A 72,089-nucleotide genomic window follows, 5' to 3' on the forward strand; every position below is an offset into this window, starting at 1 on the left:
TCCTAAAGGACTAACTAGAAGATGTCTCCAATTTTAGCATATGAAGTAAAAACATTTATCAAGTAATTTATCTCTCTAGATAACTATTAACCAAAGCCCCTTGGTCTCTAGAGCTAGTGAGCAGAGGTATAGCAATCAGATTCCGCTACTTTGTCCGAGTTTCTAGGCGCAGAATGCATTGCAGACATAGACCAAGTCTGTTCATGGCACCAGGATATTAACAAACAGATGAAATGAACCAGAGTTAGCAATGGGGAGCTTTAAAAGATCAAAGTTTAACACCTCCTACCGACAAGTCAGAAGGGCCACCAGCACTTTAGTTTTGGTGGGCTGCAGGATTAGATCTGATTTGAACAAAATGGATTCACTGCACCATAGACCTATCTTCTGTGTCCCTGGTAGGTATAAAGTCATTCTCTCTGGGGGAAGTTTCAGTAAGATTATGGGTGTCTTCCACAAGGGGTTGGGTTGAGGTGGATATGGGGGAGACTCCTTTTCTGATTCCTTCTACTGACCAAGCTCCTGGTATTCTAATTTATAAAATGGAATTTTCCCAACTTCACAATTGTTTTGACTTAGTTCAGCCCGGTTTTCAAATGTGTGAACAAGTAGATAGAGCCAACTTGTTCCCAAGGTCTGATCGCCTCAATAAAGAGAGATCTAGTTTACAGACCTGCAGAAATAGGAAATCAAATCCTAAGCAGGAAGGACTTACTTCTTTGGAATGAATATTTATAAAATGCCTTTTCTCGGGCAGTCTTGAAATAGGAGATAGACCTTGATTATCTGCTCCCACTGACTCAACAGGCTCAGCCCCCACCGCACCCAGGAGCTGAATGAAGTAAAAACTCTAGACGGAAGAAATAAGAGGACATGGGGAGATGGAGAGGAGAAGGGAGTTGAGGGAAATTGGAAGGGGAGGTGAACCATGAGAGACTATGGACTCTGAAAACCAACCTGAGGGTTTTGAAGGGGCGGGGGGTGGGAGGTTGGGGGAACCAGGTGGTGGGTATTAGGGAGGGCACGTATTGCATGGAGCACTGGGTGTGGTGCAAAAACAATGAATACTGTTACACTAAAAAAAAAAAAAAAAAAAAAAAAAAAAAAAAAAAAAACACAACTCTAGATGAAACAAAGCCCTTAATGTTGTAGTGATTCTAATTTGGTGATCTTTCTGCTCAAATAAGTCTTGCTCAGGTCTGGAACGGAGACAAAGGAAGAGGGTCCTTTCCTTTATGTCCCAGAGTGTGACCACTTCAGGGAAACATGGCATTGTGGAAGTTCTGGCCAAGCCCCAGTAAAGTAGAGAGCTTTTCCTGCGAACTATCCAAGCATCATTCTTAAACAAAAATTTCTTGAGCATTTTGTGTTATTGGACCCCCCCCCCCCCCGACCACCCTGCCAGTGCCGTGGATGGGTATTTTTGCGGAACCTTCCTTTAGGAATGGCCCAGAGAAGTAAAACGAATTGTCCAAATCACATAACTAGTTTGTAGGTGGGAGTGTGGGGGTGTGGGGGTGTGACATTTAAACCAACATGTGTTCCCTTTTAAAAATACTATTCTTACCCCAGCTGGGATATGCTGCCCCATTCAAACTCCCCTAGGCATTGTTCTAGTATGGTACCTTCATCTTTGATGTGGAAAGTGAGGCTCAGGGTAAGGGTGTTTCAATCTGATTTGAGACCATAAACATTTATGTGAGAGGCACTGAGCAAGGAGGATCCATGCTTCTAGAAAATCCCAGGCCCCCTAAGGTGATGCCCTCCCACCCACACTCTGTAGGCTCTCACAACACAGAGGTCTGTCCTTGGAAAGGGAAACACAAGCCTTCAGGAGACGCTGCTGATTCACTTAACCGTAGGTGCCTCGCCTGAGCCAGCGTCCATCCAACAAAGGAAGCCCCTGGTAATATTTACATGATTACTTTCCTCTTCTGGTGCTCTAGAGTTAACATCTCTTTCTGCCAGGACTACAGTTAATTTTAAGGCTCCCGATCTCTATTCACATTGGGTTATAGGCCAGGTAGAAGTATAAATCAAAAAGTGAGTGGATTTTGAACTTCAGTCCAGAGGCAGGGCAGGGTCCAGGATGGTGACTAAAACTGTCAAGGCAGCCCGTCCTCCAGCCCCAGAGTCAGCTCGGAGAATAATCTTTCAGGGGAAGGACTGGAGCAAAGGAGAGGCTCCTTTCCTTTGAGTTTCAATGGATAGAGAAGGAAGTAGGATGAGGAGAGGGTGGTAGTAGGTGGTGGTAAGAAGAGAATGTTAAGGACACAGTTTAATTTAAGAGTCTTGGGGGTTTTCCCTCTGAAAACAGCAAGTGTCTGGGAAGTCAGTAAAGGCAAGTGAGCATAGAATTGCCTATTCATTCATCCATGTGGCAATGGGAAAGTACATATTTCCAGTCATACCTTTTTTCATTGTAAAGTGTATGATAGGGGAAAAATCAGTTTGTAGATACCCCATCTTTTTCTGCACCTTTCCCACCTTTGATTCTAGAGATTTCAGTTCAGTTTCTGCCTTTTATCGATGACTGTGACTTTCCATAAGCCACCCATCCACTGAATGATGGGCTCTTCAGCAGTAGAACAGGACTGATAACCATTCCTGCCCCATCCCTCTACCAGTCCTTAGGAGAATCAGACAAGCAGTTGGGAGTGAACACATGGGCTCCATGAGGGACCCAAAGAGCAACTAGAATCAAAATGAGTAGAGACCGAGAGCTTTGACATCGACTCTGCTGTGATGGCAAGAATAGACATCATACCCAGAGCACTGGAGGAGAAAAGTGATTCTGTAAATATGACCAGGGACTTCCTTTATTTGATGGATGCTCAGGGATCACGGCAGACTGATTCATCGCTGTTTCCAAGATGCCACTCATGGTGATTTTCACGAAGTCCATTCATGAAGGATCAGTGAAGTGCTCAGAAGGTCTATTCGGTGTCCATGCCTTGGTGCCATCTAAAGCACTTATACATCTGAACTCACGCTATTAGCCCATGAACACATGCATGTTTTATGAATACTTTGGTTTGCTTTTGGAAGTAACTTTTATTTGGTCTATTGAGAAAGAGTAAGAGACAGGAAAAAAAATTATAAGGCAAAACAAGGTTCTCCTTCCTCTGGGACACTTGTAAGTTCAGTACACCTCTCGGCCTCCCCTCCCCCCACACCGGTATCTATGCTAATCCAGATTCCCCGACTCCAGGGTTGACAATACATAGGTTGAACAATTAAAATATTATCCCGAGGAACATCAGATTCCATTGTGCAGGGTTGATAATTTAACTGTTATTTAGCGTTTATGGATAACGCACATACTTGTGAACTGATTTACAATCATTTCATGGTTGCTCTGTGAGAGATAATGAAAGCAAAACAACTTCAATGAAGCTACTCAAAGGGACAGAGTTGTTGTGCCAATGATGTGCTATAGAAATGCAAATTATCAGGGTTTGTAGCATAGTGAAAACTGCTTATATCATTTTTCATGGGACCAGCCTGTAAAAGCTCAAATAGTTCCCTGATTTATAGATCCCTCTTCTCCCCAAAAGATAAGCATACCTAGCCATGTATTGTTTAACACATCTTCCCAACTCCCAGGGATGAGTAAATCTATTCATTTACTGAGCCTTTCAATCAGATTCTGACACAATGTCGAGCTCAGCATAGGTCCTCAATGCTTAACATCCAAATGAATGAATGAGATGGCATTTTAACAAGGCCCATGAACATCTGTAGCCTTCATGCAGAGAATGAGGGTAGGGAGATGGTCATGAAATGGAAAAGGTCAAGGTCACAGCATTGGATGAGGCGTTGAAGAAGTCCGAAGACTTGGCAAGGACTAAGGTTAGGGAGGGGGCGTTGAGGCTACCATGAGCGGGTGGTGAAAAATCTGTTTTTCTAACCCTCAGAAGGTAAAACTGGAAGAGAAGAAAGGATGCGAAAATTCACTTGTAATAGGGGAAGTTAATGTTCTGGAGAAGTAACCCCAACTGAGCAATAATCTGTAGGTTTTAAGTGCCTGAGAAGCTAATAAAAATGTAATCTTGGGAAAATCGTGTCTTCATTAGTGTGGATAGAGCAGCAGCGTTGTCAGTGGTATGAAGAGAGCAAGCCACTCTAGGTTCTATAGGAATCAGATTTAGAGAAAGAAAACTCATCTTGGAGTTCACCATGTACATTTGGTTGTGGAGCCCATTTTTAGAAGCACACTATTAACCACTCATGGAACCGATGTGCTGAGAAAGGTGTTTTAGAAAATACTTGTTTAGTGCATAAAAAATAGGACAGAAGAGTGCTTCCAAGGTGGCCATAGTTCTCATCAAAAACAAATCACCCCTCTCCCTGTGCTTGCTCTCTCTCTCTCTCTCTCTCTCTCTCTCAGATAAATAAATAAAATCTTAAAAGAAAGAAAGAGAAAGAAAGAAAGAAAGAAAGAAAGAAAGAAAGAAAGAAAGAAAGAAAGAAAGAAAGGAAGGAGAAAGAAAGAAATCACGCTTCTGTTTATCTTTGGCATTAATCAAAAGAGATGTCCTCAGACCTTGAATTCCGGGTCTTTACGGTAGACGTGTAATTTCTTCTTGGTCCAGGAGAGAACACTGGATTTTTTTTTTTTTTTTAAGATTTTATTTGAGACAGAGTGAGAGAGAGAGCAAGAGAGAGGAGAAGGTCAGAGGGAGAAGCAGGCTCCACATGAAGCTGGGAGCCTGATGCAGGACTCGATCCTGGGACTCTGGGATCATGACCTGAGCTGAAGGCAGACACTTAACCAACTGAGCCACCCAGGCACCTAAGAAGAATACTGGATATTTTTAATCATAATGGACGGGTCAGGATTCTAAGCAAAAGGAGATTTAAAAGACCCACTGAGCTTGAAATGAATGTCACCAAGCCAAGTTTGGAAACTATCTCAATAGTCCTCTGTCCTTGGGGTGCCTGTATGGCTCAGCTGGTTAAGTGCCTGCCTTCAACTCAGGTCATGATCCCAGTGTCCTAGAATCGAGCCCCACACTGGGCTCCCTGCTCTGTGGGAAGCCTGCTTCTCTCTCTTCCCACTCCCCCTACTTCTGTTCCCTCTCTAGCCCTCTCTCTGTCAAATAAATAAATAAAATCTTAAAAAAAAAAAAAAAGTAGTCCTCTGCCCCCTAATACTTTCGTCAATTTATGGCACAGATCTGACAAATGACTTCTTTCTTCTTCTTCTTTTTTTTTTTTTTTTAAGATTTTATTTATTTATTTGTCAGAGAAAGAGAGAGACTACAACCAGCAGGAGTCACAGGAGGAGGGAGAAGCAGGCTCCCCGCTGAGTAAGGATTTCCCCATGCCTGGCTCCATCCCAGAGTCTTGGGATCATGACCTGAGCCAAAGGCAGGTGCTTAACCGACTGAGCCACCCAGGCACCCCAACAAAATGATTTCAAGTTCAATGATTTCAAGTTCAAGGTCATAACAAAAGAAGGAGAAAATGCCTTGGCAATAGTGGGAGAAAAAAAATTTAAATGAATATGGAAAAATAAACCTGGGCCCCTGGGTGGCTCAGTCCTTAAGCATCTGCCTTAGGCTCAGGTCATGATCCCAAGGTTCTGGGATCGAGCCCCCATTGGGCTCCCTGCTGGGCAGCCTGCTTCTCCTTCTCCCACTCCCCTGCTTGTATTCCTCCCTCACTGTCTCTCTGTCAAATAAATAAATAAGTAAAATCTTTAGGGAAAAAAAAGATAAAGAAAAAGAAAGCAATATTTTAGACATATAAAGGAAAGAGATGAGGGGACTTAGTACTTTACAATGATGGTGGGAAAAGGGTGAGATGCACTTGTGGCCTCAGGATTGTGGGGCAGAATTGTTAGAAGTTGGAGGCGTCAGACAAGCTGGGTCAAAACCTCACTCTACTACTTCCTAGCTAAATGATTTTGAGCTGGAACTTCAGAAGCCTTGGTTTGTACCATAAAGTTGAAATAATACTGTTGCCTACCCCCTTACATTTGCTTTGATGCTTTCAAGGAAGAATCCATAGGACGGTGTCTAGCATATATTAAACTCTCAATAAATGATAGTTTTATTATGCCTCCCTCCTCAACAAACCTGAGAACAAGTCTGGAAAGGCGAGGTGACTGTGCCAAGAAGTAGATCAGATTCAGTCATGGAAACAGCCACTGGGAGTGGAAACTCAAAGTGCTTGCTGGTACAGGACAAATATGACTTCTGAATGACATGAGAGAATGTAGGTAATTTCTTTATGGGCTGCAAGTGACTCTTCTGAGAATTTTGTGCTGTTTGCATTTTAGGAGAACTGATGCCTGTAAGGACCTATTTAGCCAGAGCGACTCCATCTTGGGTAAACAGCCATTTTGTTGTTTGTGCAGTAAATTTAAACTGACTCTCCCCCCCAGAGAAACTTACTTAGAAACAAGTCCGGGAAACCAGTAAAATGTAGTCAGCTAGTTCCTGATAATAGAGCCCAGAATAGAAGGACGAGTCGGGCCAGATGGAGACATCTAATCAGTACAAAGTACTGTTTGTAACAGTGAGAAGGTCTTGCCCAAACCAAAATGACTCCATCTTGGGAAGGACGACCATCTTATTATTCACACTGAATATGTTAGCTGACTAAAGCCTTCCCAGAAAATACTGTTTGTAACAGTTCCTGGTATGGGGCAATCTTGAATAACAGGTGACCAGACAGGATGAAACTAGCCAATCAGCAAGAGACACACAAACCCAGTGGGTTGAGATACCAAGATACAGGTTGCAGTTTTACCCAATAAAAGGTAGCCTGTAAGATTGAGAGGGGTTGCTCTCTTCGGAGACGGCTCTGGCCGGTCAGTCAGTCGATTCTTGAGCCTATAAGCTGGGGGTGGCCGCTCTCTTCGGAGACAGCCCTGGCCGGTCAGTCTGACTCCTAAAGCTTGGCATAGGATAGAGCTTTGCATAACTTTAACTTTGTTTTAGTCTTGTTCCCTGGCCGATCAGTCTGATTGCTAATACTTGGCATAAAATAAAGCTTTAAATAACTTTCACTTTGTCTCGGTCTCGTTTTGTTCAATAACAGACCTAACAATGCCAAAGCCTGGATTTTGTTACCTGCTTTGAAGTCATTGGGGATACCCCAAGTTTGCAGTCTGGTTTATTTCCACCACTCGGGTTTGGTTCAGGACCCATCTGTGGAAGCCTGGAAGGGGAGAGTGTCAGCCTTTCCACTTGAGCCAATTTCCAACCATTTTTGTTTGGTTTGGTTTGGTTTTAGCAAAGGTGATATTTTTTTAAAAGATTTTATTTTTTTTTATTGGTCAAAGAAAGAGAAAGAGACCACAATCGGGGCAGGGAGGTGGGAGGGTAGGGTGGCAGCAGAGGGAGAAGCAGACCTCCCGCTGAGCAGGGAGCCTGATGCGGGACTCGATCCCAGAACCCTGGGATCATGACCTGAGCCAAAGGCAGAGTACTCAACTGACTGAGCCACCCAGGTGCCCCTTAGCAAATGTGTTAAACCTTTGCCATGTGTTGGAAAACTTCTCATGACACCATTTCACTCTACCATCATTACTAGTAAATGGCAATTGTGTGGAGGGGTTAAATGTTTCATCTCAATTTATTTTCATATCAACCGTGTAGAATATGGGTTTGTAAATCTGGAAGTGGAAGATCAGGATGAGAATGGAAGAGGAAGAGAGAACTGACATTACTTGAGTGCCAGTTACAGAACTCAAAAGGTGTTTCCCATTTTTGCTATTCTGAAATATAATGCAGAGAATAACACTGAAATAATAAACATTTTGTCATGTAAAAATATTGATCCAAATTGTTGATTAACATTGACACTGCCTAAAACAAGTCTGTATTCCTCTAATGACTTCTGAACGACCCCCGGGGAAAGTGTGTATCATTCTGATACTGAGCCTGACCTTGGCAATGGACCCATTTTCCTCCCACGCAGAGGAGACCCTGAGCATCTACTGAAAATGCATACCTGGAGATATAATATTCTGGGAGCTCCAGACCCTGGAGTCTGTGCCCAGTCCCTTCTCCCTTGTCTTTCCTCCATGCTAGTTATCTCACTCCTCAACCCTGATCTGACTTAGCCCAACCCTGGGGTCCTTGGAGCTCCTGCTGGTGAACCTCTGGCTTTGGAATAGGAAGGGGATTATCTACCTTCACTTCGGGATTTGGGCTTTCCCAGCCTAACTTTGGAAACCTACCCAGGTGGGTCTAGAGTTTTTAGAGAGGGTCAATATTCTTACCAATGGAACTTTATAGCATGTGAAAAAATCACCATTAAGGAGCTATGATTTATTTTGCCCACCAGGCCCCCTGATGTCATGATTCATAAATGAAAATCCAATAACTTTCTTTACAGTGAGTTGGTCTTTGTCTTATCTCTACCTTCCTGTATGGCTACAAGAGGAGATAGTGAATGTAGAAATTGGACAGAATGCTTCCCTGCTGACAAAACTCCAAATTTAATCCCTTATCGTTTCCCACCCATTGCAAGGGCAATTCAGCATTGGGGGTGTGGCTCTGACTCCCACAGATCCAGGCTCATTCTCCAAGAGCCCCCAGAGGTCGATAACTGAAGGGGAGGCACAGGAGGGCCAGGGTTTCTGCCCACACAGTAACACAACATCCTGAGCACAGACTGCCTGAGAACTCACGCTTTGCTACCTAGTAGCTGTGTGACCTTGGGCAAGTCACTTAACTTTTCTGAGTCTCAATTTCCTCATCTGTAAAATGAGGGTGATAATAGTCCCTCTCTCTTAGGATCATGAATATCGTATGAATTAATCCACATAAAGGGCTTAAGACAGTGTCTGAATGTAAGTGCCCAATGAATGTCTGCTATTGGGTTTACTTCTAATTGTCATTGAACTGTAGAAAGGAAGCATCCAAGTCCAAGCTGCTTTGAGAAAAAATACCTCACCCTTCATGGGCAGACTTGACTTGACAGCTAGATCTTCACTTTGAGTAAACAAAATGCATTTGCTATTGAGGGGGTCAGTTTGCATGAACTATGCACATGTTTTTCATGTGGTCACTCCACGTGGGGATAAAATCTATTCGTTTATTAATTCATTAAATACTCATCAGGCTCTGGGCTAGAGTGCCCATAGAGGTCCGCATACCATGTGTCTAAATACTTAACAATCATATATCAAGGGCACAAGTCATTACATAAATTGGGCATTCCCAGGGTGCCTGGGTGGATCAGTGGGTTAAGCCTCTGCCTTCGGCTCAGGTCATGATCTCAGATTCCTGAGATCGAGCCTCGCATCGGGATCTCTGCTCAGCAGGGAGACCGCTTCTCCCCCTCTCTCTCTGCCTGCCTCTCTGCCTACCTGTGATCTGTCTGTCAAATAAATAAATAAAATCTTTAAAAAAAAAAAAAATTGGGCTTTCCCACGTTGACAAATTCACTTTTAAGATGACCCAGAAAGCCAGGTTTGAGTTGAGAATTCTTGGAACTCTCAAAGTTCTGGGCCCAAATGTGTCAGTGTGAGGATGGCCAGCCCTGCCCGTCACCTGACACCTGCTCTTCCCAGCCCAGTTCAGTTCCTTCCCCTGCGTCCTCGCGCACAAGCACGTGGATGCTCTAGCTTGTGTGTCCCAGCTGCACGCACCCCAGGCTGCTCACCCTGATGGCCTCAACCCCCCTTGTGAGGAGAGACCCAGGAAAGGGGTGCAGGTAGGCAATGGAAGTGAATCCTGGACCACTGGAGTAGATAAATCCAGGTCCTGGGCATCTAGAAGGAGGGCGTTGTCTTGGGTAAACAATTCCTGCAGCCCTGTAGACTCCTTATCCTGTGGGAAGAGGCTTCACTGGAGGAGGGTGGGAGCACATGCCAGGGAGGAGCCTCTGGTTTGCATCTAAGGACGGTATCACTTAGTAAAGCCTCTCATTGCTGCCTGCACTGCCCTTGACCCTGGAGATACCACGGTGAGAAGACCTGGTATGGAGCAGATAATACAAATAAGCAACTACTTAATAATCAAACAACAATTTAACAATAGTAGTTGAATAACTACTTAAATAATTGCTCCTCTTGGGACAATGCCATGAAAGAGAAACCCAAGGTGTTGTGAGCATGTGGAGAGAGAGCTCTGACTTCCTCTGGGGTTTGTGGGAGGTTTTCCTGGGAAAGCTCCAAAAGCCGGGAGCTGGAGGACATGGGAGATTCTTCTAGGCAAAGGAAGCATCACGTGCAAAGACGCTGAAGTAGGAAGGAACTGAAGAAGCTTAGTACATCTAGGAGGCAGAGAAAGATGGAGAAGGAACGGCAAAAGATGGGAGACATAGGAAGGACGGAGACACTTCAGGGTATGAGAGGAATTTTGTTTTGTAAAGACCTATCTAGAAGTGCGGTGAGGGGGGGCATGTAAAGGTTTTAAGCAGGATGATTTGATGGGGGGGGTGGGCAGGGGTTGTGAGCGATTTGGGAGGCTGGTGCAAACACGTTGCTGGCTTCTAAAGGATGTAGAGAGAAGTGGAAGGCTTCAAGGCATGGAGCTAAGTAAATGCAGAGGTAAAGCAATAGAAACATCCAAGATGAATTTCAAGTGTCCAGCTTAGCAACTGGCAAGCCATGCTGAGTTGGAGGTGACTGAGAAAGATTCTCTCTCTCCCTCTCCCTCTGCACCTCCTCTCCCACTCATTCTTTCTCTCATGCTCATTCTCTCTCTCAAATAAATAAAACTTTAAAAAATTAGAAGGAGGTCACTTGCTAGGATGAGCACTGGGTGTTGTATGTAAGTGATGAATCACTAAATTCTACTCCTAAAACCAATATTACACTATATGTCAACTAACTAGAATTTAAATACAAATTTGAAAAGAAAAAAAAAAGGGGGGTGATCCAGTCTGAATGCAGAACTGGTGTGCTCACACACCCACCGCAGCAGCCTCCAGCCACCAGGGAAATTTACCCCATATTGTGGACTGCCCACCTTATAATAATTATGCTTAATTATCCCAGTGTCCTGCGACATCAGCATCACATCTCTTTCTTGAGTGAGCCTGTGGACGTCCTTGGAGGTTAAGTCACTCGCGCCAGTGCGCAGAGGCTCTGTGGACCAGCTGAGTGGATGCTGAAGTTTCTGGCTTCCAAAGCTTGTTCTCTCTTCCTTCCCACATCAAGGTGCCTTGTCAAAATAAAGTAGCACAAGGAAATGCTTGGCATTTTGCAAAACACTCTACCGATAATAACAACGGTGTTACCTTTGTCAGAAGTTCTAGCTGTCCCCAGAGCTCGCGGGATGCCATTGCCTTACCGGTAAGAAAACTGTCTCAGAGCAGTAAGTTCATTTGCCAACGTCACACAGGAAACAGGACAGCTGGGATTGGAAGCTGTTGAGTCCCGCCCTATGGTGGTGACCGCAGTCTCCCTGTCCTCTGGGGTGGGGGGTGGGGGAACCTGTAGGTTCAGGGGTACTGGCTAAGGTGCTCTACATAAAAATGGGGTATCCTTCCGCAGAGTTGATTTTATTCAGAGATTTGGATAAAATATGTTTATGTTAAACATAGTGGTGATAGCGCATTGGTGTGTAGTGTTCACGTAAGTGTTTAGAATAAAACATGAAACTTTCAACAGAACAATTTTGCCTTTGCTGCTGCAGCTAAGGACCATCCCCCCAGGCTCCCAGGGAGGACGGAGATTAGCCCTCTCAGCCGGTAGGGGTACTTGGGAAGTTTGAGAAGCTCCTTTTACATCATGCACCAGCATCTGAGGGACAAAATGCAAAGACAGCGAGGGGGCATTTGTGTCTTCTGGGCATTTTTGTACTGGTGGAGGTGCTGATTGCTTCGATGTGAATAAACCTCCCCGGGACATGAGGTGAGATGCAGGGGTGTCTTATCGCTGTATGTCCCCCTGTAGACACGGTTTTGCCTATAGTGTAAGCCCTGCCACTGGGGCTTTGGCGAGAGCTCTTTGTTCCGCCTCCCGGACCTCACCGCATGTATTTCCCTTCTCTACCACTGGGGGTCACAAGTACCCACAATAATGCTCCGTCTCCTTTCAAGAAAGCGGAGGTTACCTTTTCCCTGAAGCAAGGTCCTTTCGCTTCTTTGTTAATGCGAGAGGGTAAGGGTCCTTTGGGTGGGGATGGGAGTGGGGAGGGGAAATTACAAGGAGGCGGAGCTTCAAGCCACAGGGCTGGAGCTGAGGTCTCCTCCCTCGGAAGCTGCCACCTGCCTCCTGATGACCGCTTGGGGATATTGAAAAAGCACCTGTAGCGCAGTGGGAAGAACTCCACACACACAGAGCACGACGTTAACCACATCTCCTTCCCCTACAGGCTAAATGGCCTCCTTCTGGGCTGCTAATGGGCAACTAGGGCTAAGAACTGGCTTAGGATGAGGTCATATTTTAGAGGCAAATAGACTAAAAAATTCGGAGTAAGAAAAGCTTTAAGAAATCTGTGTAGCCAAAGGGTAAGTGACTGAACCATGGGAAACCTTTATTTTACTGGACCTTTCTCCTCCACTAGTCTGGGACCTCAGTGCTTGGTGTAGCTCCCAGACCCTGGTAGGTGCACAGTGAGTGCTAGAAAGAAGTGGGGAGGGAATGGAGGAAGTCAAGAGACAGAAAGGAAGGAAGGTATGTGTGGTAAGATGGTGTTTGTGGAATATGGCCCTCCAGGAGTTCCATCTGCTGTCCATGACTTTGTGTAACCCCCCCACCCCTTGAGTCCCGGCTAGTTGTAGTGGCTCACTTCTAATAAACAGATTATGGGGAAAAAAAAAAAAAAGGAGCGCCTGTGTGGCTCAGTCGCTTAAGTCTCCAATCTTGATTTCGGCTCAGGTCATGATCTCAGGGTCATGAGATCGAGTCCCACGTCAAGCTCCAGGCTCAACAGGGAGTCTGCTTGAGACTCTTTCTCTCCCTCTGCACCCCTGTCTCTCATACATAAAAAAAATCTTTTAAAAAGTGAACATGGAAAAAGTAGTGGGGATTCACTTTCAAGATTAGGTACCAAAAGGCTGTCCCTTGAGTCTTGAGCACCCTTTCTTGCTCTCTGACTCTTTGGCTTTGAAGGACGCAAGCTGCCAGGTTGTGGGCCGCTCTACAGGGGGGACCGGGAAGCAAGGACCTGTGGCCTCTGAGCACAGCTGAAGAACCGAGTTCCTTCAACAAGCATGCATGTGAGCTTGGCAGCAGGTCTTCCCCTGTGAGCCTTGACATGACCACAGCCCCAGTCAGCATCTCTCCCACAGCCTTGTGAGAAACCCCAAGTCGGAGACACCCAGCTTACTACACTGGATGCTTGCCCGGCGGACACAGTGGCGGAATCAGACGTTATTGTAAAACGTCGATGTTATGACAAAATCATTAGGCAGCCCCAGGTAGCTGACAGAGATGTGGGTACCTAAAAAATGGGGGATGACTTTCTACTTCCCAGAGAAGTAGAAAAGTAGGCAGTGGATGGAGCCTGGAAGGATTTGAGAGAAATCGTAGATTGCCTGGAGCAGAATTTTGCAGGTCATTGCTCTTAATGACTGTATGTCCGTGCCTCTCGGGAAATGCGGAGACACTGCACATATGCAGGAATCTTCATGCAAATATTTGCATTCGTCTTCAACAACTCTGGAGAAGTTAATTGCTTCTCGTGTTTTTAAACACGGGCATGCTGTCGTTGTAATTATCTCACAGATACTTAAGCTTCTTTTATATGCCATGTCCCGTGCCAGGCACTGGCAAGATGTAGGTGAATAAAATCGTTTTTGCTCTGGAGAACATGGTCTAGTCAAGCATTTTGGTTTTCTTTTTTTGTTTTAAAACGGGGCCCCGAGTTGAGAAGTCCTTGAATCTGAGGGTTGCACGTATTCCTTGTAGTGACAGCAGTGATCATTCCAGAGGCTCTGTGCCCTTTAAGATGTGATCATTTTGAGTCAAGAGCTTCACACAGAAGCTCTTTTCTCAGTAACCATTTTCTCCATTTAAGTATCGTAGCATTGGGTCAGCAAGATCAGCTCCCAGCGATGTGTCGAAGGTGTCTTGTTAGGACAGAGTCACTGAAAGTGCCTGATAGGCTTCTGTGGACCCCATTTTACTCAAGGATGGTTTACTAACCATGCAAACTCCACAAGAAAGAGATTCAGGTTGAGAGCCAGATAAGAGGGTTAAGTCTTGTCTTTGCCTTTGACTGAGTGATGTCAGGCTAATCGCTTGGATTTTTTGTACTTTAGAGAATCCATGATAATGGAGAAATGTGCCAACAGAATTCTTGGTGAATATGATGCCAATGTAGGTGAACTGGCTTGACAAATGTTTTGTTCCTTACATATGTGTTAATAATCTTGCAATATAATAGAGATCAAATTATACTCTCCCTTCTTTTTTTCCTGGCAACAATTTCCTGTGTTCTGACAACCTTCCTGTAAGTATTTCAGAGGAAAGCACTGTTAGCCTCCCAAATGTTCTAGATTTAGCATTAACCTTACAAAATTTATAAAAGCAAATGAAATGCCTCTTGCCCATTTTTCCTTGGAGGACCCAGCCAGGCCCATTTTCACTTTCTTCACATACCACCTTCCTTTCCTCTTTTCCCACCTTCCTTCTGTTGTCCTCCCTTTCTCTGAAAATGTTGTAAGAATTTTTTCTTTTGTACATTTCATTATGGAAAGTTTCAAACATGTATAGGTGTAGAAAGACTAGTATAATGAACTCCTGTGTATTATTCAACTTCAGTAATGATCAACTTACAGCCATTTCAACACCCACACAATTTCCCTCCCCAATTGCCCTGCCCTCATATATTTGTTTTTTAAAGATTTTATTTATTTATTTATTTGTCAGAGAGAGAGAGAGAGAGAGAGAGAGCACAAGCAGGGGGAGTGGCTGGCAGAGAGAGAAACAGGCTCCCTGCTGAGCAAGAAGCCTGACTCGGGTCTTGATCCCAGGACCCCGGGATCATGACCTGAGCCGAAAGCAGACACTTAACCAGGTAAGCCACCCAGGTGCCCAGGATAAGATATTTTTTATCATAAAGAGTGTCATGGAAAATCTAGGTCTGAGAATTGGCTTTTGTAGCAAGAAGAGCTCACTGAGAAGTGGGGAGGTGCTTCCTGGCCGAGCCCAGCAGGTGCATGGTGGGGGGTCAGCAGAAGCCTTATGCTGAGAATATGTCTTCTTTTCAGGTGAGAACGGTGACCTCCTGTAGGCAAGACCCTCAATATCACAACCGACAAGGTCGCTCTAAGGTTTGGATTCTAGAAACATTTTTATGTGTGCCATCGGCATCTGTAACGTTACTGGTTGTACTTTTTCGTGCCTGTAGAATGCAGGCCTGGGCATCCGAGGCAGCAGCCGACCTGTTTTGCTGAGCTGGTTATCTTGTGAACCTGGCACATAGCAGACTCACATGTTGGATTCTGAGGAGATGTTTTTGAACTCAGAGTAGGCCACCCATCTCGGTGCGCTCCCGAAGGTGAGAAAGGAGAGGTCCAGTGGAAGGGTCTGGAAATCTGGTTTTGCCCCTGGCTTCCCCACCAGCTGTCAAGGGCTGGGCAGGCCAACTCCTCTCCAGGAGTGTAAAATGAGAACGTTCCTGTCTCTGTATCTGAGGAAGCAGTGAGATATAGATGTGAATGCCCTTGAAGACAGAACAATAATACCCGAAATATACTTAGTGCTAACTTATGAACCAGGCACTATCTTGCTTCATTTCATCCTCACAACATCTTTGTGATTTCAGTATTATTATCCCTATTTTGCCCATGAAGGAACTAAGGAACAGGGAGGTTAAGCAGGGGGCCCAGGGTCACACAACTAGTAATCTGGCTTCAGTGTTAACTACTACATCGTGTATCTCAGAGATGTTACTACCAGGAAGACAGTCATGGTCAAGAGCCATCAGACAAACCCCCTTCTTAGCTCTCTGGCCTTGGGAAAGTCAGTTAATGTCTCTATGCCCGGTTCCTCAACTGTAAGATAAGGATCGTGACTTTATTGACCTTCGAGGATTGTCTTGAGGCAACGCAGAGGAAGTAGTAACATGTCACCGGATGTGCTCAACAAACAGTGGTCAGTAGTCCATGAAGCCTGCCCAGGGATCATGGGTGCAGAAGGAAAAAGAAGAGGTATGGGAGAGAGTGCCCATGGCTGGTCTGGGGACCCCACAAGAGATCCAACCTCGTTTTGCTTCCTCCTAATGGTGAAGGTAGGTCCTGGAGGCCAGGAGGATCCTGTGGGTGGGAATGGAGGCTGGGGTGGGTGGACCACAGGCATGTTGGATGAAATGCTTTTCTGGGCTGGGAAGTCCCGGGCCCTGGATGGAGAAGAGGCCGGTCTGCTCTGAGGATGGACTATTTTGCACATCTAACCATCCATACCTTCAATGTCGGCTTTGAGGGAGTCAGCCAGCCGATTAGTGGGTGGCAATGTCCCAGCTCCTTCCTGATGGCACAGGTGTTGATGGGCCCTACGGACCAGCCGGCTTTCCACATCAAATCCACACCTTCCTTGGGCCTCGCAAAGCTGCCGGGAAAGGTGGCTTTGGGGTCAAAGGTACAGGCGTTCCCACAGGGCATTATCAGGAACTAGTCCTCCAAGCAGAGCAACAGACTCAAACCTGTGATAAAGACTCTTCAGGGTGGATGTGGACATGAGTGTGGGGACCAGGCCAAGCCCGGTCCTGGCCAATTAGCTTGGTTAGAAAAAAAAAAAATAGCTTTAGTTAGGCCGCCACGAGAAGAATCCAGAATGAATCACTCGTGTTTAGAATTCTGCCCTGGGGCACCTGGGTGGTGGCTCTGTCCGTTAAGTGTCTGACTCTTGATTTCAGCTCAGGTCATGATCTCAAGGTTGTGAGATCAAGCCCTGTAATGGGCTCCATGCTGGCCGTGGAGCCTGCTTGAGATTCTCTCTTTCAGACACCTGCATTGGGCATCTGCCTTCAACTCAGGTCCATTCAAGCCTCGCATCCAGCTCCCTGCTCGCCCGGAGGGCTGCTTCTCCCTCTCCCACTCCCCCTGCTTGTGTTCCCTCTCTCACTGTGACTCTCTCTGTAAAATAAATAAATAAAGTCTTAGGGAAAAAAAAAAGATTCTTTCTCCTTTGCCCTCTGCCTCTCCCCCCTCCACCTCAATAAAAAAATAAAAATAAATAAATAAAAATATAATGAAATAAAGTCTTAAAAAAAGATTCTCTCTCTTCCTCACCCTCTGCCTCTCTCCACTCCATCTCTAATAAATAAATACATAAATAAACAAAAAACAAATAAATAAAATTCTGTCCTAGGCCGAGTTTATTACTTATCGGCCTTAACAACAAAAGTGCAACGTTATTGACCGAGGGGACAGAGGCCTCTTCCCCAGAGACTGCTTGGGCTGATACCAGCATGTCGTCGGGGCACTGGGTATTCTTGGTAATGAACGTGCTCCCGAGAGGCAGGAAGCTGGTTACATATCCCATCTAGCTGAGGCTCCAGGACCATGTGTAGTGCCCTCTACCCCAGGGACACAGTGCCCATTGGCCCCTGGACCAGATTGGTCTGGCCAGAACCTCCCTTTCCAAACAGCTTGTCTTTGGACTGATTTCCCCATGACTGGGTCCCCTCATCCCCAGGTTTTAAAAACAAGCACTAAGATTCCAAAATAAATTTCCTCTATAAAAGTTAAAACCATCACAACGTTGGTGCAGCTGTTACCCCTGAACCTTTCTTATGATTTGCAGCTTATAATTATGTAATTATATAATAGATAATATGATATATTATCTATTTTATATTTTATATAATAATATATGTTATATGTTATGTATTATATTACATATACTATATATAATTTATATTAATTTAAATTTATACAGTATAATTATAAATTATATATTATATGTGATATATAATATATATTTTATATAAAATATAATTACATTATGCAATTACTAGGAAAGTATACTGTTCTGGTAAACTGTAAACCAACAATAAAAAACTTCTAATAAAGCAAAAAACTATTTTAACTGTATATATAAATATATATATAATGTTGCATATATTATATATATATGTGTGTATATATATATATATATATATATATAAATTTTCCCCTTAAATAATCTATTCTGGACAGGTACAATAATAAAAAAGCCCTAAACTGCTGTTCAGCAGATTCTGAGGAAAGGGTCAGCCCCTTCTGCTTGAGCATTGAACTATTAGATCAGGTTCACATCTGAAATAACCAGGGCACTAACTCTCACTCTGAGGTTTCCTCTGAAGGGAATGAGAAAGTCAGAAAAGGTAAAGATTGTGGAACCAGAAGTAGAGAGAATTTGAGGCTCTGACCCTTCCTGGCCCTGTGAGGTCACTGGGTCCCCTACTGGTTCTGCATGCTGGGTAACAGGACAAAGATTGCCCAGAGGATGGTTTTTGTTGTTGTTGTTTCTTTTATACTTTTTTGTTGCACAATATCTCCTTTCCAGACTATTCTTCGTCAGGAAAAGACAGGGCAGCTTCCCGATGCTAGACGGTGGTTTATCTTCTAAGTGATCTATACAAAACCCATCTTTTTCAAAACCGACAGATCTATTCTCTCCCAAGGTTCAACTGCCCAATGACATCAAGCTTCCCCATCCTTCTCTTGAGGGGGAGAACAGTCCAGAGGTTTTAATATTCCCTGAAGGCATAGCAAGACTGCACCTGGTGTTCGAATCAGCCTCGATCCTAATTTTAACTCTTAGATCCACTAGCTGGGCAACGTGAGGCCAGTTGCTTAACCTCTCTGAGTCTCCGCTCCTTCACAGTGCATACATAGCAATAAGTATCCATCTCATAGAGGTGTGAGAGTTAAATGAGGAATCCATATGACTCGTGTTTCCGGCAAACACTCCCTATTAGCTGGGGCTGCTATCATAGTGTGTATAGTATTATTAAAAGGGCAAGTGGTTGCTTTACTCCCATGGCAAACTGATGACCTACAGAAAAATTTGATTACAGTCTTTGTCTATTTCATACTGAGGGAGGAAAAACCGTTATAATTCAGTAAAAGAAACGGATTCTGTTAGACAGCTGGTTTAGAGACTCATCTTGGCCACTCATGGGCCACCAGCCTTGGCAAGCGACTTATCACTCTGAGAGCCTGTTCCTCTCTTTTCCAGCTGGACCCATAATACCTGCCTCCCAGTCTCACTGAGCTGTTGAAAGGGGACACGAGATGGCCTCAATCTGGTTATCCAGATTGAAAGGTATTATTGGTGGGCTGCGGGAGGCTGGGCTGCTTTGAGCATATTTTGATTTGCATTTGGACTTGGAGGCAGGTGTAAGGGACACAAGTCCTGCTCACTTTTGTAACACTAGAACTCTCCATAGGTGTTCAGCATGTTGATGTATTTGGTTGAGAAACCAGCTAGGAATCTTGAACCTCTCTCCTTTGTTTCTCTCCCCTTCCTCCTCCAGGGTTTGATTTTCCCTCCCATATAGTTTCATTTCACTGTTGGCAGCCACTGTGGATTTCACCTATTGTGAAAAGAATCTGCTCACATTTAGAGGCCATCAGCATGGAAAGCTGAAGCAATCACAGCTCGTCTACCCTCCAGGGAGTCGGCGTGGGAACTGTTTTGCGGCAGACATCCACTCTGCCTTGGAAGGGCAGCCCGCAAAGGAGGGCAGAGCGCAGAGAAATGTCTCACTCCTCAACAGACTCCTCTGCAAGGGGAAAATCCAGAGTCTTGAATTCCTGGCTTTGATGCTTACCTGGTCCTGTTCCTGCCAAATTCTCCAGCCCCGTCTAGCCTCTCTGCCCTGAGTTCACTCCTTCTGGATGTCTTCTCAGTTTCTGCAATGTGATACCCTCTCTCTTAAATCAGGGCACCCCCCTCCATCACCGTGGGTGTCCTAGCTGCAACCTCTGTACTGTTGGGATTTTGCTCTCTGGGTTCGCTTTAGTTGGTCTTGTTGCTCTTAAGTGGCGTGGATTCTATTTCGGCTGAAGTTGTATGATCCCTGGGGGCATTTTCACCGTCCCTGGCAACAACGTTCCTTCTTTCCCTTTCCTCCCCTTTTAAATGGACTATTTTTTAGAGCAGTTTTAGGTTCGCAGCAAAATTGAGAGGAAAGTACAAAGAGTTCCCATATGTTGCCTGTATATGCATGACTTCCCCCATTGTCAATATCCGCTTCCTCTCCAGAGTGGTAAGTTTGTTGCAATTGATGAACTTACACTGATTGACACATTATCATCCCCCAAAGCCCGTGGTTTACATTAGGGTTCACTCTTGGTGTTGTATGATTTGAACAAATGTATAATGACACCAGTTCACCATACAGTATCATACAGAGTTGTTTCACTGCCCTAACTATCCTTTGTGTTCTGCCTGTTCATCTATCTCCCCTAATCTCCAGCAACCACTGATCTTTTTACTGTCTCCGTAGTTTTGCCTTTTCCAAAATGTTGCGTGGTTGGAATCATATTGTATGTAGCCTTTTTTGGTTGACTTCTTTCCCTTAGGAATATGTAGTTAAGGTTCTTCTATATCTTTTTGTGGCTTTTTTGGAGCATTTCTTTTTAGGGAGGAATAATATTGCATTGTCTGAACAAGGAAGGTTGCCCCTTCTTTGAAAACAGCCTCTGACATTTTCCCACCATCCTGCTGTCTTTTCTCCTCCTCTTGCCTGCATCTCTCTCACCAACTGGCTGGTCATTCCTCTCCACTCACTGGAACTCGCCCCCTGACTCAGTTTCTCTTTTCTCTCACCGCCACAATACCCATGCCTGGGTTTCTCAGTTCCTTGACCTTCTCATTTCCAGCTAACATTCCCTCGCCTTCCTCTGGTGACCCACTCCCGTCATCCCACTCAGAGCCCTCCCTTCAACAGAAAGAAGCTGCACTCCTCAGAAACCTCAAGACGAGTTTCAAAGTAGTCACTCTCTCAATAGCACAGCCTACTTGTTCAAATTCACCCACCACAAGTCTTTGAATTCAGCCCCTCTGAGCCCTTGATCCCATCTCTGTCTCACGGCCCATCAACCCGCTCTCATTTTCCCAGCATCCCTCATATACTGTAGCTCCTGGGATCCATCTTCCCATCACGAATCGCACTTCCTTCTGTTATTTACTGCTTCCCAGCAAACCCAGAACCTAGCTGAAGATCCTCCCCCTACCTCCTCAGTGCCTGTCCTGAGCAGATCCAAGGAGCTGATTAACAAGCACACCATGAGGCTGACTGTCTTCCCTTAAAGCTACGATCTGAAGCCGCTCAGGGGTACTCCTTCTCCTCACAAACCTGTCTCCGATCCTCGTCAGTGTACCTATTTTCTGAAACGACCTATCGTACCTTCTCCTGTCTTCAGACCTCCCACATTCTTTCCCCCAGTCCAGGCCAATGAGGTAGGCTCAAACTCCTTGAGATTAAAGCAGACGCAAGGCAGCTGCCTCATTTGTTCGTCCCAGTCTAGAAACTCGTTGAATCTATCCCCAGCTTCTGCTTCCCTTCTACCGTAGGGACGAAGCCTCTCCCGGCTCTTCCTTCCCTGGGCTGGAGATGGGCTCACTTCTCAGGAAGGCTGTTCTCCAACTCTCACATCCTTCTCCGGAATCATCACTCCTTTCTACTGCGCTCTTCCTTTGTTTTTGTTTCTTGGGAGCTGGGATAGGACACAAGTGGGAGAGTATGATTTATATGAAATACACATACCATATTTATATAAAACAACATGCAAATAACACCCCAGAAATTTATTTTGCTCTCTGTCCTGGTCCATCCTCACCCCCATGGTCAACCATTGTTCTAATTTTCTATCACCATAGATTAATTTTTTCCCCACTTTTTGACTTCATATAAATGAATTGTATGGTATATACTCTTTTGGGTCTGGCTTCGTTTGTTCAACGAAGTATTTTTTGTTGTGTGGCTCAGCAGTTTTTACTGCCAGGTGGTATTCCCTGTAGGAGTATATCACAATTTGTTTACCTATTCCTGGATATTTGGGCTGTTTCCCAGATTGGGCTACTATCCATAAGGCTGCCCTGGGCATTCCGCACAAGTCTTTTCTGTGGACATATGTTTCATTTGTCTCATTTCTGGTTGTAGGATGGTGTATGTTTAACTCTTTAAGAAACTACCAACCAGCTCTTTCAAGTGGCTGGACCATTTTGCATACTCACGGAAGCAATGTATCCAGATGCTTCGTGGCCTCCTCAAATTTAAAATTGTCCATCATTTTGATTTTAGTGGTTCCAGTGATGTGAAAGGCACTGGCGGCACTTGGCGTAAAATTCACCCTTGGAAGAGGTTAGCTGTTGCTGTTATCAGAGAAAGTGCTCAAACATTTTAAATAAAGGGCATCTAAGTTCCTCCTTTCCAGGAGTCATATTTCACTCTTTGTTCAAAAGCCGTCCAAAACCAAATTATAATAACCCCCAGCATCAACCATGCATCTATTTAAGTATTGTCATATTTAAATAGATGTTCCTATATTAATAGATGTCTTGGCTTTATAAAAAGGACAGGGCAGAGTCATCATCAACGTCTCCCAGGGTAAACAACAAGTGCTCAATAAATAGCAGGGGTTTGCTTTTCTTCTGCTGCTTCTGGGAATGTAACCCTCTACCCCACTTTGCCCTGGGATCTGTCCCCTTACCCTGGGGACTGCTTTTTCTTTGGAGCTAAGCACCCCCCCCACACACACACACCGTGGGGGCCTCAAACCTGGCCCTTGGGACAACAGGTCCGCAGGTCCCCACCACCAGCACCTTCTCCAATCCGCAAATTTGGCTGTCCTTTCCTGGGTACAGCTTCTTTTGGGGGTGGAGGGTAGAAGGGAATCTGGGATCTGAGTGTGGAGTTGCGCTCAGGAATTGAGGCCTGAACAGGGCCAAGCAGTTCTGGGCTCTGGGACTCAGGTGCCCCTGAGCGGGGCCCCCAAGGGAAGGAGAGGGATGGATGCACTCCTTTTGGCAATGCCTACACACCAAGTCCTCCTCCCATTTCTACATTTTCTCCGCCCCGTGCCCACGCTTAATTACTCCCTCTAGGCCCCTCCCTACTGGTCAGAGCACACTTGGGGGTGGCAAGAACTCCCGGTGCCGCCGCGACATCGCGCTCCCTCCAGTGGGTGACAGCGCGTGGCGCGGTGGCTGGCGCCCGGCGCCAGACGGTCCAGGATGCTGGAGAACGGCTCTTTCTCCAACTGCGGCGAGGCGGGCGAGCTGGCCGGGCGCCCGGGATGGAGGGGGAGGCGCGGCCCTCCGGGACTGCTTGTCCTCCCTGGGTGGCGCCCACTTTGTCTGCGGTGCTCATCGTCAGCACCGCGGGGGACGTCGTGGGCAACCTCCGGGTCATCCTCTCGGGGCTCAGGAACCGCAAGCTGCGGAACGCGGGTGAGCGCCACGCCCGCGGCTGGGGCGGACCCTTCCCTGAAGTCGGGTCTCCATCCTCACCCCTTCATCGGTCCCCGGAGCCCCGTTCCCTTTTCTCTAACCTCGTCCCCAAGTTGAGCCCTGTGTTCAAAAGCTGGGGGAGCTGCTGCCTTTCCCCGACGTGCAGTTCTGGCGCCCACCTCTCGCCGCTGCCTGGAGCGCACTGGGCACATCTGTGCCGCGTGAACTGAGCAAAGGTTTTCTTGCGCACTTTTCGGCGGGCCCGCGCTCTGTGGGGACCCACGCGGCTGGAAGCTTCTGTCATGCAGGGCTCTCCAGTTTGTGCGGATCCGGAGGCTGCCTGTATGCGACCCCAAGAATCTCGGGATTTTTAACACCTCTCTCCCTCCCCTGCAGTGGGTGGTGAGACAAGGAAGCCCGGGGGTGGGGTGGGGGGTGCGGAAGTTTTGTGTCAGAAACTTCTCTCCAGGTCATCTGAAGACCTATTTCCAAGCCAGAGAGTGCAGTTGCAGAAATCTGCAGGCTCTGCTTGGGTGAACTACATTACTGTGGGATAACGTGTTCTTTTCTACAGATAGGGAATTCGTGGGATTAAATGAAGGTTAAAACAGCGATTCGGCAAAGTAGTGTTGCAATAGGGAAAGGTATGTGTTCCCTTCTGTTCACTCTCGTTTCAGTTTTTCCTGGAGGGAAAATTTGGAGGGAGCGCGATGTCGCAGCAGTGCGGGGAGTTCTTGCCATCCCCAAGTGTGCCCTGACCAGTAGGGAGGGACCTAGAGGGAGTAATTAAGGGTGGGCAGGGGGGGAGAAAATGTAGGGATGGGAGGATGACTTGGGGTGCAGGCATTCCTTAGGTCTGCAAGAGAACAAAACCAGGGGGAACTCTGAACTCTGACCCCGAGAGGTCATTGGAGCCTGCTGACCATTTCCGCAGGGAAAGCTCACGGCCTGGTTGTCAATTTGTAATTTCCTAATCTGGGCGTTACTCAAATTTGAGTGAATTACAATGAAAAGACAACAGCAGAAAGCCAGGCGTGTCCTTTAACCATGCTTTTCTAAGGAGCCAGACCATCCAGAAAGGCCAGTTGCAGTAAATGGGTATATATATTTTGTGTGGCTCTCTGGCTCCAGTATTTTTATCTACAGAACACACAAAAAATAAAAGTAGGAGCTTCTGTTTATAATATGGGAAACAACACGTTAAGTAGAAATAAGCTTTCTCACTCAGTCATTTCAGTAGTGATGGTTAGAATCGTCTGGAATACCTTTTTCAAGATACTGTCATGTCCTTTGACGAAAAGCTTATATGTTAGGAAAGAGCGAGTCATGCTGGGGGAAGAGTTGTATTTGATATTTTGATTGCACCGTCCCTTTGCAGCGGCCACAAACATGCATCTCCTGCACGGAGGCAGGAAGGGCAGGACTGGGCCCTCCAGGTTCTGAGTCCTAGCCAGCTCTCTCCCTGACTAACCCGGTGGGGCGGGCTATTGGTCCCAGGTCAGTACTTCGAGCTGCCTGAGGTTGGAGGGGTGGCTGAGTAGGGGGATTGCCGCTTCCTTTTACATGAAGCAGACGGGCATCTTCTCCCTGTCCTCGTCCCAAGGAGGGCCGGCCTCTTCCGCTCTCCTAGCGGGGCTCACAGAAACCTTACTGATTTGGGGAGCATGGCTGGGGATGGGTACTGGGTGTTCAGTTGGCGGCCCATTCCCTGTTCTCTCCTTCCTTTGCTCTGTTGAGTAGGCTACAGCCCAGCACCAGAAGCAAATGTAACACCATAGCTAAATGACATGAATTCCTAATATGCTGGTGTCTGCTCCAGCCGCGCAATTTAACCAGCTTTTATTTGAGCACTGGCTTTATTGGTAACAGTCTTGAAAAATCTGCTATTGACTTCCGTTAACCCTTGGCACAGTGAGATTTCAGAAGGTGCTTAAAAACTGACGGCACTTGGAATTTGCCCTCATTCCTCTAGGAATTGAGTCTCTCTACTGAGAGTTTAGGGTGACTTTAAGAAACCCTCATCTCAGACTCTGGACTCCAGGAACCAAACTGAGGGTTACAGAAGGGAGGGAGGATGGGGGGTTGGGGTCACCGGATGATGGGTATTAAGGAGGGCACGTGTGGTGATGAGCGCTGGGTGTTGTACGCAACTAATGAATCGTTCAACACTACATCAGCCACTAATGATGTACTATGCGCTGGCTAATTGAACATAATAATAATAAAAAGAAAAAGAAACCCTCATCTCAGACCTTTCTATAATTAAGTCTGGTTCCTTAATTCACTGCTATTAAGAAGATAGGACCGTGGCGATGAGAACACTTATAGGTCCCGTAACCAAGGCACACAGCCCATATTAAGATCATAGACCTTTCTTAGCAGATATCCATATCCTTCACGTGACTACTACAAGGACAGCTCTTTTTATCATCCATGACAGTGGTGATCCTGAGAGCAGGTTGAGTAGTTAGCTGAATTGTCCTTTTTTCCCAGGACCACACTGCTGGAGCCCCCCTGGCTGCATGTGTTGGGTTGACTTTTTCAGAGATGGCACTAGAGAAAGAGAGGGAAGGATGGAGGGAAGGTGGGAGACAGATTCAGAACACTGACCCAACTTAGAAGGTAAGACTATGTATGCATTTCACACTTGAGTGCATGCTTCCTGGGGACCTGTCCTAGTTAGGGCTCTTCTGATGCCATCTGAGGACATTTCCTGTGCCTGACATGGCCATGCTTGCCTTGGTCTAGACTTTGCCAATAATAATCTCTGTGTTTTCAGTTTTCATCTCTTCCTTTCTCTGCTTTTCTGGAACCTTCCCCCATCAAGTTCTTTCTCCCTCTTCTGTGTTTTCAGTGTTTGTCTCTTTCCCTTTAGCCCATACATGCACCCACACATGCAGGCATGTACAGACAAGGGTCTTCGGTGTTAGGAAAAAAAAAAATCTTCCCTTGATTTTATGTTCTTTTTTTTTTTAAAGATTTTATTTATTTATTTGACAAGAGATCACAAGCAGACAGAGAGGCAGGCAGAGAGAGAGGGGGAAGCAGGTTCCCTGCTGAGCAGAGGGTCTGATGCGGGGCTTGATCTCAGGACCCTGAGATCATGATCTGAACTGAAGGCAGAGTCTTAACCCACTGAGCCACCTAGGTGCCTCTATGTCTTTTTTTTTTTTTTTTAGATTTTATTTATTTATTTATTTATTTGAGAGAGAGAGCACTAGCTAGGGAGCACAGGGCAGCAGGGTGGAGAAGGAGTTGGTGGTGGAGGAGAGCGAGGGGGAGAGGGAAAAGCAGGCTCCCCGCTGAGCAGGGAGCCTGATGTGGGACTCTATCCCAGGACCCTGAGATCACAACTGGAGCGAGCAGAAAGGTAGCCGCTTAACTGACTGAGCCATTCAGGTGCCCTGATTTTATGCCTGTTTCTGAATTCATCATTCCTCTCTCCTTCCCTTCACAGCCAGACATCAATTTCCACGCACTGGCTACCTCCTAGCTTCCCATTTCCTCTTCAGGGTCTGGAGACTGGCCTCTGAGATGCCCCCCTGTGCAGTGTGTGACTCTCAAGCCTACTCCCTCCTTGAAAACTTCCATTCCTTCAGCTTAACTCATGCTAGTTTTTTGGATCTCCTTCTTTTCCTCTCCCAGACACCTAATCTCTGTGTCGTTCCTGGTTCCTTCATTCCCCAAGCGCCCATGATTTTTGTCTTCTAATATTTCTCAATATTCCCCTTTCCTGCCCTCCCTCCTCTCACTGCCTCATTTTACACGTTCATCATCTTTAAAAAAAAAATTATTTGACACAGAGAGAAAGAGAGAGCACAAATAGAGGAGCAGCAGAGGGAGAGGGAGAAGCAGACTCCCCGCTGAGCAGGGAGCCTGATGTGGGACTCGATGGGATCATGATCTGAGCCAAAGGCAGACACTTAACCAACTGAGCCTACCAGTCACACCCCATGCTCACCATCTCTGGAACAAATTATGTCCATAGTGTCCAGACAGATTTCCAGGCTCCCTCCTCCGATGGCTGACCCTGCTGGCAGAAGCATGCCATCCCATCGGTGGCTGCCCTGTCTGTAGAGCATCAGACTCTGCCCACACAGCCCTTCTCCCTCTAACCCGTCTAACAAGACAGCCTCGCCTCCCTCCTCTCATCCTGCTTGTGAGCCACTGCTGCTCCCATGCCGCCAGACTCCTATGCACTGCCTCATCTTGGGGAGCTCCCTGCCTCTTTTCTGCCAGCGAACTTCTCCTTCAGACCCCTCTTCAGCTCCCCTCTGTGGTGGTTGATGTTGCTTATTAATACCAAGCAGGGTGTGGGGCTGGTCTCCCTCCTCTGGCTGCCACATGCCCTCCCCAGACAGAACCCACGTCGCCGTGCTGTTGTCCATGTCCCGCTCTCCCCAGGGCACTGCGAATCTGTTGAGAGCTGAGACTTGTATTCCCTTTCTGTCCAGAGAGCTGAGTACACAGTAAGACATAAACGCCTGTCTGTTGAAACGAACTGAAAATGGACAAGACATCAGGAGAGCAGTGAGACAGAAGGAATAAATTTTGTGTCACAAGGTGGGGCGGACTCAGTTACAGCACTCAGCCCTGCTCCTGCCACCAGTAGAGGTTTTGTGGAACTGAATGGCTTCCAGCACGTAAAGCCCATAGTCCACCTCACTCTTGTCCTTAGAGGCTGACTGGCACCATCTGCTCAGAGGTGTGCCTGCTCCCGCTGCTCCTGTGTGGCTAGCGGTCTCCAACGCCGCCTGGCCTCCCCCAGATTGTGCCTCCCTGCCTCTTTTTTTTTTTTTTTAAGATTTTTATTTATTTATTTGACAGACAGAGATCACAAGTTGGCAGAGAGGCAGGCAGAGAGAGAGAGAGGAGGAAGCAGACTCCCTGCTGAGCAGAGAGCCCGATGCGGGGCTCCATCCGAGGACCCTGGGATCATGACCTGAGCTGAAGGCAGAGGCTTTAACCCACTGAGCCACCCAGGTGCCCCTCCCTGCCTCTTTAGGGAGTTTGCCCCCTGCTGATCTGTCCTGAGATTGGCCCCCATCGGGCTGCCCATAGAATGTGAGCCTCCAGCCATTACCTTCACCATCCAGACAGTTGGCCGCCCAGAAGAGAGCTGAGAGAAACATGTCCTTACTGGAAGGTCCAGGTAATCTCCATTAACAGGGGGGAAAGCCCAAAGGGTATCGGATATTCCTGGCCTATGGGCACAGTGCCTGATTTCCCGGGCTGTCTGGGAGGAGTTGTGAATGAGTGGACACGAATCCATATCTAGGACAGTTGGGTGATAGGTAAAGAGAAGGGATATGACATTGACATTGGAATTGCCCAGGAAAACGTGGAGGATTTGGTTGTTGAACATACAGGTCCTCCTCTAGAGTCTGCCCTGTCCTCCGGGTACCCACTGATGCTCAGTCCGTGCCATCTTTTAACCAGAAATAGGGACTGCACTGGAGGCTTCCTGATTGGCATTTTCAGCCTGACAGGTGTTTTGCATCCCCAGTCAGGGGGGAGCTGAGCCCACCTTTTACCCCCACTTGCTGACTGAGGGTGTAGATGATGAATGAGTAGATAGACTAGTTCCAGATAAAGGCTGTTGGAAGGCTTGGAGGAAATACTTAATAGATCCACAGTCCCTGCGCTCCAGGCGTTGTAGGGTAAGGTGGAACCCACTTCAGACCGGTTTTATGCTGCTTCCGACCACTCATGGAGACGCCGCTTGGTGACGGGTGTCTTTTGACCCGCCCAGCCTGCAGAGGTTTGGAGTGCCTATTATCAGCTGAACACCAAACTGGGCTTAAACTTGGACTCCCTCCCTGATGTGACTTGAGCTCTCCAACTTCGGGTTTCTGCTCTGAATACTTTCTTATCTCTTCACCAAGCAAAGACGAACACATTTTAAATCCCATAATTATGTCTTTAGCTAAACAATCAGGAAAGCTCATAATCCTCTTTAATTCCTCCCGTGTAGCTCTCAGTAGCCCAGGGGTATGAAAACTTTCGTGTTTGACTGCTTTATTCCCCACCCCCACCCCCGAAATTGTGGGTCTGTATTTAGCACGATACATCACAAAACTCTGGACATACCAATGCCTGGATTAGGTCTTACGATTTAAAATACTTCTTGTTGAAAGAGTCGAATTTAGGGAGTTGAGAATTGGGAGTCCCCGGTGCTTAGGGAGTTCCCGCCCGTCACTGTCCTCCCCACACTATGACTTCTCCTGTCTTATCTCTCAGGGACTGTAGTCCAATGTTTGGAGTCTCTTTCTTGTTCTTTCGACACCACTAATAATATAAAAGCAGCAGTAATAAAAAATAGCTGCTATTACTGTGTGCTCATTACATGCCAGATAAAATCCCTCCCATTTAGAAGAAAGAGAAAAGAAAAAAACCCTGTACAACCCCCCATCAAAGGGATATCCTTTTGCAAGTATCACTCCATTTCGTTCTTCTCTTAAAGCCAAAGCCGATTGGGAGAACAACCCACAGTACTAAAGTTTATCCTCCAACATTGGACAGAACCATGCCCTTGCGAATATCACTTCTGACTTCCTAACTGCCGGGTTAAATGGGCTTGCTTTCCTGTTCTTTCTCACTTTGGTTGCCCTTGACATTTCTTTTTCCTGATTTCCTCCTGTTTCTCTTCTTTCTCACTCTTTCACCGTTATGGCCCTGGGCAAGTCACATAACCTGAGTGCCAGTTTCTAGAAATGGAAATCACGCAATCAACCTTAAAGGATTCTTTTGAGATACAATTGAGTCAATTTATGTAAAGGCACATTATAAACTTGAAGGTGCTATACCAATTGTGGTTTTGTTGTGAGTGTTAAGTGTAATTGAAGTAATAAAATGCTATCGAAAGAGTTTCCAAATGATCTCTGGTGATGCTTATGGAAGGATGTTTTGTAATAGGCATCTCAGTTAAAAAAAAAAAATAGATGCTTATGCTCTTAAATATGTTCTCTTCTTTTAAGTGGTTGAAACACCCCCATCCTGCTTTTGTTTACACGATGAACTTACTTAGCAGGCCTCTGTTTTTAATTAAAGCACAGTTACATTTCAACTTGCCCCTTATATGATTCATCCACACTCTCTAAGATTTTCAAAAATAATGTGATTTTAGTGGAAAACAATCTCTGCCCTCAAGGAACTTGGGAATGAAATTAGGAGCTTACTTTAATATAAAAGTGCCTTGTTTAACTATTTGTAAGGAAATCAGGTTTTTAACAAATAATATGCCTAGTGATTTCCAATGCTTATCTCCAAAAAGTAACTGATGAAAATATTTCGCATTCATTTCGAGACTACTAGTGTTTCCTATGTCCTTCATTTCCCATACAAATCCCTTTTGAGGAAAACAGCCATTCTAGGAAGGAAGCAGGACAGTGGCAAAGGTCTTTGTGATTTTCTTCAGCTCCTTTTTGCCTGGCCAGCATCCCCAGGCCATCTTAGCTCTTCCTCACTGCTCCCTTATCCTGGGCTCCCTCTTGGCTCCCAGCACACTGAAGTGCTGTCTGGCTGCTATTTCTCTGTTTCTCAGCCCAACAGCCCTGTTGGCATCTCCCCAGGGGGGCCATGTCTTTGACCCATCCCTGTGCCCTGCAAGACAGATGGGGTAGGCGCTCAGTAAGTGTATTGTATGCTTGACTAGGTAAAGGATGGAAAAAAGCCTCAAGGCACAGGAAATTTAGCCCTGTTAGAAATGATAGCTTCTCTGTTGAATTCCCTATTTTAACCTTTGCACATCTTATTTTTATTTTTTATTTTCTTCTCTAAGACCACCAGCTTTGTAAGTGGAGGGAGCATGCCTCTCTCACTCGCCATGCTTCCCTCGGCCTTAGCAAAGGCAAAGCTCTTCCCTAGTAGATACTCAGAAATATCTGTTGAGGAAATGACTCCATGACTATCTATTTCTACACTGGCTTTTAGCTCAGTGACCAAGGACAATTTAAATTTAACAAGCTCTTTGGGCCTGTTGGGTGGTCACAGGGAGGAGGGGCAAGGGATAGAGGTGGCTTGACCTTCTGGAACTCTCCTATCTGATGAAGACTTGATCACTCAAGGCTTGCTGGCTTTTTTTCCCCCAAGTTACCAGATCCTTCTTAAGAAATAGATTTCTTGGGGCAGCTGGGTGACTCAGTCGGTTAAGCATCTTTGGCTCAGGTCATGATCTCAGGGTCCTGGGATGGAGTCCTGCACTGGGCTCTCAGCTCAGCAAGGAGCCTGCTTCCCCCTCTCTCTCTGCCTGCCTCTCTGTCTACTTGTGATCTCTCTCTCTGTCAAATAAATAAATTTTAAAATCTTAAAAAAAAAAAAAAAGAAATAGATTTCCTGGAAAAAAGGGAAGAGGAAGCAAGGAGGGAGTGGATTGTGGAGGGATGTGCTTTTCGTATGATTGTTAAAAGGGAATTCCATATTAGTGAACAAAGCCCTGCTGTCGAAGTCTGTCTCCACTCACACACCCTGTCTGGTGGAGGCAGATGGAAAGAAGACACGCCAGGATGTGTGATATGAATATTCATTAGACGCCTGCGCAGAGCGGGATGAGCGGTGCTGTGTGTGTCCTGATGGATTTCTCACCTGTCTGGAGAAGAGACGGATAGACGACTAGGTCTCCCTTGACTACCATCCAGACAGGACCTGGCTTCTTACAGACGGGAGACAAAACAAGAATTTTATTTGCCTAATTTGGAATGATGTCAAGATATCTGGGAGACAGTACGACGTCTGGGCGGGTGAACCTACGGCAGGAACTGGTTGATTTCAGCCTTTTAGGAACAGCCCGAGTAATAGGGGAGAGTAATTGAATCACTCTCTCTGTGGAGTTGAATGTGTTCTTCCCACTATTTACAAGCTGTTCGCCAGCCTCCGGGGCATTATTAGGGGATGAGCCACATTAACACGGGGGAGCTTGACTGGCTTTCGGGGGGAAACAGCTGGCTGAGCTGGCAGCAGCTCCCAGCAGCCCTTGACTCTCCGCACGTGCTTGCAAGTGCCAAAAGCTTGTTTGCGGCTCTACTGGGAGCCCAGAGGGCCCTGCAGGGACCAATATTCCTGTGTCAGAGAGAAGCGATGTTCTTCCCAGAAGCAACCCAGTGTGTGTAAAGAAAAGGAAGGAGGGCCTCCAAAGAACAGGAGGGAACCGGTAAAGGAACAGTCATGGAGAAAGAAGTTTCAGGAAGTTGCCCAACTTCAAAGCTGCAAAGCAGATTCCCTGGGTCATCCCACCTTCCAGCACCACCTCCCAATGCCAAAAAGACACTTAGGATTCTGGGAAGAGACAAGGACAACGGATGCAGCCGAGACTAAGAACTCGGAGAGGGGAAATGCCTGCCGTCTTGAGACCAGGTGAGGTCTGCCTAGGAGAGTCAGAGGCTGACATCCACCAATGGAGAACGCAAACAAAACTGGGAATTAAATGGAAAAGGAGGGGACCCCCTCCGCCCCTGTAGCAGGTCCTCAGATGTGCATTTCTTGTCAGGCTGTACCAGGCAGAAAGAATGTGAGGGGGTTTCACCCCACTGAGTAAGTAGATCCCTAACAGAGTGGAAGGAGAAGGAATCCAGCAACTCAAGCGGAGGCCGGTCCGCTATACATCCCATCTCTCTGTGAATGTCTGGAGAGACAGGAGAGCTCACCACCTTGTAAGCATTTTAATCATCCAAACGAAGGCTGCCTGGGGGTCTTCCATGTTCCCATACCCACATGGAGTGCATCCTGTGGAATTTTCTTTGAGGTGTGCTGAATGAATGTGGGTGGGAACAGGGGAAGCCCGGAAGCAGCCCTTTCTCTGCCTTGTGGGTTTATAACTGTAATAGTGGAGTTTTCCTCACCTGAAGGTCTGACTCGGGGCGGGGGGAACCCCAGCCAGGTGGTTCTGAGCCTCCCTTTCCCCCTACCCTTTTGAAGCCAGACTGCAGACTGCCTCTCTGATTGCTGCATCTTTTGGACCCTTTCCATCTGCTTTTGCATCCCCGAGAAGGTTACATCAGCCTCTGCAGCACACAGAGCACACGCGTGGTCATGGTGGAGTGAGCACCCTTAGCTCCTCGGGAATTCCCTCTCGCAATCATTCCATCCGCTCTCTGTGTCTACCCACTGTAGGGCCGGCAGCTCGCACTTCACCACATGGCAAGAGGCCAGAGGACTTGGAAGACGACACTAGTACCTACCGCATGCCGGGAAAGGATATCAGCTCCTGGGCATGCAGTAGGTGCTCAAACCGTACACTTGGTGAATGGAACGAGTCACATCAAGGATGGAGCTTCTCGTGCTCTGAGCTCTGTTTTGGCCACCCTTTTGGACCCTTGGTGCCTTCTTCAGGAGTCAGTGTTTGTTTTGGACTCCAAATGCTTGAGAAATAGAAGTATTGGATTTCTAAGTTTGGCTTTAGCCCCAGCTCTTCCCAGGGATCCTGACCCAGAACATGCCTGAAGCATATCAACCAATGGATGTTGTGGTTTCCAGAGGCTCTCTCTATGGCTCCTGAGGCTCTCTCGGGCTAGAGAACTCTGCATTCAGAGGAGGAAGGCAGTTCAGAGAGCTGGAGAAGGTGCGGGCAATGCAGGGAGGCCACTGGAGGCCACGAGACCCCACAGGATGGGACTCTTCGCCAACATGGCCACCTGGCTGTGAGTGTAGGCCCCAGACGAGGCAGGCAGGCGAACGCCAGAACACATGGTTCCTACTCCCAGACCTTTCTTCGATCCCACCTGCAAGATGCAATTCACATTTAGAAAACTGAGGTAAAGACACTTAGAAAGTAGCCTGTTGACCAGTGCGGGAGAAGGTACAAAAGGAGACTACCAGAGACACTTGTGGGAAGGTGGGAGTATGGGCGGGGACCGGCGCTAGTGAAGCCACTTTCTGGATGTTCAGATGCTTCTCCCTTAGAACCCTTGCCGGAGCGTCAATGATGCAAAGCTCCTGAGGATCTGTGCTTATGGTGGAAACAGTCATCATTCATGAGCACCCATGGTACCCCCCGGACTTTGCCCCATTATTTGATCCTTACAACTATAGTATAAAGTAGGAATCATTATTCCCATTCTACAAATGAGAAAAATGAGGCTTGAGGCATTAGGACACTTGGGTAAGTGGAACAAGCCACACAATGTGTAGAAGAAACACAGTCTGAGCCTGAGTCCCACGTCCCTAAGAGCTGCTAGGTCCCCAACCCCAATACTAACAGTGACACAGTTAATTTTAAGCGACTGGATAAGAGTAGAATATTCTCCAGGCTAGGAGCTGTGGGGTCTCTTGCTGACTCTTGCTCCCTCTTTCCTGCTCCAGGCAATTTGTTCTTGGTGAGTCTGGCATCGGCTGACTTGGTGGCGGCCTTGTACCCGTACCCGCTAATCCTCACGGCCATCTTCCAAGATGGCTGGGCCCTGGGGGAGGCGCACTGCAAGGCCAGTGCCTTTGTGATGGGCCTGAGTGCCATTGGCTCCATCTTCAACATCACTGCCATTGCCATTAACTGCTACTGCCACATCCGCCACAGCGTGGCCTACCACCAGATCTGCCGGCCCTGGCACATGTCCCTCTATGTCTGCCTCATCTGGCTCCTCACTGTGGGGGCCTTGGTGCCCAACTTTTTCGCAGGGTCCCTGGCATACGACCCGCGCATCTACTCCTGCACCTTCATTCAGACGGCCAGCGCCCGGTACACAATGGCAGTGGTGATCGTTCACTTCCTCCTCCCCATCGCTGTCGTGTCCTTCTGTTACCTGCGCATCTGGGTGCTGGTGCTCCAGGCCCACAGGAGGGCCAAGCCGGAGACCAAGCCATGCCTGAAGCCTGGCAACGTCTGGAGCTTTCTGACCATGTTCGTGGTGTTTGTGGTCTTCGCCATCTGCTGGGCCCCGCTGAACGGCATCAGCCTCGCTGTGGCCATCGACCCGGAAGCAATAGCTCCCCAGGTCCCAGAGGGGCTCTTCGTGGCTAGCTATTTCCTGGCTTATTTCAACAGCTGCCTTAATGCCATCGTCTATGGGCTCCTGAACCAGAACTTCCGCAGGGAATACAGGAGGATTGTCTCGACCCTCTGGAACCCTTGGCGCTGTGTTCAGGATGCTTCCAAGGGCAGCCAAGCTCCATCTTTGGGGAATGCCCATCACCCAGTCCGGTTAGACACTCTCTAGCCTGGATCACCGGCTGGGCACCAGACTCGTGAAACGGCAGGAGGAGATCTGCCCCAGGGGGGAGATCGGGCAGCTCTCTGGGCTACGCCGTCCTGTTGACGTGACAGCATACAGCTTGTGGAACATCATCGTGTGGACAAGAAGCCTGTAGGCACCACGGGTTCAGGCTGGCCAGAGGAGGCCGATAGCTACATGGGGGCGTGTCCCAGCACCGGCTCCGGCAGATGCTCTGTCAGTGCGCTGGGCACTTGGCGCCTTCGTCAGCCAAGGAAGGGACAGAACGAGGACAGGTTTGGGGTCAAAGAAGCCAATGACTTCCTATGAGCTGCTCTCTCCTCCTACTTGGGCCTCCTTGCTGCTTTTTCTCTCTTCCCCAAAGGGCAATGGAATGGATATCTTCCTGTTGGCAAGAATGAATGCACGAGCTCTGTAGTGCTGGGAGCTCTAGGTAGCTCTGAGGGGGTTGCAGGGGGCTGGCATGGCACAGAGGGCACGCGTTATGCACTCTCCCCCAGGGAATCTCCCTATGCACGCACACACAAGCACACACACCCTGCCACCACAGCCACATATACACATACCTCCAACACATGCACACACACACGCACACACACACACAGTCCTCGGGCGTCTGGAGCACGAAGTCGGCCTGGCTTCTCCACCATGTTGAAGTTGTGTGACTTGAGGCAGGCCCGTGACCTCTGTCTTCCCAGGCTGACTCACCTTGCCATGGAGATCTCGCCAGGGGGTGCCTCCCAGGGCCGTGGTGAGGATTCGCTGGGATAATACAGCTGAAGAGCTAAGGACAGTGTCGGACCCGGGGCTAGCCCTCAGTAATCACGAACTGTATCATTCTTCTCACTACACAAAATGAGAGATAATCTTGAAGCAGAGAAGGGGTGACGCACAAAGACAGGAAGTGGGGGGAAGCGAGTGAGGAAGGTGGTGTATGGAGGTGGGGGAAGGGCACGTGTACCTATTTTGCAGACGCCTCAGGTCTTCATTCAGCACCAACAGATTGAGCTTCCTTCTTCAGCTCCACGAACTTGACTGACTAGTCCATAACCAGGTCCAGCAGGAGAAACAAAAGGCATGTTGCCTGCCCTCTTGGAGATCACAGTCTGTTACTGAATGGTGTCAGCTGACACTCTCCTGATGTTTGCTTTGTACCAGACACTGTGGTCAATGCTTGATACATATTATCTCATGTAATCCTTATAAAACTCTTTGAAAAGGGATCTTTATCTACATTTGTAGTAAGGAACTAAAACTCAGAGAAGTTAAATGATTTTCCGAGTTCACAGAGCCCAAGTCTATCTGACGGCAGCACCCCATTTCTGCCCCACAGCCCCCACCTTAGAATGTGTGGCAGGAACAAAATGGAGGAGGGTAAGGACCCCAAGTACATAGGGTGCCAGGAGGGGTTCCAAGAAGAGAGAAAAGTTACCTCAGCCAGCTAGCTGCTTTACAGAACCAAGAGCCTGGAACATTGACCTCTTAGCGTTCTGAATGCTCTCCCTCCCCTTGTCATTTGAGTTCTTAGATGGAGTTATGTGCCCAGTCATCTGGTCACCCGGGAGCTTGTTAAACATGCAAGCACTCTTGGCTCCACTGAGAACGTTTTGAGTGTGGAGATCGGAGAAGGGCCTGGGAATCTGATTCTGACCCTGGAAGTCCTTTACCAAACTGTTAGGAATTCAGGGGTTTCAGCCCTTGTTGCCTGCCTGTTGGGATCCCGTTTCTGGGTGTCTAGAGTCCGATCCAGGAAGGCCTCTGAGAGGGAAACACAGGAGACCTAAGGCTTCTCCCTGAACTTTGGCCATTTCTCTTGAGTCTGAGCAGAACCTGAGCTCATCAGGTCAGGCATGTGTTTGCTTTCTGGTCTCTCTGCCTTCTCTCTCCAGACACCAGCTATAGGGATTTGCCTTTCATTCTTTTTTTTTTTTTTTTAATATTTTATTTATTTATTTGAGAGAGAGAGAGAGAGAGAAATCACAAGTAGGCAGAGAGGCAGGCAGAGAGAGAGGGGGGGAAGCAGGCTCCCCACTGATCAGAGAGCCCAATGCAGGGCTCAATCCCAGGACCCTGAGATCATGACCTGAGCCGAAGGCAGAGGCTTAACCCACTGAGCCACCGAGGCGCCCCGCCTTTCATTCTTGACTCAGAGGCAATGGGGTGTCACCCATTGCTTCCCTTATTTCTATCTGTTAACTCTAAGCTGGGTGCATGGTAAAGGCTCAGTAAATACAGATTGAAGAAACAAAAGCTGTCTTCAGTGTGCTGGACCCACAGATGTTACCTGATTTGCCAATGCTGATAATTTACTAACTGGGATCTTATCTTGTTTCCAGAGATTTTGGTGATAATCCAGGAAGCAACAGAATGAAAGGGCAGAAACTCTAGATGTTGGACATGGAGAGAGAGAACTCTAGACATTGGGCCATGTATATGCTCATATGGAGTGGCCTCACACTGCAGGCCTTGATTTTAAATTAAGACAATTTTGCTGCAGTATTGCAGGAACTCTATCCATCCTCTACTTCCTTGTTCTAGATCTACTAAAAAACTTGAATTTGTAATGAAAAATCTTCCCACAAAGATAACTACTCCCACAAAGATACCTACTCCTACAAAGATAACTTCGCACAAAGATAACTTCCAAACAAAGATAACCACATAATTTAACTTGTGAGTCTTATCAAACATTTAAGGAAGAAATAATATTGATTTTACACACACTCAGAAAATAGAGGAAGAAAAAAACACTTCTCAATGTATTTTTTAATATCAGCATAACCTTTCCTTATAGCACTGCAATGTCATCTAAACAAAAGAAAAAATCACACACACACACAAATCATGTCTCTTACAAAGATGCAAAAATCCAAAATGATATATTAGCAAATTGATTCCAAAAATACACCAAAAGGATTCTGCATCATGACCAAGGTGGGAGAGGCTGGTTCCCTGGGACTATAAGGTTAAATTTATATTTGAAAATTTGATCAGTGTTATTTATTTATTTATTTATTTATTGAGCATGAACTGGTGGGGGTAGGAGGTGTGCACAGAGAGAAGCGAATCCCAAGCAGGCTCTGTGCTAAGCATGGGGCTCGATCTCATGACCCTGAGATCATGAGAGCCGAAATCAGGACTCAGATGCTTAACCAACTGAACCACAGAGGCACCCCTGTAATTTATAATTTTAACAGAATAAAAGAGAAAAATTATTTCAATATGTGTAAAAAAATATCATTTTACATCATTCAACATTCATTCATGATAAAAAAAAATTGGGGGGAAACTAGGAATAGGAGTAAATTTCCTCAGTCTGATATAAAGATATAAAGAATATATCTGAAAAACCTACAAATGATAGCATATTTAATGGTGAAATCAGGAAACTTTTTTTCTCTGAGATGAGAAAAAGATGTTTGCTCCCACCATTTCTTTCAATATTTTACTGGAAGTTATAGCATTATAGTAAGTTAAGAAAAAGAAACAAAGAACACATATTGAAAAAAAGAATGAAAAGTAAAACTCTCTTTATTCTCATATTATGTAAACCAGTATGTAGAAAATCCTATAAAATCTTAAAAAACAACAACAACAACAAAAGCTACTGGAATTAGGAAGTGAATTTAGTAAAATCACAGGATGCAGGATAAATTTTTAAAAATCTATCCTTTCTCTGTAACACTAGTAATAATAAATTTAAAATAAAATTTAACAATACCAATACCACAAAAATAACCAAATATAGAATTAATCAACCACAAGATATACAAAGCCTCTATACTGAACATTACAAAAGACTGCAGAGAGAAATAAAAGAAGACCAAAACCAGTGAAGACAAATACCATGTCATGAATTAGAAAAATATTTTATTAAAACACATATTTTCCTAAATTCATCTATGGATTCCATGAAATCCCAATCAAAATCCCAACAATATTTTTTGAAGATACTGGCAATCTGTTTATAAAACTTATATATAAATGCAGATGAGATGGAAACCAAAATAATCTTGAAAATGAACCAAGTGGGAGAACTAACAAGTTCTATTTCAAGATGTATTATAAAGCTACATTAATAGAGGCAGTGTGGTTTTGGCATAAGTAAGGATAAGCAAATAATCAGTAGAACAGACTAGAATCAAGAAATAAACCCATACATATGTGGTCAATTGACTTTGAACCAAGCCACCAAATCAGTTCGATAGGAAAATAGACAAGTTTGGGGCACCTGGGTGGCTCACTCAGTTAAGTGTCCAACTCTTGTTCGGTTTGTGTCATGATCTCAGGGTTGTGAGATTGAGCCCCATGTCAGGCCCTGCACTCAGTGGGAGGTCTGCTTCAGATTCTCTCCCTGTCCCTCTGCCTCTCTGCTGCTCTCTCTCTCTCTCTCAAATAAATAAACAATTATAAAAAAAAATTCAGGAAAGTAGACTAATTTTAACAAATGGTGCTGGAAAAACTGAATATCAAAAGGAGGGGAAACTCTTCAATCCCTCCCTTACTCCATACTCAAAAATAATTCAAAATAGATTATAGCCTTAAATATAAAAGACATAATGATAAATATTCTAGAATACTACAAAGGAGAATGTCTTCATGCCCTTGTAGTAAGCAAAGACTTCTTAGCTGAGATATGAAAGAACTAACCATAGTCTTCATCGAAGTACCTCAGTACCTGAAATTAAAATTTTCTGTTCATCAAAAGATACTGTTAAAAAAATAGATTGGGGAAAATATTCATAATACATATATCTAACAGGAGAGTTGTATCCAGAACACATAAAGAACACATACAATTCAACAACAAAATAATGAACAACTCAAAAAACAGACAAAAGAAAATAATCTTGACTTAAACTACATTACTTATATAAAAATTGAGTCAAAATTGATCACAGATTTCAGTGTATAATGTAAAACTATTTTTAGGAAAAATAAAACAAAATATTTGAGATGTAGGGCTAAGTTAAGAGTTCTTAGATCTGACAACAAAAGCACAATTCATAAAAGAAAAAAATGGATTATTTGGACCTCATTGAAGTGAAAACATTTTGCTCTGTAACAGACCTTGTTAAGAGCATAAAAAGACAAGCTATAGACTGGGAGAAAATAACATATCTGACAAAGAACTAGTATCTAGGACATATATAAAGAATTTTAAAAACTCAACAGCAAAAGCCTAAAAATTTCAGTTAAAACATAGGGAGGGAACAAACAAAACAGAAATTTCACTGAGGAGGATATACAGATGGCAAATAAGCACATGAAAAAATTGTTCAACATTATTAGCCATTGAGAAATGAAATAAAGCCACAATTATATGTCACCATATACCTATCAGAATAGTTAAAATAAAAAACAGCGCCAAATGTCAGTAACTGTGCAGAGAAAGTGGATCCCATATGCATTGCTAGTGAGAATGTAAAATGGTACCTCCACTCTGGGAAGTAGTTTACAGTTCCTTATAAACTAGCCATGCAATGACCCCCTGACCCAGCAAAAAAAACCTGTACATGAATGATCATCCATTCAGTTTTGTAAATAATAGTGAAAACTGTAAACAACCTTGATGTCTTTCAGTGGGTAAATGGTTAAACACACTGTGGTACATCCACGCCATGGAATGCCACTTACCAAAAAAAAGAATGAACGATCAAGACAAACAACAATTAGAATGAATCTCCGGGGAATTATGCTGAGTGAAAAAAAATCACCCCGAAGATTATATACTGTGTGATTCCATTTCTGTAACTTTTTTTTTTTTTAAGATTTTATTTATTTATTTATTTGACAGATCACAAGTAGGCGGAGAGGCAGGCAGAGAGAGAGGGGGAAGCAGGCTCCCCGCCGAGCAGAGAGCCTGATGCGGGGCTCGATCCCAGGACCCTGGGATCATGACCTGAGCCGAAGGCAGAGGCTTAGCCCAGTGAGCTACCCAGGTGCCCCTCTGTAACATTTTTTTTTTTAAGATTTTATTTATTTATTTGACAGAGATCACATGTAGGCAGAGAGGCAGGCAGAGAGAGAGAGGGGGAAGCAGGCTCCCTGTTGAGCAGAGAGCCCGATGCGGGCCTCGATGCCAGGACCCTGGGACCGTGACCTGAGCTGAAGGCAGAGGCTTCAACCCACTGAGCCACCCAGGTGCCCCTGTAACATTTTTTAAATGACAAATTTTATAAGTGGAGACAACTTTGTGGTTGCAGAGTTTAGGGATGGGTGGATAGGGTTATGAGAGATCCTCATGATGATGGAACTGTTGTGGGTCTTGACTGTGACGGTGGATTCAGGGACCCACGCTTGTCATAAGATCATGCACAGCTAGTACATACGCACAAGTGAATACACGGACAGGGAGGTAAATCTGAATGTGATGCGAGGACTGTAGCAATGTCGGTATCTGGCTATGATGTTGTACTATAGTTTTACAAGATGTTACCAAGGGGTACACTAGGTAAAAGATACACACAATGTCTGTATTCTTTCTTACAACTGCATGTGAATCTACAATTGTCTCAAAATAAAAGCTTACCTAAAAAACGAGCAAAAAATTCAGTCACTTTGCAAAAGAAGATAGATGAATGGCCTATAAAAACAAGAAAAAATGTTCAGTATCATTAATCATCATGGAAATGTAAATTTGAACCATAATTACATCAAATTTTATACCTTTTAGGGTGGCTAAAATAAAAAAGTCTGAAAAGTATCTAACGTTGACAAGGAAGTAGAGCTCCTGAAACTCTCATACGTTACGGGATGGAGTGTAAAATTAAATTTTAGAGAACCATTTGATAGTTCCTTGTAATCCTACATTATTACACATAGTTTTTATTTCTTATTATAATTGATCTTATGACTCAACTATTCTCTCCCTAGGTATTCATGCAAAATAAATGAAAACATATGTCTGTACAAAGACTTGCACGCAAATATTTATAGCAGCTTTATTTACAATTACCAAAATCTTAACAACCCAAATGTTCATTAATGGAAGAATGAATGAGAAAGTGACAACTTTTGTATTTTTCTAAGTGGTCCCCTAAGAAGGTACATGTTTATTCTAATAAGATCCCATGGTTCCAAACAATTTGGGAGTTGCTTTGGGAAACTATAGCACTTTTTTGGGGAGGGGGCATTGTCAAAGATATACATTTCTGTCTTCTGATGATAGATGTAAATTTTGGAAGTGAGAAAAATCATTCAAAGAGAAGCTGGGTTTATCTGTTTGTTAAAAGAAGAGGTGTAATTTTTAATCCTTGATGCAAATAAATATCATCTAAGAAATTTAAAAAAGTTGTGAGTGCCCAGCCATGCTTACTTAATTGCTTTGCAGTGAGACAGTCCTTGGTTTTGGTTTGTTTTGTTTTTTAAGTACTTAATCTTTTTTTAAAAAAAAAGATTTTATTTATTTATTTGAGAGAGAAAGGACACAAGCAGGGGTAGGGGAGAGGCAGACGGAGAAGAAAACTCCCTGCTGAATAGGGAGCTGGATGTGGGGCTCCATCCCAGGACCCCAAGATCATGACCTGAGCCAAAGGCAGACGCTTGACCAACGGAGCCCTCCAGGTGCCCCCGATTTGGGTTTTAAAACTCCTTAGCTGATCTGAGGTGCAGACAGAGTTGAAAACTAAGGTTGGAATTGAGGTTGATTTTCTTGTGCAATTTATAGATTGACTTCTAAAAGTGATCCCAAAAAGGAATTTCCACCCACCCTTGGGACCACAGGGCTGTTGGAACCCGTATCCAGTGTCTAGAGAGGACTACTGTGAAGAACAATGCACATTTGAATGTCTGCGTTTTAGAGCGTTTCCTGACAAATGTTTGCCTACTTGTTTAGAGACACAGCAGAGGGCCAGTAAATGTAAAAAATCTCTTGGCTGGCCTAATTTCCTCAGCAAATAAGTTAAAGGGTTAAATATAAAATTTTCAAAAATGCACTTCTGTTTTTCTAAAGCAGACAAAGTAATAATGATTCTTAGCTTTTTTCCAGTTTGGGGCAATGGAGAAGATTCTAACTAGTAATACAGTTGTCTGTTTCTTCTCTTTGGGAGAGCTCATGGTCACAAACTGTAATCTGAAATCTGAAAAATGATCTGAAATATACCCATAAAGCATCAGTGTAATTTCTTTTACAGTAGTAAGGTATAGCTTGGAGATGGGCAAGGAACTTGACATGCTCTTGGATGAAGCCATACTGTGCACGATGGCTGATCCCGCCCCAAGCAAGGTCAACAGAGAACCTGGCTAACTGAAGGAGTCTGCCCATGACCTGCTTTGGGTGGCCAGTGTGCACAGCCAAAGGACAGGCCAGGCCAGAGGGAGGGACGGTGGCATTGATCTGCCACGTACTGAATCAGCTGCGCTCAGCGATCCTTTCACAGGCTGCCTTACCTGGGCTTGGGAGAAGGATGTCTAGATGGGGTCACACGGGGTCCCTGCCCTCTGGGCAGCTCACCGTCCTGGGGGACGGACTTCAAAGCCAGGAGAAAACTCTTCTTGTGCACAGGAAGCCAAATGCTTGCAAGAAAAATGGAAGAATGCAAACCATTAGTGGTTTCAACGGAAATACGTCTATAAATGCCTCACCAGCGCCGTGTGCGCAAGGCTTGCTGCGAACATTCAACGTCGTGTTTGTTGAGCGCTTCGCTGAGCCCGAGCCAAGGAAGGCATTCATCACTGTGGCCAGAGGTGGTGGTGGCGGGAGAGAGAGGGACAGTCTCATCAGTGTGTTACCAATCTGATGGCGAAATTTCTGTGCTGTGCGCGAAGAGCTGTGAATGAACGGAAGGCCTCCCCACGGCGCCATAGCTGGTCAACACGAGCCAGCTTGTCCCCCGAGGAAGGAGCAGGAACAAGAGGATGGGGGCAAGTTGCTGCGGAGTGAGGCGGAGATCCCCTGGGCGCCCCTGCAGTCTGGGTTTGTCAGTGTAGCTTCCCAAAGGCGGCAGGGCATGGCCATCATACACCTGAAATCAAACACCGACCTGCCGCTTAGTGGCAGTGAGAACTTCGCCTCATTGTCTAAATTCTCGGACTCCCGGGCTCCCTATTTATGACACGCAGAGGGTAAGAGCCACCTCTACGGGTCCCGGGGGTTGCTGAACGACTGTGCGTAGTCAAGCGGCTGGTGCAAAGTTCTTGTTCAGCGAAGTAGTGGTCACGTCCCTAGAATTTCATGTATACTGAGGTAGAAACTGAGGTCGGTAAGATCTAAAGAAAATTCACAAGCTTCACACTCTTTCTTGAAAGCGGGTTGTTATTGTTTTAAATACATTGAGCACATGGCTTAAAAAGCTACTTTTAAAGAAAACAAAATCCGGGATGCCTGGGTGGCTCAGTTGGTTAAACGTCTGCCTTCAGCTCAGGGCATGACCTCAGGGTCCTGGGATCGAGCCCCACATCAGGCTCCCTGCTCAGCAGGGAGTCTGCTGCTCCCTCTGCCTCTGGCCCTCCCCTGCTTCCCACCCCAGTCTTGTGTGCGCGCACACACACACACACACACACACTCTCTCTCTCTCTCTCTAATAAATACAATCTTTAAAAAAATAATAAAATAAATAAAATCTCAAGTTCACTAAACCCTAAGCATCATGCATTGATTTCTGTTTCAGACCCTTTCACAGACTTTGGTAGCATGGGCCTTTGTAAATTACACCCTTCCTCTTACCTTGGAGGCCAGGCCCTGTTTACAGTGCCCCCCAGCTCTGAGGCTTCACTGTGTCTGAAGGCTGGAGGTCAGATCTCAGAGTAAGGTCCAAAGGCATGACAGGTGCCTGTGGACGCCTAGGGTGTTGCAGGAGGTGGGGAGGGTCAGGACCTAGCAGAGGTTACTTACCGGAGTTCAATAGCTGTGCGGTAAGGACCAGAGTTGGGGGGGGCAAGGGGCTGGTGACATGGCCCAAGTTGTATGTTGACAAAATTAATCTGGGTGTTCCAGTCGGATGTGTAGAAGAGAAAGCCTGGAGGGCAGGGACCATTTAAAAAGCTCTAATTCCAGGAAAAGCAGACAAAAAAAAGAGGGGTGGTAGCCATGTAAATAGAGAGCAGGTGTTCAACACGAGCTACATGGCAGGGATCACATCTACAGATTTCAAATAGGCTTTAACAAGTTCCTTCTGCCACCAGAAGTTGCGTCATTGTGAGTTGGGACAACCCACCATCAGGCTTCAGTCTTCCAGCCCATCCCAAATGCCAACCAGTGACCTGACCACCTTGACTTGTCTTGGCTTACCTGTAAAGCACAGAGATGAGCCCACCAGCGTCCATACAAATTCATTTGTTCCGTGAACATGCTTGCGCGGGAGGGTAAGGTTTATGCCCATATTGCATTTCACTGTGTGCGTATAAATCCTTATATGCTGGTAAACTGATTGGTTTAAGGCCAAGAGTGTGTTCATCTAGGCAAACAGCTTGGCTATGAGAAGGATAGATTTTGCTCATCTGGATAAATGGCTTCTCACTAGCCCAGTTTACCTCTCAAGAACGGCTAATTCTAAACCACTATGTCATAAAAGTCACTCATTAACTGAAATCAGTTGTCCCTAAACCACTTAAAACCAGACCCCCACCCCTTGCAAATGCCCTTCCTGACCTCCCCCATCTGAGACCCTACCAAGACCCAGTAGGAGTTCTCCCTTACCGCAGACAACCTCGTGAACCTAACCTGGGCCCAGAGACCCTTTGCAGAGCTTCTGCAGAGCTGACAAGTGTCAAGGCAAACCCACCAACCTGAAGTCCACAGCCACACCCGATTCCTCCTGTTCTGTCTGCACTGCCTGCTTGCTCGGAGACCATGGTCATGCACGCCACACCTGTTGCCCTTGAGCTGTGAGATCGCTCCCTGCTCTGACCACCTGCCCCCACCTCCCCCCACGCTCTTGGGGTTACTTACTTTCCTTTGCCTCATATTAGCGCTGTATTACGTTATTTGTTTTATTGCTTATTGTGGCAACCTCTGTATTTCAGGGAAAGATGCCAATCCTGTGCCTTGCCCATGACCGGGAATCACCAAGCTCATTTTAAAAGTGTTTTGAAATCCAAAGCATTTAAGGAGAATAAGTCAAAGGAAATGCAAAATCTTAATTTTTTTCCTTTAAGGCAAAACTCTAGAAGCAAGATCTCTGGGATAATTCAGAGTTGTTTTGGCTTTACAAAATAGGCTCCTTCTAGTTCTTTTCAGAGTACCGGATGATTATTTTTTGGTCTCTTTCATACTGCTTACACACACACGTGCACACACGTATACACACGCGCACACACACAGACATCAAGCATGTTAGCTTCCATGTACTGGGACTGTCCTTTCCCGTTGGTACAGCTATCTTCTTTCTCTCTTCTGTCTTCTGTATATTTGGTTTGGTGTTTTGAGATCTTTATCTTATCTTCCCTTATCCTAGATCCTACTAGAAACACGTCCCATGCACTGTGCTGGGTGCTCTGTGCACCTCATGAGGATCCTGCCTGCGTGGAGGGCAGGGTTGGACATGCTACTGGGGGAGAGCGGCTGGAGGAGAACAGGGGACAGCATATCACCACTATCCAAATGGATTCCTTATTTTGCACAGACACCGTGTTTCTAATTAAAGCTTAGGCATAAACAGACAAAGATGGATGGATTGCTTCATTGTGGAAGTGAGAGAGCATCAGGGGATGACAGACCTTGAGAGAAAAACCATCCAGTGAGTACAACGTCAGACACCGTGGGACAGACTCAGCAAGAATGCCTGAGAGCCAGGGACAGGGAAGAAACTGTCACTCTAACAACCACACCCTATGACAAGGGACGGAGCCATCATTGGGAAAGACAGAAGTACCAGACATACCCAGTGACTCTCCCATTGAGTTTAGCCTCGAATTTCCAGTCTCAGTCTCTTTCTGTGAGCTTCTGTATCTTGAGATAGATGATACCTGCCCGTGGATCACTGAAAACTTCCCATCAAGATCTGAGCTTTCTTCCACATGTTACAACCAGATCAGGGGTGTTACTTTGATCCTCTCCAAATATTAATTGATCAGCTTGATATTAAATGAATATAAAATATAAATTTGGATAAAGGCAAAGGTGAAAATTTCTAATAGGAAATGCAGGTGGACAGTGGGTTGTGTCCCAAGGGAAATAGGGACGAACTCTTTCTAAGCATCTTGGCCTCCAGACCTCTGCTGTGTAAGTGGGGAACACTCCCTACCCCCATCGAATTGGGGTTCCTCTCAAGAGTACTTGAAGAGTACTGTTAACCTTACCAGTTACCCTATACCATACTTAGAGCCATCGCTTGGAACTGGTTAGACCTAAAATCATGTTTTGGGTCTCAAAAGGATAGAGGGTCTCTCTCAAAATTTTAATCAGGGAGAAGATGGACTTTAAAACGTAGCCCAAGGGACGCCTGGGTGGCTCAGTGGGTTAAAGGCTCTGCCTTCAGCTCAGGTCATGATCCCAGGGTCCTGGGATCGAGCCCCGCATCAGGCTCTCTGCTCGGCGGGGAGCCTGCTTCCTCCTCTCCCTCTCTGCCTGCCTCTCTGCCTACTTGTGATCTCTCTCTCTGTCAAATAAATAAATAAAAACTTAAAAAAAAAAAAGTAGCCCAAGATTAAGTCTCCCTTATTTTAATGACTCAGAGAAATCTTTCTTGGAATTTACTTGTAAGCCACTTTTATTGTCCAACTTTCTGTTTATGTATATACTCTGTTGGCTGGTTTACCCCGTTATTAATAAAAATATCTTAATAGGCTATCAGAGTAGGTATGGATTAATTATTTTTCCTTTTCAAATAATGAATCATTATTAAGGTGGCTCGAAGGGAAAACAACATGGCTATTTAACCCATTACATGATGTGTAAACAACTCTCCACAGATACATGTGTAGATAAACCGTATATATCCACACATCATTTTATACGTAGATATATCACAAATCTATCTATCTGTCCGTCTGTCTATTCTACAATAGCCCGGATGTTATGACGACCTCTTAAATGTCTCCATGGTTCTAATCTCACTCTCGTCCAATCTATTTGCCATACTTCAACCAAAGTGATTTTTTCAAAATGTAAAAATGGCACTTTCATCTTCCTGGGAAAATAATTCTCATATTTCTTTACATTGTTGAAGTTCAAAAGCCCTTCCTTATTTTTATCTTTGCTTTTCTCTCCAGCAGCACCATCCCCTGCTCCATCCCAGTCTTCGTCTCTCCTCCAGCCTCCAGAGCCCTCACCTCCCCATTACCTCAGCTCTCCAGTGGCCTGTCCCAGTGTCCATGCTGGCTCTCCTGGATCACCTGGCCTGCCTTTGGCCACCTGCTGAGCTCATGTTCACCCTTCAGGACCCAGCTATGTATCCCGTCCCCTCTCCTGGGCTCATCCACCCTCACTTTGGGTCACCACTCTATCTTGTATTTACCCGTCATTATACCTTTTAAACCAACACTTGTTCATATTTCTGTGTCCCCTAATGAGCCTGTAAATGGTTTGGAGACAGGGTCTGTGTCTAGTTTTGCTTTCCTATGCTTAAGACAGTATACACGGTACATAGTAAGTGTGCAATATATGTAACTGAATGAATGAATGAATGAATGAATAGAACTCTTGAGGATCTTTTGATAGACTCTAGCACATCTGGAGAAGAAATCTTTTAAGTTGTCCTCAAATTTTAGATTCACGTAACTTCTTTTCTTTATGCCCTACTAGAGATCCCAAAGGACCAGTGTTAAGGAAGGCCACTTTCAAACTGCCTTTTAAAAATTTTTACAGAGCACTATAGTTATATTCATTAGTATGATACAAATACAAATGAAGGGCAACCTTAATATCTCTTAATACAGCATGAACATTTAATCTTGGGTTCACATAAAGCTCACTGCAGTAATATGTGAGTAGATCTGTGGACCAGAAACAAGTCCAAAGATAGAGTCATATATATTTGGAATTTAGAATACAAAAATCTGTTATTACAAATCAATAAGGAAATGGTGTATTTAGTAAATTGTACTTGGATAGCTATCTCTTCATTTTGCAGAAAGTAAAGAAAGATCCCTTACTCACACCATATACAGAGATAAACTATAGAATTAAAAATGCAACAAAACTATGAGGTCTAGAGGAAATAAAGAATATTTTTATAATTTGGGGCAGGGAAGCCTTAAATGAAGATTGACAGATTTAAATACATAAAAATCTAAAGCCACTAGATGGCAAAATATATTATGAATAAAGTTTTAAAAAGCAAACAACAGATGAGCAGAAAATATTTGCAATACCTTAAAAAAGCAGTGATATCTAAATTATGATTTATTAAAAAAGTACAATATAAAAATGTAAAAACAAAAGGTCAAATAGACATAATGCACAGAGGAAGAAATAGAAATGACTGTTAAACTTTTGAAAAAATATTCAACCAAAAATTATAAAAAATGCCAATGCGGTATTTTTCACTCACTAGATTGGCAAACTGAATCAAAGATTGAAGGTATTCAATATTGGCAAGGATACGAACATTGTCATTTGCTATAGATATGCAAGTTTTCATATAATATTTGTAAAATAATTTTTTAGTGCTCATCAAAATTTTATACATATATACCTAACTGTTTAACTTGTGGAACTATCTGTATCATTTGGCATAATAATGTATAACACCCCCTTATTTCTTGTGCTGATAAATTGGATTCAGTTTAGGTATATATCAACAGAATCATGGTCACATAGAAAGCAGTATAGAAATTATGGACTGTTACATAGGTAAGTGAGAACCTACACACTGAAGATCCCCCATATTATATCTTCTGTGTATGTATGTTCACTATTTATATTCTGTGTGTATATATATATGTGTGTGTGTGTGTATATATATATATATAATACAAGGTCTGCAGATACATTTACCTAATTTTTACCTTTGGGGAAAGGGATGGACTGTGATTGTAGGAAGAGACCTTCCACATTTTACTTTATCTACTTCTTTGTGTTTTTTCTTTCCAATTTAACATGTCTATTTAGGGAAATAACAGTTAAAGATAAAACATTTTTGTAAGTGTCCCACTAGCTTGTCATCTGTCACAATGTCACTGAACAAAGATGGCTTAACCACAGCAAAAGAAGTTGAGCAGAAGAGGGCCTGGGTGAACTCTCTGAGGCTATTGGTGCTAACAAGGGACAGGCCAAGGCGGGTGTTGTTGCATTAAGAAGATTGGGAAGAAGGAGACCCAACATGCAGAATCAGGTGTTCAGGGACAATGGTGAGAGATACAGGTCAAGGCTAATAGCCAGTGTCTATGGTCTCAGAGATTTACAGGAAATCCTCTACCCTCCTCTTCCCAGGTGGAAGACTAGGAAAGAAACCTGGAATGTGGCTGGAAGGAGGAATCAGAGGCCTAGCCAAAAGCCTGGAGTGCAGAGGGTGCCCCTCAGGCCCCAGGGTGAAGCCGTGGCAGATCACAAGAACAAAGGAGAACCTTCTAAGTACGCACATCAACCTGAGTCAGCGGTTGTGACAAGACCACAGTTATAGGCCCATAAAGAGAAAGGCAGACCCCAGTTTTAGAACAGTGGTAAGTTATTCATTCACATACAGCATGACCACTGACCAGTGTGGGGGGCCAGGCCGGACCTACATCAGACGGTCACCTGTTCTGACCTCGGGGTGAGAAGACTGTGGAGAGGGCAAACAGGCCAGTGTTAGTGCCATTCCGGGTAACTAAGAAAGTGCTGTGGACCTTGGTCCCTGAGCTGGCTCTCCAAAACTGTACAATCAGAATGTATTGGTCTAGACTGGGGATCGAAAACAGGATGCCACAACATAATCTGAAGAAATATTAGAACTAGTGCTGACTCAAACTGAAGATTTCTAGAATTTCTGATAAATACTCCTCAGAAAAGGCTTCTTATTTTGAGGGTGGTTAGGCATTGAGAGACCGGTCACACATATCCACGTTAGGTCTAAGACCATCGATCTTGGTGGCTCTCTCTCTCGAACTTTCCGGAAGCCAGTATCTATCTGTAATTGATGGAGGAGCAAGCAAAATGAAGAGACACCAGTGCTGTCTTAGATTTATGACCTCTTTTTTCACTCAAGGTAAGAACTCCAGAATTCAGAATACTACATTCTTATCTGATGCACGGGACTAGGTTAAATGTTGAACTACATGATAGATGAAGCCGAATTAATTAATGTCAGTCCTCATATAAATTGCTTATGATGAGAAACAATGAAATTAAGGAAAGTAGATGTGATACATCATCATTCCTCTTCATTTAATCTAGCTGAGAGGTGGGCCAGAGGAAGACGCATCTCATAAATGAGAAAAATGGGCAGGGTTGGTAATACATTTGCATTCATTTCCTCTTCAGAGTTGTCGAGAGTTGTTCTCATGAACCCAAAATTCATATTTAGTGTACAAACAAGCTCTATGCTTTCATTTTAAAACAATGTGGCTTGTTCTGTCTGGCAATAATAAAACCCCTTATTTTAGCAACACAAATTTGTGAGGAAAATCAGGGGACGTTTTTGATGGCTGAGATATTAAAGCATTAACACCTTTCTAGTTAAGTCCTGGATGGAATGAGCTCCCTGGAGGCTTGGCACACATGACAGCAGGGGATTCGGTATTCTTCCAGCCTGGCTCACGTGCGTGCTGAAGTCAAAGCCAGACCATCCCCAGGAAGTACAGAGTCCCATCTGATGATCAAGTCCACAGTTGTTTCCTAGTCACCATCTCCCTGTTCTCTGTGAGGAATGGGTGCTCAGTGGCAAGGCAGAGAAGCGTCCTGACTTAGATTTCAGGGAGCAGGGCATCACCCAAGTATGGCAGAGGGGAGAAATTCCTTCAGATTGCTAAAATCTAGTTTGCTAATTTTGTTACCAATGGATATGCGACCGAGTTATTTTTCAGATTCATTAAACAGGTACATACCTGCCAGGCCTGCTGGGGGTTGAGGACACCACAGTAAGTCAAGATTCTTGTCCTGGAGAGGTTCATGGTCAGGGAGATAGACACCTGAACAGAGAATGTGGAAGGTGCAGTAACGGAGCAAATCAAAGTGCCATGGGAACTTTTTGTAAGCTTGTGGGATTGTAGATGTCCCCCTAGAAACAATGCCTTTGGGCAGTGCTGTGATTAGTTAGAAGGTCACCGGTCAGAGGGAGAAGGGTGGATGAGGCAGACTGAAATGCAAAGGAAAGGCATAGAAGCCTGGAACGCATAGTCTGATTCTATGCCTATCAGATTGTCAGCCATTAAAAGATGCATATGGGGGCGCCTGGGTGGCTCAGTGGGTTAAAGCCTCTGCCTTTGGCTCAGGTCATGATCCCAGGGTCCTGGGATCGAGCCCCACATCGGGCTCTCTGCTCTGTGGGGAGCCTGCTTCCTCCTCTCTCTCTGCCTGCCTCTCTGCCTACTTGTGATCTCTGTCTGTCAAATAAATAAATAAAATCTTTAAAAAAAAAAAAGATGCATATGAAACTGTGTGGGCAACAGTGTTGGAAACAAGCCCTTTCGGGTCTTCTGGTTGGAGTGGAGGCAGGTCCAAGCCCTGTTGAGGACAACTGGGCAGATCACTCACAATCACAAATGCACCTGTGCATAATCAAGCAATTCCTCTTTTAGGAAGTTGTCCTAGAGATACAGTCATCCTTGTGCAAACTGTAGTAGGTCAATCATTGTAGCATAGTTTGTGCTAGCCAACTATTGGAAAGAGTTGAAGTGTATGTCACAAGGGGGAGGCAAATAACTTTGACAGAGTCTCACAATGCACGTTTGTGGTGCCATGAAAGAACGAGAAAGCTTGGGGGTTTCTGGGTGGTTCAGTCGTTAAGCGTCTGCCTTTGGCTCAGGTCATGCTCCTGACGTCCGGGGATCGAGCCCCATATTGGGCTCCCTGCTCAGCGGGGAGCCTGCTTCTTCCTCTCTAGCTCCTTCCTGCTTATGTTCCCTTTCTCGCTATCTCTCTCTGTCATAAATAAATAAAATCTTTAAAAAAGAGAGAGAGAGAGAAAGAAAAAGAAGGCTCTTTATAATCTGAGTTGGAATGATCTCCAAGATCTGTTACAAAGGAAAAGCACAAGCTGCTGAAGAGCGGGGAGGGAAGACTTCTGTCTGTGTAAACAAAGTGGACAACGTAGAATAAAGAAGAAATATAAACTTTCAGTAATGTATGCAAAAAAGGTCTCTGAAAAGGCACAAGGAAGTTATACATGGGGTTGCCTCAGAGGAGAGAAACTGGGAGGTGGCTTATGTGTTTTTTTTTTCTTTTTGTGGTGAGAACCGTTAAGATCTACCCTCTCAGCGAATTTCATGTGTGTAAAACAGGACTGGTAATTATAAGCACATTTTCTGTATGTTGTATCTGCAGAACTCATTCACTGTGCATAACTGAGACTGTACCATACAGCCAACACGTCCCCATTTCCCCCTTCCCTTCACCCCTGGTAACCACTGCTCTACTCTCTATTTCTATGAGTCTGACTATTTTACGTTCCACGGAAAAGAGATCATGCGGGTTTTTTGCTGTAACAAGCTTATGTCACCCCGCTTTAGAATCCCACCCAACACTTCCTAGCTGTGGGTAGAACCGTGCTTGGCCCATTTCCGGCCGCAGTGGGCTCTCAATAAATACCCCTCCCACCTCCTTTTTCTTTCCTCTTTCTACTCTGTCCTTATCTAGCTGGATAAGAGGGCGTTCACTGAGGCAGGCTTGAAGAGGGAGGCATTTACCTCCATGGTGCCCAACGCTTTTCCAAGCCCTCTTGGTATATTAGAAAAGGCAGTTAAAGAATGAGACCCATCGTTTTCATTATTGTTCTCCAGGGGACACATTACCACAGTTTCATGCATCTCAGAGGGAGGGCTCATGAGTCAATACGGTAGAGAGCAAACAAAGATGAAGATGGAATGTGAGAGGCTGCACGGAAGCCCCCAGCTTAGCTCAGGCAATTCCATTTAGCACGGCCCTCGCGGCAGCAAAATATCATTCCTCCGGACTTCGCTCCCTTCCCAGAATGACTGAGTGCGTGAGCGAGGCTCAAGTTGTCAGGCAAGCAGTTTATCATCATGGTAGCAAAGAGGAAGATGCAGCTTTCTAAGGAAGCCAGGAGACGGGAGATTTTGATCCGGAGGCTTGTGGCGGCAGGACCTGAGGACAACAGGACCGGAAGCCCCCGGGGCCACCCAGAGAGGGGACTGGGAAGGCAGGAGATTCCCAGGGACTTACTCATTTATTCCGGTGGAAAGTGGTATTTTGGTTTCTACATTTTTATAAATCAGAATGTGCCCCTCTACTTTTCTGGCTTTCTTCCCCTTTTGGTTTTTCTTTCATTTATTCAACACCTATTTCTTAAATGCCTATTATGTGTTCCTGATTGTGAAGGCAATAGGAACACATAGAAGAATAAGACAGTTTTTGTCTTCAAGGAGTTCATCGCTTTGCATGCCCTTTCCCTCCTCCCTACTGAATTTGCATTCTTGTGTTCAGAATGTCTATCAGTACTGACACCAAATGGGTACAGACACACACACGTAGCTGTTGTCGCTAAGAGACTGGGAGTGTAAAAAAAAAAAAAGTGTAAAACCTTCCGTTTTTCTCTGGAGAAATTATCCCTGACCTCAACATGTGATAATAGTGAGTCTAAGACTTGGTATGTGAACCAGACTACCTGAATTAAGTGGCCAAACTTAGCATGACCAATAATGGACCAAACCAACAAGATGCTCCTCTTGGCATAACTCAATGGGAAATACTCATTATCTGCATCTAGTTAATAGGAAACAATCAGAAGAACCCAGAATCTGGGCATCTTACAAGACACCTGGCCTGGTCTTTTCAAAAACATCAATGTCAAGTGTGGTAGCTACCTTCCAAGATGGCTGCACAATGATCCTAGCCTCCTGGTCATCCCCTTGCGTAGTGCCCTCCCACATCAATTAGAGTATTGTGGAATGAACTGTGTCTGGATTCTGAGGCTCAGTTATAAAGGACATTGTGGCGTCTGCCTTGTACCTTCCTGGATCAGTTGCTCTGGAGAAAGCTAATCATCATGACCTAAGAAGAACGCATAAATATTCCTGTGGAGAGGCTGATTGGGGAGGAACTCTCCTGCTAGCATCTGGAACCATCTTGTCAGCCATGTGAGAAAGCCACCTTGGAAGTGATCCCCCAGCCTCAAACAAGCCTTCGGATAACTGAATTCTCAGGTGAACTATTGACTACCCCATGACGGACCCCAAATCAGAACCGCACGACTAAGCTGTTCTCAAATTCCTAATCCACAGCAACTATGAGATAATAAATGTTTAGAGCTGTTTTCAGCCACTAAGTTTTGTGGTTATACAGCAATTTATTATTTTATTAGACAACAATAGATGGCTAATACTTTATGAAAGACAAAAAAAGGCAAAAGGATGATTCTAGATTAAAGGAGAACTAGAGGAACATGACAACCAAGGGTAAGGTATTGCTTTTCACTGAATCCTGGAAGGGGGGACATTGCTAACAGGACTTTTATTTGGGGGATAACTGGGGAAATCCGGATAACATTTTTGAATCAATGTTTAAGTTTTTGGGTGTGCTGATGGCACTGTGGTTAGGGGGGTCAATGACTTTGTTCTCAGGAGATGCAAGCTGGACTAGTTGGGTGAAATGTCCTGTTTGTAGTATTTAATACTTTTCCACATAAATTTATAGAAAAAGATAAAGCAAATGTGATTTAGTGAATTTTGGAGAAGGTTATGTGTTTATTATTCTATTCCTTTGTGGTCTTTTTAATACTTTCTTAAAAGATTTTATTTGAGAGAGCGAGCAAGAGAGCGCCCATGAGTGAGGGGGAGGGGCAGAAAGAGAGGAAGAAGCAGACTTCCCACCGGAGCATGGAGTCTGATGTGGGACTCGATCCCAGGCCCCTGGGATCATGATCTGAGCTGAAGGCAGATGCTCAACTGACTGAGCCACCCAGGCACCCCTACTTTGGTTTTTTTATACATCTGAATATTTTTATAATAAAAATTTGGGAAGAAATGTACATGCAACTTGAGCCAATAATTACCTTCCAAGGATTTATCCTAGTGATGTAACTAGAGATAAGCACAAAGATGAGAGGAATTTTTTTAAAAGATTTATTTATTTATTTTAGAAAGGAAGAGAGAGAGCACGGGGGAGGGGCAGAGGGAAAGGGAGAGAGAATCTCATGCAGATGCCACGCTGAGCACAGATCCAGACATGGGGCTCCACCTCACACCCCTGAGATCACAACCTGAGCTGAATCTTAGAGTCTGACGCTTAGCCAACTGTACCACCCAGGTGGCCCATTTTTTTTTTTAAACTACAAAAATTTTTATCCATCTTTTTTATCATAGTCAAATGCAATTTTTACATGGATATTTTTGCATCATTCTTTATATTTTTATATTTTTGTGTCATTCTTTATTTTTTTAGATCTATTTTAAATATGCTTCCCAAATTATAAAATTCAATTGTCATCTATCTAAATATTCAAGCACTGAAAGAATCACTAAGTTATATCAATACTATGGAATACTATTTTACCATCAAAAATGATGTTGGATATGAATATTATCAGTATTTTTTTTTAACTAAAGGTAATTTATTTTCCTTTTTTTAAGACTTCGAAGATAGGTGCTCCTGGGTGGCTCATTTGGCTGGGCATCTGACTCTTAGTTTCAGCTCAGGTCATGATCTCAGGGCCTTGAGATTGTTCTGTTTCCTTAGCCTTCATCTCAAAAGAGACCCTCCTTCGATCTTATCTGGTTGGAGAGGGCAGCCTGGAAGTGCGTACTCAGGGCACATCAAGACTGCAGTCCCTTCTCCTTCTCTCTCATTTCTCTCACGTGCTTGAGTTTTCAAGTGCTCTGTGGCTTTCTCCTCTGGAGGAGCAGCGCAGCAGGAATCTGCTGGGATTGGAGACTCCAAATGGGGCCATGCGCCAGAGCCAGAAAGTCACGGTCACAGGTCAGGTGACCTCGGAGCACGGCCGGAGACCAGGGAGACAGGAGTGTTTGAGCGCTTTTCTCTGAGGGTGCACTGAGGAGTGGGGCCCCGAGCTCTCAGCTCCTCTGGGCTGGAGTATCATCAGTATTTAAAAACCTACCCAAGTGAGGGACTCCTGGGTGGCTCAGTCAGTTAAGAATCTGCCTTTGGCTCTGTAAGGACCTATTTTATATTTTTATTTTAGCCGGAGGCTTCCATTGAAATTAAACAATAACTTTGTTGTTTAACCCTTAAACTGTCCCTGCTCCCCTTCCCCCAGGGGACTTAAAAACAAGTCCCGGAAACCAGTTCCAGGTAACAAAGCCCAGGTACAAGGGTGGGTCAGGCCAGATGGAGACATCCAATCAGTGGGGGCGCATACTGTCTCCTAGCTACCAAGGTGATGGACTAGTTTCCATGGCTACTGTGGGGTGAATTGTAATTCAATTAGCCACCTGTGTGTGGCCAGGCCCAACCACATGGCCTTTGCTCTATAAAAGTTAGTCTGGAAAGCAGGGAGGGGTTGTCCTCTCTGTAGGGGCGTCCCTGACCGGTCTGTTTGACAGTAGGTCTGATTCTTGATGCTTGGCGCGAAATAAGGCTTTGCTTGACCTTCACATTGTATCAGTCTTGCTCCTTTAATCACGGACCCATTTTTGGGGTACCCATTTTTGGGGGGACCTAACAGGCTCAGGTCATGATCCCCGGGTCCTGGGACCAAGTCCCACATCAGGTTCCTTGCTCAGCAGGAAGCCTGTTTCTGCCTCTGCCTGCTGTTCTCCCTGCTTGTGCTCACTCTTTTGCTCTCTCTCTCTCTGACAAATAAATAAATAAAATCTTTAAAAAAATAAAAAATTTTTAAAAAAGAAGAAAAAACCTAGCCAAGTGAATAAAAAGCACATAATAAATCATCAGGAGTAGTGTGATCTTATTTTTAGAAAACGTGTGGAGAAAAATATGTGGAAGAATAATTCCACAAGAAATTCCACCATGGGGCTATTTCTGGGTCATTGAGTAGTGGATACTTTTTCCTTCTTTCTATTTGTCTGCATTTCCCAGTTTTCTTCAATGAATGTGCACTGACTTTGTTATAAGGGGAAAAAGGGGTTGTTGTTTTTGGTTTTGGTGCATAAAGGTGGTTTATTAAAGCATAGGGACAGGACCCATGGGCAGAAAGGGCCATACTGGGGTTGTGAGGAGCAACTGATTATACACTATGGGGTTGGGGGAGAAAGGAAAAAGGGAGGTTTTCTTTTTTTTTTTTTAAGATTTTATTTTTTGATTTGACAGAGAGAGATCACAAGTAGGCAGAGAGGCAGGCAGAGAGAGGGGAGGAAGCAGGCTCCCTGCTGAGGAGACAGCCTGATGCGGGGCTCGATAGGGGGGTCGATCCCAGGACCCTGAGATCATAACCTGAGTTGAAGGCAAAGGCTTAACCCACTGAGCCACCCAGGCGCCCCTAAAAAGGAGGTTTTCAAAAGAACTTTCATATGCTAAAGAGGACCTACAAGATACCAGAGGCCTTGCCCTTGTCAAGCTCAGGTTGTTTTTCCCTCTAGCAAAGCAGTAACATTAAGTCGGTTGGGAGCTTTCTGGAGGAAGAGCACACATGTCCCACCCAGAACTGGGGGTGTGGGGGGAAGGTTTCAGGGTGGCAGCTTATGCTTTGTCTTCAGCTAGCTTTCAGCTTCCTCATCATTTGCCCCCTGAACAATTTTGACCCTTAAATCCTTAAGGTTGCCGAAGGTGGAAGGTCTCATCTTCTGTGATGTCTTCCTGCTGAACAGGGGCGTAGAGAGGTCCCTACATATGGGTCAATATTGGTCAGATGGGGAACATATAGGGGAGTTATGAAAGGGTAAGGCAGCTGAATCCAACACAGACGACGTATATGAAACTTCTTGAGTAGAAAGGATCATCTATCAGCTGGAGGTGAAGGAATCTTGGCACCAGTCCGGGAGACACGGGAAAAGACAACACAATAAGGTTAATAATGGGAAAAAAGAAGCCTGACAAAATGCCCATTGGTAGTTGACCATAATTTTCCTCAGTCCAGGAGTTTTAACCAACCATTAAAGGAAAGAGAGGGGTTGTTTAAAGTGCAAATTTGAACATTTACGTCAGGTAGAAACCCAGAAGTGTTTTGTGGTGCTCTAGAATGCTTACACAGCATTCTGTTTTCATGCTGGCACAAGGTTATTGTTTTGAAAAGATGGCGGCGCTGTTTCATTTTGGTGTCCTATACTTGTATGTAAACCGGTTTCCACCCTCACAAGAAAAGTCAGGTTGACCTCATTCATGTCCAGAATATGACGTGTAGGCATAAAGTGAACCTGGTGTGGTTAAAAAGACAAGTCCAGTTTCCCCAACAAATTAACATATGGGTGAGTCCTAACCAATCCTAATAAATAGAATTTCTTCTGTGTGGTTCAGCCAGACAGTCCAATCCAAAGGTGACCCTTCAGCCCTTCCTGTGCTCTTGCCCCAGACACTGCTGGGTCTCAAACATCCTTTCGTGGGAGTCCCTAGCGGGGTTCCTAGGTTTCCCCCTACTTCCACTTCTTCCTCCGCTGCTCCTGGAACACCCTCATCCTGGCGTCCGCTCTCCTGGACCACTGTGACTCCTGGCTTCTGCAGGCAAGAAGCTCCTGCTGGTTTTGCCCACTGACCTTGTCAGTGCCATTGGCCTTTACCACTGCCACTGCCCTCTCCGGAAGATTACAGGGCTGTCTTTTCCCCCTTCTCAGAATGATTTTATTTATTCATTTGCGAGAGATTGAGATTATAAGCATGGGGAGCAGGGAGAGGGAGAAGCAGACTCCAGGCAGAGCAGGGAGCCTGACCAGGGCTCACTCCCAGGACCGTGAGATCATGACCTGAGCCGAAGGCAGACGTTTGATGAACTGAGCCACCCAGGCGCCCAGGAACTTGCCTTTCGATTCTAAACGGTGGCCCACTTTCCAGCCCCTGAAGGCATATGCAGATTCCTTGGTGCTAATCTCCTTGGCCCGAGCACCTCAGAGTTGTCAAAACGCCTTCACCTCCACTACCACATCTGATTATCACGTCTACCATGAGGTCAGGTACCCCCATTTGAGAGAGAACGGGCTGAGCTCAGCAAGGGACCACGACGGGCCCCTGCTCCCAGGAGGCCGCTGGTATAGCAGGTGCATGGGCTTTCCAGATGGACCTGGGTGCGAATCCTGCTTTTACCATTTATCCACCACTGGGCGTGGGGTGTATTTTTTAATTTTCTGAGTTTCCTAAGCCATGAAATGAAGATAAAAGTATTTAGCTAATTGGGTTTGATAAAAGTTAGTGGAAAAGGGGCGCCTGGGTGGCTCAGTGGGTTAAAGCCTCTGCCTTTGGCTCAGGTCATGATCGAGGGTCCAGGACCCAGGGTCCTGGGATCAAGCCCCACATGGGTTTCTCTGCTCAGTGGGGAGCCTGCTTCCCCCTCTCTCTCTCTGCCTGCCTCTCTGCCTACTTGTGATCTCTGTCAAATAAATAAATAAAATCTTAAAAAAAAAAAAAAAGGTTAGTGGAGAAGACGCTACACTCAGCAAATTTTCATTTTCACCCCTCAGTTCAGAGTTCTCCTGGCCATACCTGGCAGTTTCTCTTAATGGAAACATCCCAGCCCCTTCCAGCCCAGAGAATAACACTCTCTTTTTTTTTTTTTTTTTAAGATTTTATTTATTTATTCATGAGAGACAGAGAGAGAGAGAGAGAGAGAGCAGGCAGAGGCAGAAGCAGAGGGAGAAGCAGGCTCCCCTAGGAGCAAGGAGCCTGATGTGGGACTCGATCCCAGGACCCCGGAACAATGACCTGAGCTGAAGGCAGACACTTAACCATCTGAACCACCCAGGTGCGCTCGTTTCTGATGAGCTATGTTAATGACAGAACAGTTCATTGCTGTGAAAGGCAGGCGCAGTTGGAGCTCCTGTGAAGGACTCCTTAGCTCTAGCAGGAGCATATGCTGCTGTCGCTTGCTCGCAGTGGAAGTCACCCGGAAGCCGGGGCCCCAGCTGTGTGGACCATTAGTTAGCCGAGCTGCCAAGCTCTGGGATGTCAGGAGCAAAGGCGAGGCTGCCTTTGAAGGCGGCGGGCACAGGCTTTTCATCCATCAGACAGCAGCTGAAGACGAGCGGGGATCCAACAGGTTCTCTGTGTCACTCAGGTCCCAGAATACTGTTCACCCCACTGTTAAATTACTGTGCATTTGCATAGATGATTTCCCCAGGGGAGTTCAGAGAGACCACCTGCTCTGCATGTGGGGGTCCTTCCCGGGAGATGTGTGGGGAGGCCTTCACGTGGTGCTGGCTGTGGGATGGGCAGGGGGTGCGAGGGCCTTGCAAGTGGACAAATCGCCCCAGGTTTGCCCCTTGTCCCTTCCTGGGAGGGAGTAGGGGTGGGGAAGTGCTGGCTGGGCCTGCAAGGACCAGGTCCCACTTCAGCTGGCCTGTGGGACAGCGTGCAGGATGGAGAGGCAACCACGAGATGTAGCCTTCTGTGGGCTTCCAGCCCGGAGCCTAGGTAGCAGTCTGGGCCCAAGCTATGACTCAGTCTGGGCCCAAGCTATGGCCCACGATGAGACGGGGTGAGGGTTAAAAATCGAGCAGGTGAAAGAATTTCCGCCGTGTGATAGCACAGCGGATGGAGGGAAGAGGAGCTTGGAGGCAGTGAGCCAGAATTCAGGGATGAGCAGTAACTTTTTAAGGGATATCTGTGGCCGCTGGCAAGACCGAGCCATGACAGTCGAGGAACCAAAAAGAGAGAACCTTATTTATTTTTATGTTCCCGATGTAGTGCCTGATACTTGGTAGCTTCTCACCCAATTCTGTTGACGGTATAGATCAGTCTAGGGAATCAAGAATCGACTTGCTGTTTTTCCTGAGACCTGGTAGGAAACTCTTGTCCCTCCTAGCCTCTCCAGGCCTAAAGAAGGACATTCAAGAGATTATTTGTATTCTTTTCTTTATGCCTGGGGGGCTGTCGTTAATCTTCCCAGGTACAAGAAGAATCTAGAAGATCTTTGGTCCTCATGAAGAGTTAAGTTCTACTTCTTTAAAAGAGGGCCAGAATTTTCCTCAGATACACTCAAACGAGCGAAGAGATGGATTTAGGAAAAACAGAATATTTCCTGTTTGTTGGGGTGGGGCAGGGGCTGTAAATTACTGTGTAGGATCGTGGGATCTGCCACTGGAATGTTGCCATTTAGTGACTGCTAGAGCAGAAACACCACCAGCTTATGTTGTTGGGGACAGTGTAGGGTCACACAGTGACACGTGGGGGCTTTGCTTCTGCCTAAAAGCTCTCAGTTTCTGAGTTTGGCTAAAAGGCCTGTGCAACGTGAACATCGGAGTCTGGTGCCGACTGGTTCGTAGAGAGAGCTAGGCCCACAGCTTCTCCTCCCTGGACTCTTGCAATTTGTTTTTGTTCATTTATTCTTTATTTGTTTGAGCCAAATTCAAAATTATAAAATAAGGAGCGCCTGGGTGGCTCAGTGGGTTAAGCCTCCGCCTTCGGCTCAGGTCACGATCTCAGGGTCCTGGGATTGAGCCCCGCATCGGGCTCTCTGCTCAGCAGGGAGCCTGCTTCCTCCTCTCTCTCTGCCTGCCTCTCCACGTACTTGTGATCTCTCTCTCTGTCAAATAAATAAATAAAATCTTTTTCAAAAAAGAAACAAAATTATACAATAAAACCACCTTGTGTTATTTTATTAGATCCGATTCCTCTCCAGCCTGCTGAATCTTCCCCAATCTTAATTCTGCAATAAATATTCAACATCTATTGAGTGTCTACTCCATGCCAGGTACTTTGTGGATCACCCTTAATTTCATAACAAGCCCGAAGGTAAGTATTATTAACATTTTCATTTGATAGGCTATGAAACTAAGGCTCATCAGTTCCTCACCCGAGATGACATGCTAGAGGTAGAGTTTGACACCTGTGTGTTTCACTCCCAGCCCATGCCTTGTCCAGATTATAATACATTGCATTAGCCACTTCGATGAGGATGCCTTTGACATCTTCACTCAAGCCACTAATGGAGGTCATGAGCCTGGGGCCAGAGCCTGGGACCGAGCACAAGCCCTACTACTCGGAAGCTTCCACTGGGTCACCATCTTGGCTTAGCCGTGGTCTAAACCTCCCTGGTGCTTTGCTCTTCCTACAGATTTCTCCATGTTGAGTAGGAAGGGGTCATGGCACTTCATGGAGGGTCTTGCCCAAAAGAGGTACCTCTACCTCCTACTCTCCTTATCTATTGGTTCAACCTAACTCCTTTAATGTTAAAGAAAGACATTAGATTTGTCCTCTATCACTTAGAACTTAAGGAAACTATGCTAAAACTTATCATGAGGTTTTCTTTTCCTTTCTTTTTTTTTTTTTTTAAGATTTTATTTATTTATTTGACAGAGAGAGGGAGATCACAAGTAGGCAGAGAGGCAGGCAGAAAGAGAGAGAGATGAGGAAGCAGGCTCTCCACTGAGCAAAGAGCCTGACTCTGGGCTCGATCCCAGGAGTCTGGGATCATGACACTAGCCAAAGGCAGAGGCTTTAACCCACTGAGCCACCCAGGCGCCCCATCATCAGGTTTTCTCTTCCAAGTTTATATTCCCTGCCTCCCTCTCTCTTCCTTGTCTTGTTTTACTAAGGATTTGGGATATCTTATATGGAAAACCTACAACATAATGGTAAGGCACAAATAAGCACTATTAAGCAGGGCCCAAGAGTTTTAATGCAGAATAGGAGGACTGACCAGAGGCAGAAAATAAAATCCAATTATGCAGACTGTGAAGGTTTTCATAGTTGATATGGCTGAGCCTGAAGCTGTTTGAGATGTGACAAAATTCTTATCACAATGGGGGAGAAAAGTTCATGCTGGGTACTCAGGAGGAAAAAAGCCTTGTTTAGTATTTAGTTTTATAAGAAAATAATCACATCCTGTTTAGTTAAGAATACTAAGAGCAAATATGCTCACCTTCAACTCCAGAATATTGCTTGGAAGATCCACACCTGTCAGAGGCTTGCATAATCCACTTTCTTCCTCTGCACAAAATGTGGAATTAATTCACCTGGTTTCTAGTACTTTCAGCAAGTTTTATAAGTTCACAAAGAGGCTTCAGGTGCTACTTAAAATCCCGGGGGAATTTCTAGAAGAAAAAAAAGACATTGATTCTTCTTACCGAAAAGGATTATATGCATGGGCTATGATGTAGGAGAGATGTTAGGGTTCGAAGCCGATGGCCGGGAAAGAATTCTTGAGACGTCTTTGGTGCAAAAAGGTAATTTTATTAAAATGCGGGAACAGGATCCCTGGGCAGGAAGATTTGCACCAGGGGCATGAGGAGTGCCGCATTATATACTTTTAAGTTGGGAGGGGTAAGTCTCTAAGGAATTGGGAAGCAAGGTTTCCAGGGCCTCGAGGGGGCTAGCTGTTGTTGGGAAAAGGTCCTTTATTACTATCTACTAAAACCTTAGCCATGAGACCCTTCAGGTGGCTGTCGGTGAGCCGTATGCTTGGGGGATGATTGCCAACACGTATCTTGGGGGTTTAGAAATAAAGGAAGTTTCTAGTGGAATTTCTGTATGTTAAAGTAGACTTACAGGATCCTGGGGGTGGGGTTGGGTTTGGAGCTGGGTGGGCCTTTTGCCCTTAGCAGGGTGTCAACAGTCGAAGCAGTTGAGTCCCTAGAGGAAGGTCACTCTGCCTGTTTCAAGGACTTGTCAAAGGGCTGCAGGTAGTAAGGAAATTTAAAAATTTTCTTCTGCCTTTGTTTCCCACATCAGGCTATGCATCTGTTCCACAAATCTGAGCACCTGCTCTATGTAGAACTAAATGATAAACCTAGACTTTGAATCAGTCTTTAAAAATGTTAAGGGAAATTATGTTACCACAATATTTTATAGAGAATATAATTTACTGCTTGAATCGAAAACGTTGCAAGCTCTACTTCTCTTTCAGTTGTGAAATGTAACATACGAAGCAGCACATACAGTACCCATACGTGATTGAGTTATAATTATAAGGCAAATGCCCATGTGACTACCACTCTAGTCAGGAAAAAAAAGATCTTGTCAACACTCTAGAAGCTCTCCTCGTGCCCATTCTCTGTCACAAATGTCTCCACCCAAAGAGTTAACTACTGCATTAAATTGTGTAGTAATCATTTGTTTACATTTATCATTTTATGGCCAATGGGTATAACCAAATACCATTATTTAGTTTTGCCTATTTGGAATCCACTATGAAGGCATCATACTGCGCGTCATTTTTCATGCCATGATCATCTATGTATCCTGGGGCACACGTGGGCATATTTTGCTAGAGAATATGGCTAGGAGCAGAGCTGTGGGGTCTTGGGTTCATGGGCACTTTCAAATTTACTGAACACTACCCAGTTAGTGGTGCCAATTTATACTCCCTGTCCTGGCCACCTTTGGGTAGTGTAAGATATTTTAATTTTGCCAATCGGGAGGATATGCAATGTTATCTCCTTAATTTGCACTTCCCTAAAGATTGACTTGTTGATGGATAAGCCTTTTATTCTGCATTTGGATCTTCTCTTTTGCAAAGTCCCTACTGAGCATTTTTCTCTCCTCTTCTCTTGGGTTGTTCTCTTGCCTTATTGATTTGTAGGTGTTTGTCATATATTCTGCATTCTATTGTGTTACTGGTTTTATGTGATAAGAGTAGCTTTCTCCTCTCAGTGGCTTGCCTTTTATTCTCTTTATGGTATTTTTTGGTTTGGTTTTGTTTTCTGGTTGTTTTTTTTTTTTTAAATATTTTATTTATTTGACAGAGAGAAATCGCAACTAGGCAGAGAGGCAGGCAGAGAGAGGAGGAAGCAGGCTCCCTGCGGAGCAGAGAGCCTGATGCGGGGCTCGATCCCAGGACCCTGAGATCATGACCTAAGCTGAAGGCAGAGGCTTTAACCCACTGAGCCACCCAGGCGTCCCTGGTTGTTTTTTTTTTAAGTTCTTCATTTAATGTGGTCCAATTTATCAAACTTTTCCTCTATTATTACTTTTTTTTAACCCCTTGAAAGAATCATCCTATATTCTTTAGAATCCTGCCTTCCCCATGGAATAAACTTTGTATGGTATAAGATAGGAAGTCAACTCCATTTTCATCCATATACAATATCTTGTTGTCTGAGCACCATTCACTCTAAACACTGACCTTGTCCCGTGAACCCACAATACCTTTTCTGCGGTGTCCGTGTTTCTCTGCCCACATATTAATAGATTTATTTCAGAGCTCTCTACTCTGTTTTATGGATCTATTTATCTCTCCCTGCACTAAACCACATTTTTCTTTATAGTAGGAAGTTTGTACTTTTTGCCCCCCTTTAGCCATTTTGCCTAGCTCCCCCTCCCCCAGTCCCTGCCTCTGGCAACCACCAATCTATTCTTTGTATCCGTGAGTTTGTGTTGTTGTTTGTTTTTCGATTTCACATATCAGTGAAGATCATGTGCTATTTACCATCTCGGTCTGACTCACTTAGCCTAACAACCTTACAGTCCACCTGTGTTGTTGCAAATGACAAGATTTCCTTCCTTTGTACCTTCTCTCTTTTTTATTTTATGAATCTCATTAGGAATTTGTCAGTTCTATTAGTTTTACAAAGAATCTTTCTGTTATATGTGTGCTTTCTATTTTATTAGAATTTAACCGTCTCCTTTTAAAATTTCTTTGGGCTTATTCTGCTGTTTGAATGCTTAGATCTTTAATTTTTCAGTTTCCCTTCTTTTCTTATACACACAGGAAAAGGATACATTTTCCTTTGAGTCTTTTTTTTAACTGCCTCTCAAGCTGTATACGTTGAATTCTGTTAATTTTCAGTGTAAAACATTTTCTAATTTCTGTTATGATTTCTTCTTTGATGCATGACTTATGTGAAATTTTTATAGTGGGAAGGAAAGTTGGACTACATAATCTTTTGGCCACATTATTTGTCCTTTTTAATGTTTTCTGATGTCCAACAAGTATAAGTTATCTCTCTTGATTAAAATATGTCTCTCTGTCTCACCAATAGTCTCAGGGTGTTGAAAAGCAAATTGTTGATTCTCCAAGATATTTAGTTATTTAACTACAAAAATTTCATTTACTTTCGCAGGACTACAAATCTTAACCAGGTATCCATTATAACTACAAAATGGGTTTAGCATTTATTTTAGGGAAAAAAATATTTGTTTAGATTGTTGAATATATTTGTTAAAGAAAATTGATTTTGCTGGCAAATCTTAAGTGCACTCACTACATCTACTATTAATTCACTATTTTATGTAGATGTAGTGGTTTCTTCCATTAGCAAGAAAACATCAGATTCCAGTGAAGATTTTTCTCTTTGCATCCTGCTTGAAATAAAGAGCACCTCTAGCAGATTTTAGTTCAAGCCAATAGGAGGATGTTTTCTTCCCCCAGCAAGTCTGTATGTTGAATACAGGAGATATAGAATGAACAAGACAGAGAAGGCTCCTGATCTTATAGAGCCGACATTCTCAGGTGAGGGTCAGCAAACTACAGGCTGCAGGTCACATCTACTACTCTCTGTGCCCTTGTTGGCTGCCCGGACATCCATGCACAGAGTGACCTTGGAAGCCACAATGAAAATGGCATCTCTCTGCCTGGGCCCTTGATGGACAAAAAGGAGACACACCGCCCCAATGAATGAAAAGAAAAATTCTCTTGAATTAAGCTGTTCACATTTTAGTGGTGTGGACACACATGGAGTGTGGGTTCCAGATTGTAGGTGATCTAATGATACATTGGGTGGGACAGACACAGGGGAAGGGGGCAGCAGCAAGCAACAGGTTTTAGGGACAGAATAATGAACATGTGTGAGACATCGGAGCTGGTCGACAACAGGTGGACCTGTCTGGAACTCAGGTGAGCATTTCCGGCTGAGGAGGCTAGATCTGGAGTTGTCATTATTACAAAGATCAGTGAAGCTGTTGGTGAATGGGGAGGCCCACAAAGCAGGTGGATGTTTCTCTTCTCTCTGGATATGAGCTGATGGGTAGAGTTCTATCGTGGTGTCCTAGGTCTTTAATTCTGAGAGTGTTATCTCTTCTGAAAAATACTTTTTGCTTCCCTATGAACTCTACTAGAAGGTATGTCTCTCCTTTGGAAATGTGGAGTGACTCTTCCCTTTCATTACCAGCATCTGAGCACACAGGTGGAGCTCTAGCCTCTGACTCACATCGCAGCGAGTGAGTGCTAATGAGAACAGCTGCCTTCGAACCCTAGGAGAAGCAGAAACCAGCAATTAGCTGCTGCCCTGGCGGAGAGAGGGAATCAGACTCGGACTCGGACAAACTTCTGAAGATAATCTTCTCCCCGGTGGGGCTGGGGGAGTGGGGGAGCTCTGCTGTTAGGCTGTTGGGAAGAGTGATGCTCTCAGGGAAACACATTTTTCTGACTGGTACAAGATTACCCTGCAAATGGATTTATACCATACTGTTAATACTGAAGTATTTTAAAATAAATTACCATATAGAAAACATACTGGATTTTTTCAAAGTATAACATGTTCACAAGGTGAAGCTAAAAGTTCTCACCACTGACCTTTGATGATTCTGGCCGCAGCGGGTAATACAAGCGTGTACCTCCCTGTTCCTGCGCCACTAAAAAATTAAAATGTTCCCGAAAAGGGAGAATGAGACAACCCAACAAAATAGTCCATCAGCGCACACATCGGTCATTTTAGACATGATTTTGGAATGAAAGGCTTTGTATCTAAAGATCCTGACATAGAAATCCACCAACTTCACCAACAAGATTATTGTGGGAAGGATTAAAATAACTCCTAACAGATTCATTTCTCCTACCCTAAGTACTGTTTTTGTCAACCTTGGGGGGAAAAGAGTAGTCATTTTTATTAATATATTTTGTCAACTGTATGTAGGGTACCTTATCAGCATGTGAACATACTATCCTTTATTAAAAAAATAATGGATTAAGGTTTGCCTGCACTCTCATGGAGTAGTTCCAAAAGTGTGTCCTATTAACCACTTACTAAGGGAATGACCTTGTTATCGGGACCATAAGTTGGATTAGCATTACGAGAGGTTAATGCTGGTCTTTCCTGCAGTGTTTAAGAAAGAAGCTTTCTGAGTGGGCTCTATCTCTGGGTCTTACAGGGCAACTCCGATAGGATTCAAGTCTTCAGAAAGAAAACAGAAGCCAAATAGATCTCTGGGAACGGGGCAGTGATCTTATTGGGTGTATTAGAACAAGGGGCACATTGCTGGCTGGCAACTGCTCAGATCTTCCTTATTCCTCAGGCTACGGCAGGAGACAACCTAGCTAAGACTCACAAAGATATGGTAACTAAGCTTGTCTTGTAGGAAGAGATGTGCCTCTCAATTTTTTTAAAAAAAGATTTATGTATTTATTACTTGAGGTGGGATGGGAGGGTGGGAGGGGCAGAGAGAGAGGGAGAGAGAATCTCAAGCAGACTCTGTGCTGAGCGCAGAGCCTGAGGCAGGCCTCCATCTCATGACCTGAGATCATGACCTGAGCCCAAATCGAGAGTTGGCTGCTTAACCGACTGAGCTACCCAGGTACCCTTGTGCCTTTCAACTTACGTTTCATTTTTGCCTTCACGGGGCTAACTTGAGACCAATCCCTTACTCTCCATTTTAGAGGCCACATGCCCCCCTCACGCTCCCACCATGTCATCCCAATTGATTCCTGAACCTCACCAGCCAGCAATCTGAAGCAAAAATTTTTTTTAAAGATTCTATATATTTATTTTTAAGGAGAGAAAGAGAGTGTATGCAAACAGGGAGATGGGCAGAGGGGGTGGGAGGGAGAGAGAGAATCTCAAGCAGGCTCAGCATGGAGCCCCACACAGGACTTAATCTCACGACACTGAGATCATGACCTGAGCTGAAGTCAAGAGCCGGGTGCTTAACCAACTGAGCCACCCGGGAGCCCATGAAACAAACGTTTGGGAGGGAATATGGGGTAGTTCTTACGTGCTTGAATCATGTATGATGGGAAATGGTGGTAGGTTGGTTTGTTGTACTTTTTCATCCCATCTGATCATACCTACCACACAAGGTATGTGAAAATATTTAGTTTTTGATGGTCAGAAGGAAAATATGTTTAAAATCGGTTATGTATACTGTTTTTTTAAAGAAACCATATTTTTTGACAAATGTTCCTGTCTTCTGTATAACGGTGATGGTTAATATATGAATATAATATATGAGAAGCTGTAATAAAGACAGGAAAACAGTTGCTGACAAGACCTGTAACCCTCCCTAACGTGCCCAAAAATGTGCAAATGATAAGCCTGCTAAGAGTTGGAAATTGTGACACAATCATATGTTATTGGACATTTTAATATTACAAATATGTACATATACCATATGTACATATGTGTAACATGTATGTAGATTATAATATCGGTGTACTATGGCAGAAAGTAAAACAAAAAACAAAGAACCAAAAAACCCAGCCACTGTACTGTTAACATCGCATGGCTATCTATCCATCTTGGAGGAAGTTCTTGGATACTTACAAGAGAATTAAAGTTAGAAACACAGATTATTAAGAATATGGCATGGGGTGCCTGGGTGGCTCAGTTGGTTAAGCGTCTGCCTTTGGCTCAGATCATGATCCTGGAGTCCCAGGATCAAGTCCTGCATCGGGCTCCCTGCTCAGCAGGGAGTCTGCTTCTCCCTCTCCCCTTCCCCTCTCTGTGCTCTCTCTGTGTCAAATAAATAAATAACATATTAAAAAAAATGAATATGGCAGTATGTGGGAAGTGTATGACAAGAGCCCCAAGGATTTGATTGGGGCACAGCTGCTGGCTATTTTATTTTATTTTAATTTATTTTATTATTTTATTTTATTTTACTTTATTTTATCATTTTACTTTATTTTATTTTATTTTATTCTTTTCTCCCCCAGAGCCCTGCACTCTCAGAACAAAGAGGGCATCTCTGAATCACACAGATCATTTCTCAGATGGATACAGCCTGCAGCTGCACCAGCTGCCAGGGGCTGGCCAGCCTTCCTAAGATACTCTGGGGACCTGCCTTGTGCAGAGAAAGCACCTGAATCTGAATTTCAAGGACCTGAGAACATGCAGGCACTGGGGCAGGGATTCCAAAGCAGCTGAGAGTAATGATGGTAAGGTTTAAAAGATTTTCATTCTTAGAGAAACCGAGAATTCCCATGTGACATTTCCATAGCGTGGAATAAAATCACAAATTCCTTTCTCCAAACCAGACACTATCTTTTACAGAACCCACTGGGAGTTTTGCAGACTCATCAGCAGAACTGAGCCTGGAGGTTTAGACCCAGCTCCAACTGTCGAGAGAAGTTCAACAGTCATGGTCCTTGCACAAGCCAGAATGCTGTGAGACTCCTTGTAGCAGACTAACGTGACCTCGTTGGTTTTAGATGGTGAAGATTTCATGATGGTGGTAAAGAGCAAGAGGGGAAAGGTGGAGACAAATCTTCAATCTATTCTTTGTCCTCAGATGACTCATCAAATGAGCAGCACCTTGTAGATTTTCGTCACTTGGAGGCTCACGTGTATTTTTGCTCCCACTCTTTATGCAACTCCCACAGAAGAGGAAGACGCTACTGGTGTCCCCACAGGGGCACATCACAAGGTCTGGGGTCTTCTTT

The 72,089-nt window shown here is 45.0% G+C and overlaps 1 protein-coding gene across 1 annotated transcript; it reads left to right on the forward strand.

Annotated features, from left to right (window-relative positions):
• Nucleotides 1-23,086: 23,086 nt before the first annotated feature.
• MTNR1B (melatonin receptor 1B) lies at nt 23,087-35,772 on the forward strand (the record flags this gene model as incomplete). The annotated part of the gene is given in 4 exon segments (XM_080816365.1): nt 23,087-23,149; nt 23,155-23,302; nt 34,598-35,432; nt 35,556-35,772. Coding segments are annotated over 4 exon segments (1,263 nt in total).
• Nucleotides 35,773-72,089: the final 36,317 nt, after the last annotated feature.

The sequence above is a fragment of the Martes martes genome (genome assembly GCF_963455335.1).
Source record: "Martes martes genome assembly, chromosome: 10".
Taxonomy (NCBI): domain Eukaryota; kingdom Metazoa; phylum Chordata; class Mammalia; order Carnivora; family Mustelidae; genus Martes; species Martes martes.